Below are 72,089 nucleotides of genomic sequence, written 5' to 3' on the forward strand. Positions count from 1 at the left end.
AAGATATTCACCGTTGACATCATCAAATGGAAGAAAGTGTTATGAATGTGGAAGAATGGGACACGTAGCAAAAGATTGCTACACAAATAAACCTTGCAACAAATGCGGTAAGAAGGGACATCCTCCTGCTCGATGCTACTCAAATGGAGTCAGTAGCAATGGAGAAAGGAGCAATAGTAGAAGCAACAGCAGAAACTACAAAGGGAAGAGTTATATCAAAGAATCAGCTCACATGGTAGAAGACAAAGAAGAAGATGAAGGCGAGAACAACCTTGTCTTCTATGGCACCATACTTTGAAGATGCAGCCTCTCTACTTGTAGGGAAGGGCTTTTATTTTTCTGCGTGGATATTATCTTGGGTGTATTTTGTCAATCTGTGTGGATTTTACCATCCTGTGTGGATATTGCATCTTTAGTATTTTGTCTTAGTCCAAATCCCAAGAGGAGGATTGTAAAGTGTGGGTTTTGTCGTAGAGTCTAAGTGAAGGAGGGAAGAGGGGGAATTATCCCACATGTAATGGAGTCAAGATGTAGGGCTACTTAAAGCTCACTTCATGATGAATAAACAACACATTTCAAGTTTGCACTACATGCTTGTCTATGGTGAGCATGTGCTAAGCTAAGTCAATACTCAAGATTGTGTTTATGAGTCCAAGCTAATCTATCTTGGAACCCAATTCACTTGAGTGATAATCTTGCTTACACACACTCACACACTTGCACTACGTTTCTCTTTCATCCACCCTAGCTACCACAATCCCACTCCCATCACACTAGACCTACCCCTACAAAGCAAAGGGAAATCTTAGACTTCGAGAGAGTGTTCTTGGGATGTCTTTGCATGGAGGACATGTTAAGATAGAACAAGATGAAAGAGGTCTAAGAATGGTTGAGATGTTCCAAAGAAGTTTTCCATTGGTGGTGCGAAAGCCTGACTCTTCCTATTATTGTGTACAAGTAGAAGACAATGTAAAAGCCATAGTCTACAAGAAATACAAGCATTCAGATACAACATGTGGAAAAATCTACACAACGCAAGAGTTTCTCAGACAATGTTGCAGTCCCAGGACTTGCACGGTGAAGATATGGAAATCTTGGATGAAATCTTAGTTAGACTTTGTAAATTGAACACATGAACCAAGTGAATTTTTAAGAGGCTTTGGAGACCTTCCACAAAACTTTTATCGGTGTGTGGAAAAATTGACATATCACTCACTATATGGTAATGTAGTTGATTTGTTGATATGATAATGTATTGATTTGAAAATGTGTTTCTTTGTATTGTATGTGCTTGTTTTCTATGCATCACATTATATATAATCACATGTCTTGTTTTGCAAGGAAATATGGCAACTTGGGTATCTGGTCTATACATGGCAAGGAGGAAACCCACTACTACGGAGCTCATAGCTTAGAGGAGCTACATCAATGGACGTACTAAAAACTTATGCATGAGTCACACCAAAATGAACAAGTCAAAGATAATTAGATTGGCCATGCAGTAAGATTAGCGAAATAAACAATGAAGGAAGGAAATATGGGAGTCATCTTCTACGGTAAGACGACATATTGGTGGCTAAAAAAGGAGCATAGCTCTCAGCAATAAAAAAATCTAGACACAAAATTCATTTTGTCAAGAATACATTATGTAATTTCATATTTCTTTAATATGAGTATTTTTGCAACAAAGAAGCAAAACATGGTAGTGATTTCCAAGATATAAGAGCAAAGCTAATCTAAATTTTTTGCATTAAAAAATACATTGGATAATTTAGCCATCGAGAAACATTATAGAGTATTTTGGCCTTTTGGCCTTGTCTAAGGGTCTCTCTTGCTCTTGCCTTGGTCGTTTCAAACAACGTGTTCCTTTATTATCATCCCTCGTCTTGGCATGTCGAGGTTGGATAATGTAGTCTCAAAGTTTGCTTCAGCCTGAGGGGAGGCTTCTATAATTTGAAGGAGTGAATGTTTATGGCTAAGTAGATTGTGCTTTTTATAATGTGGTAACTAGCTTGGGTCTATGATTCCACATGCCAAACCATACGCACCACTTGTCAAAAAGTAGTAATTGAATATGCCATAGACGACATAGCCAACACCAAACATTGAAATTGTTGCTTGCTTCTCTAGCAGCATGATCTTATCTACAATTCATCTAACAATAGTGCCTCCTAAGATATCTTGAAAGCGTCTTCAATTCCATAAGAAGAATCTCGATTGTCTTGTCTTTGAAGAAGTTGGAATGGAAGACAAGAAATTTTGGATAGCTCAAACTCTCCAAGTAATATCCAAAGAAGGAATTCTTTCCCAGGTCTCCCTTGCCTCACCCATGGGGACGAGGAACAACAGACTTGTTATCATACACAGCAAACTACCAAAAATTATAACCAAACATTGATTTATACACATGAAATTGGGCATATATACACTACCAAGGTGAAAGAGAATAATTGTCTAAAATAGAAATATACATTTTGGTTTCATCTTCTTTAGCTAATGCCACAGTCTATAGGTCAAGGGAGCTATCTGGGGGATGGATTTGGAGCAAGCTTTGTACGTGATTTTTTTGCCATTGAAAATGAAATCTTTCATGAATCATTTCAAAATTATTTATTATTCACTTTGTTGATACCGTGCTTACTTGTTTATCTTTTTATCTCTCTCTGTCTTGCTGAAATAGTTGAAGCTCTCTCTCTCTCTCTCTCTCTCTCTCTCTCTCTCTCTCTCTCTCGGCATGGAGAGAGAGAGGGGGGGGGAGGTTGAGGTTGAGGTTGAGGTTATACAAAGAGAGCGTGATAAAGAGAGTGAAATATATCTTGCTAACAAGAGGGATAGAGAGAGAGAGGGGGGGGGGGGGGGGGGGGGGGGGGGGGGGGGGGGGGGGGGGGGGGGGGGGGGGGGTCAGAGGGAGAGAGGGTGCATTGAGAGAGAGAGAGAGAGAGAGAGAGAGAGAGAGAGAGTGAATCAAGTCCCATCACCAATCTTAGCAAGGAGGATAATTGTCATAATCATAATGATGAGATGGAAGATAACGGATTCGAAGATGATGAAGCCAACACAACTACAAATGACAATTCAGTTTCTCTTTGTTGATTTAAGAGCCATGGGTTTAGATCTAAATGGTACCACATGTAGAGATCTGTTTGAAGATGATTCATAAACATTTTGTATATTTTATTATATGAGAAGTTTTTGTCGTGTTGTCCCTCTCTCTCTCTCTCTCTCTCTCTCTCTCTCTCTCACACACACACACACACACACACACACACATTTTATCAAGCATGTTAATCAATGTTGATCAAATGTGTGTGATTAATTTAATGATCAAGTATCTATCATTTTTTGTCCAATTTTTTATGAGAAATATCAAATGCTTAATAATTGATTTGTTTTTAAATAGTAAGAAGTACTCAACTTTGAATATTTTTGCTCCAAAGTGTTGCATGGTAATGCTAGAGGTAGATAATGATGGTTATAACCTCTCTCTCTCTCTCTCTCTCTCTCTCTCTCTCTCTCTCTCTCTCTCATGCACACACATACACACATACACATCCATCTTCACACATTTTCTTCTGTAGTTATTTGAAGAGTTATGGTTGCAAGTGGAGTTAACATTTTGTGTTGTGCACAGTGCGAGAGTGCTTCCACTATTGTAGAATGCTTTAATTGAACAAGAGCTCGTTTACTATGCTCCTTGCTCGGATCTCTTCACAGCCAGAGAGCTCGCCGCCACCACTTTGTAAAGCCTTTCAAACTATGCGATGAATGCAAGGATGCAGTTGCTCAGGTGAAATGCATATGATGTTTAGGAGAAGAGTGCAAAGCCTCTTCTATTTCGTGTAGGGTTGTCCATATCAAACCACAATGCGTGTCCTACTTGCGGATCATCATTAGTGACAAAGCGGCCAAATTCCTTGTGCAAGCTAACCTATCCAAATAACCATCGTTTCATGCCTCAATACCATTTTTTTGTCCATGTTTTATAAAAATTGTCATGCTTTTTTTTTATGTAAAATAGAAAGAAGTACCCAAATTTGAATATTATAGTGCCAAAGCGGGAGGCGGTAATGTTTGCAATAATCATAGCGATAATTTATGCGGTAATAACATAAATTACACGCGAGAAAGAGCGACAATACACGTGGTAATCTTTAATAATGAAAAAACTCCTTCCCGCCCCCCCTCTCTCCTCTTTGGCCACCCCATTTTGGACTCTCTCTCTCTCTCTCTCTCTCTCTCTCTCTCTCTCTCTCTCTCTCTCTCTCTCTCTCTCTCTCTCTCTCTCTCTCTCTCTCTACAAAACATGGTAAATGGCTGTGCTGAATTTTTTGAAAGTTTTATGGTGCAAGCCCAAAATTATTAGAAGGGACGCATATTGGCCTTCAAAATGAAAAGTAGAGTTACCCTAGACAAGGCGGCTCCTTGTTTATTGCAAAGGATAATGTGTGATGGATTTTGCTTAGAATAGGATAGTAGATACTTTTTTTATTTTTGTCATACTCACTCTGAGTGGATGTGCTATATTAAACCGACAAGGAATGTACAATTTGCTCAAGCATGTCAAGTGCCTTGAGGAATCACATTACACATTTCATATCTATACATCCAACAGGTACAGGATAGATACATTTTGTGGACTGGTGGATGATGCAAGAACTGAAATGGTTTTGATTGTTTGAGTCCATTCTTTAGAGTTCTTGTGGTTTCCAATAGAGACAATCACTTCTTTGCTTTGTTGAATAATCTCTTTGAAATTGGTCATCAAGTGGTCATTTTTTAAGACAAGCCGTTTCCTTAATTTCCAAACCTACTTGAGGTAGCAAAAACAGACAATTTGTGTGCAGATAATGATGGCTTGGTTTTTTCTACTCTTTCCTCCCATGAGTAAATCATTCTTGAAGAATAGGATCTTGTAGGTCATTTGTATCCATTAACATATTTTACCTGCAAGGGCTCTTGTAATTGGACAGTGTAGGAATAGGTGGAAGGGATCCTTGCTAGCTGCAGGACTTGCTATCTGCAAAGTAGTCTTGAGATACCAACCCACTTTTACTTTCAGTACTGCTCTCAGGACAGAAAATCCCGCAGCTGTTTGTGAGTGGTTGAAAAGTCGCCTCCCCCCAACCCCCAATGCATAATGTGCATCGGCTCATCTATTTAATGTGTGTAGCATTGCGAGCTATTATGTTTCATGCGGTCTCCAGCTGATGACTCTTCGTCTTTTGTTTAAAAAAATTAAAGGTTGTAATCCATTAGGATTGTTTTCCTGGTATTCACTCTAGCACTCCCAAACTTTGTCTTCTATTGGGATTGTTTCTACCTTGTTAAAGACTTCTCTGATTCTTCTTCTTCTTGCGAGAGATGCGGACCTTCCGAGCTTGTTCTTGAGAAATTGTTACTTGATTCCCACAGCTTGAGATCAAGTCATATTCGACAGATCTTAAAGTTCTATTGAGATTTTTTCTATGATATTAAACCCCTTTCTTCAAGCTGTGATATACATTGACGTGTAAGACATCTCCTCTGACATATTCTTCTTCTTCTCTCTACTTGTAAAATTTTTGTGGTAGATTGGGGTTGTATATACCTTATAATAAGTTCTCTCCTTCTTTCCATTAGGTTGTTTCCTAGGAAGAACAAAAGAAGAGAAAAGGAAAGAGTAAAAGGGGAACGAAATCCACATTCTCCTCCTTTTTCTTCTTCTGTGTAAATTTATGGTTGAGCCACTTTCACTTCTTCTCAATGCTCCCTCTAAGTACATAGGATTACCCCTACTTTTCTAATTCTTTTTCTCTTCATGCATGCCATAGTGCTATCGTTGTGACAAATGATATATTGCTCCATAAGGATATGACATATATTGCTTATGTTAGTGGTATGGGACACTAAAATATGAAATATGTGGATGATTAAAAGCACAAACGAATGAATTTGCTTAGAGTTTATGGAAGTTCATTTTGCTATATTATGTTTTTGATATGTAATTTTAGTCACTATTTTGGATAAGCTATGAGTTGCAAGATGGTAACATAGCAACCAAGGACATTTAGTTCTTTAACAAAGAGGTATTTAATGGTACTATATATTTGATGTATGACTAACAGGTATAAAGAAATTTGTGTCATTGGTCTATCTCTAAAAGGTCTAACTAGTAGGGGGTACCCAATTGTAGAAAATCGAAAAAGGTGGAGAATCAAATGAGATCCGTGTCAAAGGCGAATGGCAGATGGCAGGTATCGCAATAGGCATAGAGCGATGCAACATCTTTTTTAATTGAATGGGATGCATTGTAGGGCAAGGGGAGATGCAGTAGATGCCAAGGGGAGGCACACTGGCTAAGAGGGAGCTTGTGAAGATGCCGTGGAGTTGGAGACGCACAGAAGCATGGTGGCGATAACGTGCAGGCGGAGGCAGTTTGTATATATATTTATATAAACAGATAGCTTACCAGAACAGCTCAACGTGACTAGTGGATTGGTTACGGGAGCACTTGTGAAAGTCATGCGCATTGAGAGGAAGGTTCGAATATGCCGCTTTCTTTTGTGAGGGTGGTGAGTAATATGGTGAATCCTTCATAGGACAGATGGAATTTGGCAGAATCTCCACATGTATTGAATATAATATGGAACGAACCAGTAGGATCGAGTAAGCTGCTCACAAATAAACTCTATCTATTCCTATAATTTGTCTGGAATCGATATATAAACTCACATGGGTTCATTGAGGGACCCATGTTGGCAGAGTAGCCTTTTCCCCGTTTGGTGTTGATCTCCTTCCCTCCCTCTTCTCTCTCATTGTATGCATAGCTCTCGGCTCTAAGAGGTGTACATGCATCACTCCCATGCTCTCTCTAGCTCTCTATCCATTTCAAATTGTGTACAATTTCAATCATGTGTAGAGGGATTCATCTGGTCTGAAGAATCGTCGTTTGTATGTTATTTCATGTAATTGCAAGGACTGCACACATTTGTTTGGAACAGAGCATCAAACCCCATTGAACTAGAGACAAGTACAGAATCAATGAGCTGCAAAGCTCGAGAGAGATGGGCACGTGCATTTTGATGTATAAATAGCCTAACTTACCACTCGCTCCTATACCCCCCGATCGCCTCTTGCACCCGACCTCTCGCTCCTTACAAGTACACCCGCCTTCCTCCTCTCACACATAGATTGTGATCTCCTTGCATATCAATAGCATCATGAATTCTCACCGCCACCATGTCAGAGTCTTGCGTTAGTTTACAAGCCGTAAAGTGAAAAGTGTCAAAGGCGTATCCTTCACATCTGGTGAAAACAACACAAAGCTTCATTGTCGCTGCATGTACACAACCAATAACGCCTATAGGATATCCAACTATGATGTGTGTGTGTGTGTGTGTGTGTGTGTGTGTGTGTGTGTGTGAGTGAGAGAGAGAGAGAGAGAGAGAGAGAGAGAGAGAGAGAGAGGGTGCATATAGTAGCTACTGCTCTTGCCTTGTTGAAAAAAAGCAACTATATGAGCAAGTGGCACTAGCTCTTAATAGCAAGGGGCAACTAAATAAAGCAAAAGGAGCAAATCGTTGTTAACATTAGTAATATCTTCCCTATTTTTAATTTTAAAAACATTAGAGGATCCTACCTACTACTACAATACACAACATAGCAACGCACCTCTCTCTCTCTCTCTCTCTCTCTCTCTCTCTCTCTCAAAAACAAACTGAGCATACGAGGGAGCCCTTATGAATACAAACCCACCCCAACAGCATGTATCAACAATTTTGGTATGGTTCTTGGAAGATGCATCGAAAATAATAGAATGGATTGGAAGGTTTTATAAGAATTGACAATCAACACCTGAACTGCATGAGGAGGGGCTTTTGGAAGATTGACACGTCATGCAAGCTCTTCAATCACCTCGTCTTCTCTCTCATTCTCTATGCAATTTTCAATCGTCATGCTCTTCTTGGGCATCCTTGCGTTAGGCCAGAATCAAAACTTCTTCTTCCAGACATCTTCTATCCCAGATGGTTACAAGAATTTTGAGCTGCAACATTTACGAGCCTCACGAAGATGTCTTGCTTCCTCTTCCCTGCGTTCCATCAACATTTCCTTGTGTGAACTATACCAAACTACATGCGCATACGATTGTATCACAGAGCTCCATGTACCCGCGATCCTTTCCTTGCACGTTTGGGCCAGCTTCCGATTGGGCTGGCCTTTTGCCTAAGAAAATTGAGCTCCTTATCATCTTTAGGCAAGTGGTTTGTCTGAACCACCAAAAAAAAAATCAAAGATGCTTCAAAAAGAGATGCTCTCTTTGTCGACTGGAGTAGGCCGTAGTGGAACTCTCTCTCTCTCTCTCTCTCTCTCTCTCTCTCCCCCCCCCCGGCCCTCCCGGGCAGGCCTTTCTCGGCTCCTGTTTACAAAGAATAAAACAAAATAAGTTTTTGAGTCACAAATCTCTCTCTCTCTCTCTCTCTCTCTCTCTCTCTCAGGCACGCCTTTCTCGGCTCTTGTTGTGAGGGTGAGGGAACGAAAGAGGCACGCCTTTCTCGGCTCTTGTTGTGAGGGTGAGGGAACAAAAGCAGGACAGGTTGTCTACAATATATCTTCTTACAAAGAATCAAACAAAAGAAGTTTCTATGTCACAAAATAACAAAAACAACTTATTTCTTATGCAAGTATCACAGAGATCAATTTGATGGTGGTCTCCTCATGATGATAGAGCCTCCATGGCATGAAAAGATCGGTCTCCACATTGAGGAAAGTGGAATCAGACTCCCCAAAACAGTTGTTGAGAAGCGTTGAAGCGTGCTCTTCAATCACCAATGGTTTAGCATTAAGCTATGGAGGATCGAGCCTTAGCTTAACCATGGTGTTAAGGTTAGGGTTAGAGATATGGAGGGTAGGGTTAGATTATGCCAAGAGTAAGAGCATACATAAAGAGTATGAATATAATGATAATGCTAGTGTTAATGCTTCATTAAAGAATATCGTTTTTTAGGTGGTTAGAGGGATTTCCCATATGGTGCCTCAAGTTGCACCTAACCTTACAGTTGCCCCCTTAAGCCAAACTTAGGATTTTACAAAGACTTCATGGATTTTTGGGTTCATATGTTCATGTTATGGTGTACTCCTAAGCTGACATGATTAACTTACTTGATACATCATGCCGGTTCTCATTGAAATTAGCACTTCACGATTTTTAATCATATACATCGTAACGATTCTCAGCAGATTAAGTGACCATGGATCAATGTCCCATGATACATCATAGCGGTTCTCTATTGGGTTCACGAATGGGGCTTAGTAGGGTCACCAATAGTCCTAGGTAGTACCATTTATTCATTCATTCATGTATGTGTGAAGAGGTCGCCATGTGTGCCCTCTTCAAAATTGTTTTTATGTCGTTGTCGTATATTGTTGTTGTTGTCATCATCTTCATCTTCATGTTGTCATTTTCTTCACTTGCTTGATGTTCATTGGTGCCATTGGTCCATTTTGACGAGGATGCAATCTTCATGGCCAATGGTGAAATGCGCACATACATTACAAGGCTTGTGTGTTTGTTCATCATGTGTAGGAAGGTCTTACCATATCTTTTGATGGCAGTGTCTAGTCCCGTGTGCATTGTGCTTTTGTACATTAAAATTGCATACAGTTCAACAATGGTGCACACTAAGAGATATCTCTTCAGAATAAACATACATTGCATTATTTTACTTTTGTGTAACGATGTGTAGGATTTTAATAGAGAATAACGGTCACACTTGTACAATATCATTCAATGTCATAGAAGAAACTACTTTCTGGCATCAAAAGAAAATGGTTGAAAGGGTTTGTGCTCAACTAATGAGAAGCCCTTGGTGGGTTTGTGAGCTCCCTTTGGTTGGAGTGAAAGCACTCTTACCGCTTATAAACAAAACCAACAAAATGGCATTGACTACGCAGGCCAATGAACAGCGAGCACGAACCAGGCAACTTGCGGGTGACGAGTGGAGAAGAGGAGCCGCAGATGACGTGAGGCAGCGGGTGATGATACTTGGTGTGAGGCTATCAAGCGCATGAATTTTGAAGGGCAAGGGTTGAGCGAACACAAGGCAGTGTGAGGCCAGGTGTACGTTGCAACGCATAGCTGCCAACAATCACGAAGAACAAGTCACTATCAGAGGGAAGCACCCTTGGCAGCAAAGTTGGACCTCAAGTGATCTTGTGGCGAAGTTGTGTGACCATATCGGTTGCATGTGCTCGAGCCACTGAGAGCCAAGGCGAGATGAGACGACAGGCCTATAGTGGTTCAATAGGTTTAGGGTAAACTAGAGTGCTTCGTTAGCTGTTCGAATCAAATTGAGATCGAGCAAAGTATTAAAAACCTATATATGTAATTTCAACACTTCTCAAATAAAAAATAAAAGAAATAGACAAGTTCTATTATTTGATGCTATTAATTATGTTTAAGATATTTATGAACGAGAAAGAAAGACATTAAAATGAAACGCAGAGAGAGAGAGAGAGAGTATCGTAGTGTTTCAGTGGTATATCTCGCAAAAAACCACAAGAAGGATTAGAGTTCTATCAAACTCAATGTTCATAATCATACAAAACGTCAATGTTATGAATTGTTTGTTGTTCCATTTTATGTTTCAAAAAAAAAAACATGCAAGTCTCCTTGAGTTGAGAGTTTGCACAGGCCTCCCCAATTTTTATAATACAAGAGATCATGCCATTCCCACAACAGCGTGTAATTTTCAGTGCATTCATTAACTGCGTTCTTAGTGTCAAAAGTAAAAAAATGGTAATGCTTACTCATCGTGCCATGGAATGACTATCGTCGATGCACGCAGGTTGCATTTAAGCTTTCGTATGACCTCACTGCTTGAAACAAACATGATAATGGAGGCGGACTGGACATTGCAAAGCTTGAAGCTGTGTTACCAAGCTTTCGTATGGAAGAGTCGAGATGTCTCTTTTACAATGGTAGATGCAATCAGTGCGTTCCAAAAGACGACATCTCGCACATGAGCACCACATTTGGCATACATATTGACCAAAGTATTGCCAAGCACGGTAGGTTTTTGCAACAACCCCTGACTAACAATATCAGAGTGAATGTTTAAGCTTATATTGGCATCTTGCATATATCATAGTGAATGTTTAAGCTCATATTGGCATCTTACGTATGGCTACATACCTTCAAGATGCACACGTATGTGATTGCATCTGGAGAGAGGCCCTCACTTTGCATCCACTAAAAACAGCTCATAGATTTTTGGCCCTGCTCCTGTTGGGCGTATCCCACAATCAATGCACTCCAAAAGACGGCATTCGGGATGACGGTAAGCTCCTCAGACATGTTTTGTGCTTTCTAAAGTACACCACATTTAGCATACATATGGACTAAGGCATGGCCAAGCACGACAATTTTTTGCAACATCCCTTGAATAACAATATCATAGTGAACATCTAGCATAGAGCCACATGCCTTCAAGATGCAATGCATAGGTGATTTGTGCTGGACAAAGGCCCTCGCTTTGCATCCGCTAAAAACAACCTAGAGCTTTCTATCCCTGCTCCTGTTGTGCATATCCTACAATCAGTTAACACCGTTCCAAATAGTAAGCTCCTCAAGCACCTGCAAGAACAGCCCAGAGCTTCATGGCCCGGCTGTTGTCGGGCATATCCTGCAATCAATGCATTCCAAAAGACGACATCCCGCACCACATTTGGCAGACCTATCGACCAAGGCATTGCCAAGCACGACAGTGTTTGCAACAACCCCGGACTAACAATATCAAATGAATTTTAAAGCCCTTATCGGCATCTTGCGTGTAGCCACATGCCTTCAAGATGCACACTTATCTGATTGTATCTGGAGAGAGTCCCTCGCTTTGCATCCACTGCAAACAGCCAAGAGCTTTCTGGCCCTACTCTTGCTGCGCGTATCTCACTATCAATGCACTTCAAGAGGCGGCATTCAAGAGCGGAAGCTCCTCGGGCACGTTTTGTGCTTTCTAAAGTGCACCACATTTAGCATATGTATCAACCAAGGCATTGCCAAGCACAAATTTTTTTGCAGGAGCCCTTAACTAACAATATCAGACTAAATTTTTAAGCCCATATCAACCTCTTGTGTAGAGCCAAATGCCTTCAAGATGCACGCGGAGGTGATTGCATCTGGACAAAGGCCCTCACTTTGCATCTGCTAAAAATAGCTTAGAGCTTTCTGTCCCTACTCCTATTGTGCGTATCCGGCAATCAGTTAACGTCGTTCCAAATAGTAAGCTCCTCAGAAAACATACCCAGAGCTCATGGCCATTGGTCCTTGTCGGGCATATCCTGCAATCATAGCGTTCCAAAAGATGACATCTAGCACCACATTTGGCATATATATCAACCAAGGCATTCCAAGAACGACAATTTTTTACAATAGTACCTGACTAACAATATTAAAATGAATTTTCAAGCCCGTATCGGCATCTTGCACATAGCCACATGCCTTCAAGATGTACAATTATGAGATTGCATCTAGAGAGAGGCCCTTGCTTTGCATCCGCTGAAAACAACCAAGAGTTTTCTAGCTTGCTTTTAATGGGAGTATCCCGAATCAATGCACTCCAAGAGACGACATTCACGACAAGAAGCTCCTTAAGCACATTTTGTGCTTTCTGGAGTGCACCACATTTAGCATACGTATTGACCAAAGCATTGCCAAGCACGACAAATTTTTGCAACAACCCTTGACTAACAATATCATAGTGAATTTTTAAGCCTGCCTTCAAGGTCTAAGCATAGCCTTCAACACAAAAGTATAGGTGATTGAATTGGGAGAGATGCACTTGCTTTGTATTCGTTGAAAATAGCCTAGAGCTTTCTTGCCCATCTCTTGTTACGCATATCCCGTAATTAATGCATTCCAAGTGGCGACATTTTGCGCACAAGAAGTCCTCGAGCACTTTTTTGTCCTATTGTATAGGAAAGAGAGGCAACATGTGTGTATAGAAAGGTGCAATCCAAGAAGAGGAGCATCATAAGAAAGGAGATCACCATCCGAATCTGGAGAAGTCATGAGTTTACCGGAGTTGTCTCAATAAACTCCATCCACTTTTGAGCAAGCCAATGAAATGCCTTAATGAAGAGTAAAACAATCACCATAGCCACAAAGGGCACATTGAATTCGTCTCTGAAGATAATCATGGCAAAGAGGATCTCTATAGGCTCGCGCCAAAATTGTTCATTGAGTCGTTCAACTTTGGCTTCCTTGAGGCAACCAAGCAAGAAGAGATTCAAAGTCTGCCAAGCAACACACATGAGGACGAGGGCCATGTTGGAGAGGAGAACAAGGCTAATCCCAGAGGTAGCAATCAAAAACTTCAAAGTGCCCGCTCATGCAGCTAAACTTGGCAGTGCTCCTGCCATGCATAGTTTTGTAGTTTTGATCAATAGTATTAAGGTTCGCTTCAAGCTGCCTGGAGCCTATGGGAGCTGCTAAAGCAATTGGGCACAAGAGACAACCTGTGGAGACGAGCCGACGAGCTGCTACAACGAGCGTGCCTACGATTGAAAAAGCGAGGCTCGTTAAGAATATGCCCGACATGTGGGTTAATGAGAGGGTAGCATTGCGATTTTGCCTTCTACGCTAACAAAGTAACTAGGCAAATCCGTGATCATATTGCCGATGGACCTGACCCGTCTATGGAATATAGTTAATAGCTCTTAAAGTCCACCCAATAGACACCGCCCGTTTGAGTGTGAGACCTATGTGCCAAAAGTCAAAGGAGCCCAAAGAAAAGCGCTTTCCCATGCTCTTTATTTTTTTAACCTTTTGTCCTCACCAAAAGATGCTATGAGAATTCAATGCTTTCAAATAGCACGCACACACAAGCCTAAATTGCTGCAGTGCAAGAAATTGTAAAGGTTGAAAGAGCACTAATTTATCGTCCAATTACTTACATATATAAGGCCCAATAAAAACAAGTATACATTCAATGGTTAGGGTTAAGTTATGCCAAGAGCAAAAACGTAGAGAGAGAGAGAGAGAGAGAGAGAGAGAGAGTAGGGTTAAAGACATGGTATTACTATTAGGGTTAGAAATATGGAGGTTAGGGTTCGGTTATGCCAAGAGCAAAAATGTAGAGAGAGAGAGAGAGAGAGAGAGAGAGAGAGAGAGAGAGAGAGATTGAGATTAGGGTTAAAGACATGGTATTACTATTAGGGTTAGAGATATGGAGGTTAGGGTAAGGTTATGCCAAGAGCAAAAATGGAGAGAGAGAGAGAGAGAGAGAGAGAGAGAGATAATGCTCAAAAGTGCTAATATTTCATTAGAGAATAACCTATTAAATAGGCTTAGTGCTTTACAATCACTAGCTACAGAGATTACATAGAGGGCTTTCTCATATGGTGCCTCAAGTTGGGGTTACCCTTACACCAGTGACGACAAAAATGTACCAAAACAGTTTGCATGAGATGCAACAATGAAATTAATGACAATGTTCCTGCGCTCAGAATCACCCTGTGGCATTCAAAGATGGGTCTCAACAATTACGAAATTGCGAAACAGTTCCTCCTCCCAGAAAGAGGACTCCACAACTATCATGGTGACCACCACCAAAGGCAACGACGCAGACAAGCTGTTCCCACTTTATGTTTGCCACCTTCAGATGGAGCAATCTTGGTCGACACGACCAGATGCATGATCTCAATGCTGGTTACCCCCTGGTGGTTATCCAGCTGTTTCATTACAGAACATTCCGTATTACTCCCAATAGCTGCCAAAGAGAACGCTACAAATAACATATTTTCATCTCTGCGTGGCGAGGACGCTCGATGCTCATTTGAAGTAAGTAAAACCACCATAGAGATGGACTCTGAGAACAAAAAGAAAAGAGATCAACTCAACTTGGTTCTCCAAGTTCTCCTGACGACCTTCTTTGGGCTAGGATCTGCAGGCCCTTTATCCCTCTGACCAGATGTGAAATAAAGCCATCCATTCCAAAATGCCACTAGAGTAGTTTTCACCCGGTAAGGCATTTTGCCAACAATTCTCCATTTCTGTGCCACGGACATCAAGAAATCAGAATTGAATATTACAGCCACCACTCAAACAAAAATTTGAGCTCCCAACTTTGTAGAGAGAGAGAGAGAGAGAGAGAGACCAATGTTTTCAAGTTGAACTCAAACACTTCACCCACTAAAACCATCCGCTTTGTCACAGGATTCTTCTCAGTTGTACCACCCACAATGAAAATAGACTGATTTACAACTGCCCAAGCAAATTCAATATGAGAGTCTGGTTTTGGCATGGAGGGTAGAGTCTTCCATTCTTTGGCGTCACCTCCTAGCATATAGACATCGCCAAAAACTACCTGCAAGCATCTTACTTCAAGAACCTGACTCATGTTCAAGTTCAGAATACAAACAGCTATAAATCGCTGACCTCACGTTGTCTGCTGCATTTGAAAATGGGAGACCCAGGCTTGGCTTTAAAATCACCTTCTTGGCCACCTATTACATACAGGCGATCTTCAACCACCACGCAGGCTCTACAATATTGTAACAAAAACAAGAAATCACACATGCTTGCCACTTGCTAGCGGCCTTCCCCGACAGCATCATCAATAATACCATTACCAAGAACCACTGCCGGAGGCTATTCAACGTACTCGGAGCAAGATGATCATCCATACCTATGAGGGCCACCACGAGGGATTGGAACCTCAGGTTTCCATGCTGTTTCTAGAGCCTTTCCAGTACTCACAGCAATACTCCAATGTTCCAACCCAGGCTCCCAGCGATCTTCTTTGCTGCCACCCATGACATGTAATCTACCTCTCCAAAGCTGTGTAGCTGGAGCATATCTGCAGAGTGAAATATGACGGGATGGGACCACATTGCTCTTGCAATGCAAGCCAGACTCGTAGATTACTGTTTACACTACTACCTTGGCTTCGGAAGTGGTGGCAGTTCTGACCACTTCTTTGTCTGAGTGTCAAGCACAAAATTTTTTGCAGTTGGTCCTCTACACTGAGGACCGTATTGACCCGTGACGACATAGATGTATCGCCCATCTGAAACCATTCCTAGATGAGAGTGGGCCATATCCTGTGGCATATCAAAACGGTCTCCCCATTGATTACTAGAAAGATTGTATACATCCACATGTGAATGAACCTGCCAAGAAAAGAGTGCGAAACGTTAAGCTTGAAGGTGACAGGTGTAAGTAATTTTTTTAATAGAGTTGAACAATGTACCACAATATGCTTAGATTATAGATAGTTATTACATAATCTGAAGAATGGATAGTCACATAAATAACTGATGCATACCATCTCGGAAGAATATGGATGGATTGAGAGAATATGACTGTACTTCAATATATGCAAATCGATCTGCTTAAAAGCACTTGGCATACAATGAGAAAATGATATATTACAAGATGCACAGTAAAAACCTTTCAGAATTTTGCATTAACAGAAAGTCACCTTACATATCTTACATCTGCCATGTAGTGCTCTCCCTCCTTGTAATATATCCTATATTAGCAGCATTTCACTCTCTTGTTTCCATTTGTAAGCCCCAATCACCAGTGTGTCACAAGATGGAAGCGGAACTGAAAAACCTACAACCCCATACATTCAGTTAAAAACGGGAAACCCCACCATTTGGCCCAAATGACCAGACGGAGCCGCTATAAGGCTCCGGGGCCATGAATCTATCTGCAATGCAATGGGTGGCCGGACCGGAACAACCACTAGCCATACAAGAATGCCATAAACCATGAAGCACTCTAACACCCCCCCCCCCCCCCCCCCCCCCCCCCCCCCTTTTCCCTCCGCACCTGCTATTGAAGCCTGAAACAGCTCGTAGAAGCCTGAGGTGTGCTAACAAAATCCGAGGAGCAGACTTCGTGAGTATCTCAATGAAAGGTATCATGCCAAAACCTGTTCCTGAACATAGTGATACTGAACCTCTATACACAATGGTTCGAGCATGAAATATTGGGTTCTTGGCAATAGATAAGTAGCTTTGATTGTCGGATAACAAGAGTGTGGCACCAGTATGGGAAAAACTCAACTTCCCAAGTAATCCCCAAAGCCAAATGCCTTCACAAGTAGTGAAACAAGCTGCTCTGTACTCTGCCTCCATCGACACCATGGGTTGCCGCTTGCTACTCCATGAAATAAGTCACAAGCCAAATGTGAAAAGTACTCCTGTCATAGAGCATCATGAATCTCGCTCACCAGCCCATCAAAGACACACCAACCTTGCAATGTGGACCTTTGGAGCGACCATAGCCACACTCCAAGGTGCCAGATATATACCACAGTTCCTTTTCCACAAACCTTGGCCTCGACATTAGTCTTTAAGGAATGGCACGAGCGACGGAGAGGGCTGCTGGTAGGCACACTGGCACCATAGAAACATGGGAATGTGGAACGGGGCCCTAAGGCCGAGGAACAAGCAGATGCAGATGGGTTGGGACGGCCAAGAACACACGGGAGTCAATTGGTTCAGGCAGGCCGCATGGAAGGAACGGCACCCGGAATGCTGAACGGCCAGTTTTTTTTAACATTTAATGGACAGAAATGGGTATTTTAAGGAGCTTTAGGGCCATTTAGACCAAGTGAAACGAACTCAAGGAGACTGCCTATGAACACGCATCGGGCTAACCACCTTACCACAGCCACCATCCGGTGGGCACCTGCTAGCTAGGGCCAACATACGAGATCGTAAAACCTACAGTCCGAGCGTCCCTTGCCACCCGGCCTCACCTCCTCAAGTTGACCTCTGGCACGCTTAGCCTCACGAACAGACCACTAGCCATCGACCAGTGGAGATCGATGTCTACAAATGAGTCCTTAGCCTCCTTTTATAAGTGAAATGTAATGTGCAGCAGAAGTGAATGATGGTGTAAGCTCGGGATGAGTGAACAGTGAGTGCTCAAGGTTCCTTTCACTTGGAGAAAAGGGGAGTCTTCCTCGACTTGATGAGAGAACGTGCAATGACCAAAACAAAAGGGAATGCAAATTGTGAGTGAGAGTGCATGAGAGTGCTAGAGAGAGAGAGAGAGAGAGAGAGAGAGAGAGAGAGAGAGAGAGAGAGAGAGAGAGAAGAGACGACACCAGATGGGGTTGCAAACCCCCCTCCAAGGGCCTCCCTCTCTATTGCTAGAGAGGTATTTTCTTTAGATTGCACAAAGGTCTCATGCAATGCTTCTAGATTATGTGGTACTTGACGATGATGATGTCGACGACGACAATGATGTTGACGATGACGACAATGTATTGACTAATCATGCGAACACAAAATACTTCTTGAATGGGTTCGTTGGACCTCGACTCGAGAGCCAAGATCGGTCCTGCGTGTTAGGTGCAGCGGAATGATTGTTTGCGCTTTGCTCAAGATGAGTGCTCCGAACTGTGCTCAAGGTTCCTTTTAGTTCTTATGGAAGGTAGAGCCTTCCATTCTTAATGGAAAGTGCTATGATCACGAACAAAGTGAATGGACAATGTGCGTGCACGTGTATGAGACTGAAAGATAGCGAGAGAAGAGAGATACGACACCAGAGACGTAAAACCCTCCTCCGAAGGCCCCACTCTCCTCGATGAGAGTGGTCTACTTTTTGATTGCACAAAGTGGTACAATGCGTATGCAATGGACTGAATGCAACTTGGACTATGCCGATGACGACGACGGTGATGACGACGACGACTTGATGGCTGAAATCTGGGGTCTTCTATCTGCTGAGTTTCGGGACTGTTTCGGTGGCTGAAAATGACTGTTTTGGCTGCGTTTTCGAGGGCTGAAAATGGGGGATCTTCTGCATCCGATTAGGGCTGATCTGCTGCTGTTTCATCTGCTGAATATCTGCGTTTTTAGGGCTGATGTCGCTGGCTGAAAACGCTGAGAGTTGCAGGTCATTGCTGGCGTTTTTGGGCTGAAAACGCTAAGAACTTGCAGAGGTTGCTAGCGTTAGTAAACGCTAGGGGAAGGGCTGCCTTTGGGTAGGGGAAAACACCAAGCAAGAGAATTGATGGCGATGGTCTTGCTGGGGGAGGATACGCCAAGGGATGGAGAGTATGGCGCTAGGTCTTGAATGGTGTTGGCGGTGACGACAATGGAAAACGCCAAGGTTCTTGCTGGGTCCTGCTGAGAAGGTGCCTGTTGAGCATGTGCTCCTGTTGCCTCTTCTGCCAGAAGGTGCTAACTTGAGTTTGCTTATATATTAACTTAGAAAAATTGCCCTACCTACTTTTGTTGGAAAGTCACTTAAAAATAATAAGTGAAAATACCAAAAATAGGGAAAATAGGCTAAATGCACTAGAAATTTCCCTTGACTGAATCTGATGGATTCTGAAGGGAATACTGATGATCATGCTGTGTGCAACCGGAGGATATGCATCTATGCTAAGTGACTGGGCATGCACGGTCTACGAATAGACTCACAAAAGTGTCAAATCACTGCTAAATCTAGACTGACTGGACTGACTGAACCCTATTGTGGTGTAGCTTGTCCACGGACACATAGGGTTGGGATGTGTCACGTGACATCCCCTCCTTTTCAAAGTGAGGTACTGGTACCGAACTGTATGGCGTCGAGGGAGATCGCCAAAGGCATCCAGAATCCTGGAAGGGACTCTTCGTCGGCCCACTCTGATGTGTGGGTTCTGATGTGTGGGTCGTGCGGTACTTGAACTTCATAAAGGTCTGCAACACTTGCTTCTTTAGGCCGCGCCGAAAGAGACACAAAGTCTTCAGTGGCTCCTTCCTTGCTTCAGCTTCGTCTAGAGATCTGCTTCCTTCTTCTTCAAGAATCTCCATGGCTGAAAATTCCTGAAACCACTTCCAACACAACCATGAGCATACCCATTCCATGTAAAGTGAAGGAAAAAAATATTGGCTTCACTAAAGACTGTGTATGCAATGTAGATGAACATAGAGACGGAGTGACAACCCGTTCATCAAACACATGCAAACAATGAGATCGAATCTTTTCTGTTTGATCGAAATCAATCAACTGTGGCAAATCACAATGGAAATGCCCATGCTTGGTGCGTGTCACAAAGTGATGACGTGGCGGACAGCAGAAACCCTAATTTCTGCCAGAAACCCTAAAATTCCTACAAACCCTAATTTCTGCCAGAAACCCTAATTTCCGAAAATCGCGGAGGCTTTTTTTTTTTTTTTAAATGAAATGATGAGCAACGCGAATTTTGCTTTTTTTTATATAAGAAAAGAAAAGACTCTCTAAAGAGAGAGAGAGGACTACTCAGAGTAACAGGGAATGGCCGTTTTCAAGTCTCCGTTCCCCGTTCCCATTCCAAATCCCCGTTCCGAATCCCCGTTCCGTGTTTCAAACGTGAGTACCCGTAACAGGGAATGGCATTTTGTTCTGCGTTCTCGTTCCCCGTTCCCGTTCTGGTTTCCCGTTCTTGGTAACTATGGGACTACTGCTTTTGATTTTAAAAGCTTTTGGGGCTCTGCTTTTGGGCATCCCTTGTAACCTTTAAATTAGTGGTGAGGGCCTCACTTCTCAGAGCATCTGGACGCAGAGTCTGAGAGTGAAACCCTAACCGCTCTCTTGTACTTTGATTTGATTAATATAAAAAGAAATACCGAAAGGGGCGCCAGTCTTTGGGGCCAATATCTCTAGGCACGGAACTCCGCCGGGCCAGTGTACATCTATTGTGATCTGTGACTTGTTTTGAAGTGGTTATTTGGTGTTGTCGCGGTTGATTCTTGACTTGGAGTGTCCAAGTCTGTTACAGTGCGCATACTATCATGTGCTCGTTCGGAAACTGTGTCATGTCAAGGAAGAAACACGGAATGTGACTTCCTTAAATACAAACCTGTCAGCTTTTCATGAAAAAACCGCATACATTCGCGCTCATCCATGAGAGAAACGTGCTCAACATACAATATGTCATGCCTAGGAAAAGGGATCACATAACGATGCTGACTAAAATACAGGAAACGATCACAAATGAAACACTCGAACAATGCGTGCGTATCAATCATGGGAACACATAATACTTCCTGTGATAGTTCTTTGGACCTAGGTTCGAGAGCCAAGATCACTTCTTCCTGAATGATCGAATCGTCCTGTGGGGGTTCTTTGGACCTCGATTCGAAAGTCAAGATCGGTTCTTCGTGACTGATCGAATCTACAACGAGATTAGCTTCGCTAGAAAAAGCATCCACTAACACATCATCCTTGTGAACAATCACATCATCTTCATGCAACTCATCATGCTTGTGAGAAATCACATTTTCATCATGCAAATCATCATGCTTGTGAGAAATCACATCTTGATCATGCAAATCATCATGCTTGTCATTGGAATCCAAATCATCATGCTTAGCAATATCATTCAAATCATCATGCTTATCTTTGTCATCCAAATCATCATGCAAATTATTCAATTCATCATGCTTCCCAATCATGCAAATCCTATGTGTCATGCTTGGGAGAAGAAGAGACTGAGAGAGTCTCCTTTCCCCAAATCTCTTGCATCTATGCCTGAACTTGAGAATAAAGTCGCCAGAACTCTTTGTTGTGTTGGTTACTCTTTTCTTTGAGGGCTTTGTTCTCGCGATCAAATTCTGCTTGTCTTGCTTTGTTCTCTCGATCAAATTCTGTTGCCCTTGCTTTGGCTTCCAAGCGTGCTTGCTCCCTCGCATGGGCTATGACTGCCATTCTTTCTTGGTACGTACGCTCTATGGCTGCGATTCTTTCTTCGCTTTCCAACTTCCTGTCCATCATCCTCTTGTCGAAAGCCTCCGTAGGAGTTAGTGCAATCCTTGTCGTAGATGGTGAAGTGGGAGGGTCGGAAAAACCTCTTGGTGGGGAAAATTCTTCTTCGCCTCTCTCATGCTCATCACCTCCAAGCGAAGTATCCATTCCGCTTCGAGTGATGACCATTCTGAAGTCGTGGGTTCTTGTGGATTCTTGTGGTCTTGGGTTCTTAAGTTCACGAGGAACTTAGGTTCTTGAGGGTCTTGGTTCTTGGGTTCTTGGGGTTTTCTTTCGCTTGTAAATGATGGGAATGCTTATGATCATGTTGTGTGCAACCGGAGGATATGCATCTATGCTAAGTGACTGGGCATGCACGGTCTACGAATAGACTCACAAAAGTACCAGATCACTGCTAAATCTAGACTGACAAGATTGATTAAACCCTGCTGTGGTGTAGCTTGTCCACGGACACATAGGGTTGGGATGTGTCACGTGACACTGCGTGACTGATCATATTTGCAATGAGGTTAGCTTCACTAGAAACATCATCATCCAAACCACCAAATTGTTCACAAGACTAGAACCATCTAGCTTGGTAGTCACCCCAAGGTATACTCGGTACAGATTGGAGTAACGTGAAGGCATAGTGATCCCAACAAACAATCACATCTCTATCCTACAAAAAGTCCATGTCGTGCTTCGGAGAAGGAATGACAAAAAGAGATTCCTTTTCATGCAATGACTGGTTCTTTTCTAGACTGTGGGACTCTGTACTGAGAGAAACTATGATACTACGTGTTTTATCCTCTTTCGAAACATGAGTGAGAGACTAGTGGCAAAGACGGAATGTTCTTGTCACAACGAAGGACCACGGGAGGTGCTCCTTCAACTGTGAGAGAGAAAGTGTTGTATTTCCAATCAATGTGTGGATTATAACCTTTAAACCACTTGATGTCAAAAATCAAATCACATCTTTTGAGAGGAGAAACCACAAATCTACAATGAAAACCGACATGTTGAACTAACATTGTCACATCAAGACATTCATGCGTGAAAGAAGAGTGCATGCCAAGAGCAAAACCAGAGATTACAATGGGATCTATTAAAAGAGCTTCTAAACGTGCGCTCTTCACAAGAGAATCACTAATCACATCATGCACATTGCATACTACCCGAATCAAACAAGATCACAATGCATTTACTATTCACATGACCATAACACTGCATGAGAGACTCATCTACATGATCATGAGAAACTTTGGACACAATGTTCTCACTGAGTGCATTAACAAATCATGTGGATTCTATGGTTTCTTTAGGTGCTTTCTTAGGACAAACTTGTTTAATGTGACCTTTAAGTGTGACATTCAAAACATCTTCCTTCTCGTGCATATACGGCTAGTTCTTCAAGAGTTAACCTACCTCCTAAAATTCCTTGAGCACATTTTTCATCAGGCGTCGACTTAGAGGTTTCTTGAGTTTTAGCCTTTTCTTTATCATCATTGTGAGAGTTTTGTGCTCGAGGTGTAAGAAGAAGATTGAGACGAAGAATTACCGTTCTACTTACCATTGGTCTTACCGTGCGGTTGGTTCTGAGAGGTACTCGACTTGTTTGTTGGGTTAAAGGCCTAAATAACCCCTTTTTGTACATTTTTATACTTTGTCCAGGTTCAATATGAACCTGGATATTGAACCTGGACACATTTTTTAAAGGTAGTATAATGAAAGTGGGAAAACCCAAAACTCACTTATTGAGTTTTCCCCAAAAACGTGAGCTCTCTCTCTCTCCCTCATTGTTCAGTAAAGCTTGTGGATATGCCGGATGAGGATTGGGCCAAGCTCAACAAGAGGGCAAAGACCTATATCAAAATGGCTGTGACGGATGACATTCTGGTGGACATAAATGTTGGGTTAAAGACCTAAATAACCCCTTTTTGTACATTTTTATACTTTGTCCAGGTTCAATATGAACCTGGACACATTTTTTAACGGTCACTTATAATAAAAGTGAAAAAACCCAAAACTCACTTATTGAGTTTTCCCCAAAAACGTGAGCCCTCTCTCTCCCTCATCGTTCCGCAATCGCTTCCTCTCCTGCTGGCTTTCGCCACCCCTCTCTGCACACACACTGCACTTCCTCGCGTGCTCTTTCACTTGCACATACCGCCGCACGCTCAACAACTGGTATCAGAGCCAGATTAGGGTTTCAGAAGCTTTGCGCAGGTGGCTGGACAACAGGCGAAAGGTTTCTCTCGCGTCAAATTTTCGCTTTCATCGCGAAGCCCCTTGCTTCCGGTGTCACCTAGGGTGATTAGGGTTTCCAAAACAGCCTAAAACAAGCTGAAATTAGGTCAAAACAGGTAAAAACCAAAAAATTACAGGTCAAAACAGCAAAACGCAGGTGTTCTAAATCGATTCTCGTGAATGCCCCTTGCTTTTTCCACTCAAAACAGGTCCGTTTGATGCAAATTGATGCGCCAAAACAGTAAATTTGCAGAAAATTCAAAATTGGACTGTTTTTATGTACACAAATTGAGGTTTATGTACGCCTTTTGTGGGTTTATGCAAGTACGCATTGGGGATACTTGTTAATTGCTGAAATTTTCAGCACATTGTATGCAGCGTGCGGTACATTGTGATCACTGAAAATTTTCAGATTTTGTGTAGACACTTTCTGCTGTATTTTTATCCGTGCAAATGGCCTCTACTTCCTCGTCGTCTGATGCCAAGAGCTTGATGGAAATCAAGCGATTTGACAGTACAGGTTTCGACCTATGGCGGGATAGGATGCAGGGGATTTTGTTCCTCAAGGATTGTGAGGACGCCCTTTTGGCTGTAAAGCCTGAGGACATGCCGGATGAGGATTGGGCCAAGCTCACAAGAGAGCAAAGGCCTACATCAAAATGGTTGTGACCGATGACATTCTCGTGGACATAAAGGGCTTGGACAGTGCACATGCAATTTGGCATAAGTTGAAGGCCACTTATGAGAATGCCACCCCTGTGAATCAGGTGCATTTGATGCCCAAACTGGTGAACATGATGCTTGACGAAGCCAAATCGGCTTCTGAGCACTTAATTGCTTTCACCAGTGTTATGAGTCAGCTACAGGATACTGGGCTTCAACCTTTTGATGACAAGTTGAAAGCCATATTTTTGTTGATGACTTTGCCAGACTCATGGGAAATGCTTGTGGTTTCTTTGAGTAATAGCCCCAACCTCACATATGATGGAGTGCGAGGCTCCATCTTAAATGAGGAAATTAGACGCAAGTCTAGTGGTGGGGAAGGTGGCAGTTCTGCTTACAATGCGAGAGGCAGAAGTCAGAAGCAAAATACAGGTACCAAGACTCAAAACAAGAGCAAAAGCAAGTCTAGGGATAAGGATGTGACATCAGTGTGGCAGAAAAGGCCATAAGAAGCCAGATTGCAGGTATTTCAAGAAAGAGAAGGAAAGAAAGAACGAATCACAGGAGAAGAAGAAGACAGAGGATAAGAAAGGGGAAAAATTAGCAGGTACCTCCTCCAAAGATTCGGAGACTGTCAATGTATCCTCTAGTGTAGTTATCACAGAGTTATCCGACAGTGAGGAGATCTTGGTTGTAGCTTCATGCCCCTTAGATTTTGTTGTAGCAAATGCAGAAGACATGCTTATCTCACGTAGAGATGTCATTGATGCATTGCTAAGTGCAAATGATGGCCTTACACAGTCTTGGATAGTAGACTCGGGTGCCTCATTTCATGTGACTCCATCTGTGGAGTGTTTTGCTTCTTATCTTGCAGGCAAGTATGACAAGGTTTACCTTGGGGATAACCATGCTTGTGACATTGAAGAAATGGGCACTGTGCGCTTGGCATTAAACAATGGCCAAGAGTTTATGCTTAAAGATGTAAGGTATGTACCAGGCATCAAGAAGAGTCTATTGTCTGTAGGCCAGATGGATGCACAGGGTTATACAACCATTTTTGCTGGGGGTTCATGGAAGTTGCTTAAGGGATCAATGCTCATTGTCAAGGGATACAAGAGTGGTACATTGTACTATTTACATGGCAAAGCTTTGCCTGGCAAGTTTCTTGCAGTGGCCGAAGTTGCTTCTCATTTGGAGTTGTGGCACAAAAGACTTGGCCATATGAGCCAGAAGGGACTTGATGTGCTCTCCTCTTTGAAGAGGGTTGATGTAAAGGGCACCAAGTTAGATTTTTGTAATGACTGTTTGTATGGTAAACAAAAGAAGTCTTCATATTATTCTGGTGTCTCGCGTAAAGCTAATGCTCTTGATTTAATTCACTCCTATGTATATTCAATGCCTGTTAAGTCTTTTGGTGGTGCATCATACTTTGTTACATTCATTGATGATTGCACTAGCAAAGGCTGGGCATATTTGTTAAAGAATAAGAGTGAGACATTTAATGCATTTAAGAGGTTTCATGCTTTTGTGACTACGCAAAAGGGTAGTAAGCTTAAATGTCTGAGATCTGACATTTAATGCATTTAAGAGGTTTCATACTTTTGTGACTACGCAAAAGGGTAGTAAGCTTAAATGTCTGAGATCTGACAATGGGGGAGAGTACACGTTTGCTGAATTCCAGCGTTATTGCGAAGAATATGGGATTAAAAGGGAGTTCACAACCCCTTATAATCCATCTTCTAATGGTGTGGCTGAGAGGTATAACCGTACTTTATGTGAGAGAGTGCGTTGCATGTTGTCTACGGCTAATCTCCCTCATGGGTTTTGGGGAGAGGCTTTGAAAACTGCGGTTCATGTATGCAATCGCTCTCCTAACAGTACGCTGAAAAATGACATTCCAGAGGAGGTTTGGTCTGGCAAACCTGCCTCTTATGATCATTTAAGAGTGTTTGGCTGCGAGGCTTTTGTCCATGTTCGTAATGACTTGAGGACAAAGCTAGATGCCAAGTCCATCCAAGGACTCTTCCTAGGTTATGGGGAAGAGGGTGAAATGGGCTACAAGATATGGTTGCCTCAGTTTAAAAGGGTAGTACGCAGCCGAGATGTAGTGTTCAATGAGGCTAAATTGCTGAAAAATGCTACATCTTCTGAAATTGACAAGAAATCGGTCAAATTTCAGCCTCTCTTGCCACCTATTGATGTTGAAAAAGAGCCTCAGGATGCATTACCGCAAGCTGAAATTGATAATCAGCCGGTTAACCTTGAGCCACAAGAGGTAGGACATGATTTAGATGCTCCAAATGAGGATGGACAGCCACCTGTCATGGCTGAAAATGATTTTCAGCAGCATGAGCATGCTGAAAATGAGTTGCCTCCTGATGTAGAACCTGTGCCTGAGAATGTAGATCATTGGGTACACAGGTCTACTCGTGTCAAAAGGTTGATACAGCGCTTTGACCCCTCTTTGCATCATGTTATGTTGACAGATGAGGGAGAGCCTCTTACATATAAAGAGGCAAAATCATGTGAGTTAAGCAGTAAGTGGGAGATTGCGATGCAAGAGGAAATCAAATCTTTGCATGCAAACAATACTTGGGATCTTGTGCCATTGCCTAAAGGAAGAAAGGCTCTTCCTAACAAATGGGTTTACAAGGTCAAATGTGTTGATGGAAAGCCCAAGTATAAAGCAAGGTTAGTTGCCAAAGGGTATGTACAGAAAGAGGGGATTGACTTTCAAGAGATCTTTTCTCCTGTTGTAAAGCTTACGACATTGCGTGTCCTTTTTGCTCTCGCTACAGTGCTTGACTTAGAATTGAATCAAATGGATGTAAAAACAACTTTTCTTCATGGTGACATTGATGAAGATATCTACATGAAGCAACCTGAGGGTTTTGTAGTTCCTGATAGAAAGGAACTTGTATGCAAACTAAGAAGGGCACTGTATGGTTTGAGACAGTCATCACGTCAGTGGTACAAAAAGTTTGATACTTTTATGCTGTCTCAAGGCTTTAAACGCAGCCATTCAAACCATTGTTTGTATACAAAGAAGGATATCCTTGTGCTATATGTAGATGATATGTTGATTGCTGGGAAGCATAAGTCTACCATTGATGCTCTTAAACGTCAGTTGAATTCAGCTTTTGCAATGAAGGATTTAGGTGATGTTGAGCACATCTTGAGCATGAGAATCAAGAGAGATAGAAAGCTGAAATTGCTCTTCTTATCTCAAGAAAAGTACATTGCTAAAGTACTTGACAGGTTTAACATGGCTGAAGCTAAGTCACTTGGAGTACCTTTACCTCCACACACAAAACTTAGCAAAGCCGATTGCCCAAAGGATGACGTGGCAATGAATGCTATGAAGGGAATCCCTTATGCATCAGCTTGTGGTTCTCTTATGTATGCTATGGTTGCCACTCGTCCTGACATTGCCCATGCGGTGGGAGTTGTTAGTAGATACATGTCCAATCCTGGCAAAGCACATTGGGAAGCTGTGAAATGCATTTTGAGATACTTGTCAAGTACACAATCTAGGTGTATATGCTATGGCAAAAGTGACCTGAAGTTGCAAGGCTATTGTGATGCAGATATGGCAGGTGACTTGGATACCAAGAAGTCCACTAGTGGCTATGTGTTTGCTATTGCTGGTGGTGCTATCTCTTGGTGTTCACGATTGCAGAAAATTGTGGCATTGAGTACTACTGAGGCTGAATATATTTCAACCACTGAGGCTTCTAAAGAGGCCATATGGTTGGGCAAACTTGTCAAAGAGCTTGGTATGCCTGCTAGTACTCCTGTCTTGGGACGTGATAGCCAAAGTGCTGTCTGAATGCCATGTTTCATGCACGGACAAAGCACATTGATGTGCGATACCACTTCATATGACAGGTATTGGAGGATGGTCTAGTCACCTTGACTAAGATTCACACACAGGATAACCCTGCAAATGTTCTTACCAAGAGTCTTGCTAAGGCTCAACATGAGCATTGCATACAGCTGGTGGGAGTTGGTTAACTTAAAGGCGTCATTTATGCCTTTAAGTGGGAGGCTGTTGGGTTAAAGGCCTAAATATCCCCTTTTTGTACATTTTTATACTTTGTCCAGGTTCAATATTTTTTAAAGGTCACTTATAATAAAAGTGGAAAAATCCAAAACTCACTTATTGAGTTCTCCCCAAAAACGTGAGCTCTATCTCCCTCATCGTTCTACTAGCGCTTCCTCTCCTGCTGGCTTTCGCCACCCCTCTCTGCACACACACTGCACTTCCTCGCGTGCTCTTTCACTTGCACACACCGCCGCGCACTCAACATTGTTCTCCTTCGGCTTACCTTTGTTGTGCTTCATTTCTTGTGTTGAAGCGATTCTAACGACGTCAGGTAGTCTGTAGGGTTGAAAACTTGCACATCGAGCTTGATGTACTCGTCCCGAAAAGGAAAGCCTCTTTTCGTTCGGCATCAATCTGCAACTTGGACGCCAATCTGCAAAATACGGTTAAAAAAAGACATAACAGGAGTGCCATTTTTCCTAGAACCCAGGCTTTGGTCAAGTCAATGATGGAAATGATGCTACAACAAGAGGCGCAACACGCCACCATGGATCGCGATCGTGAAGAAAGAAGGGCAACTATGGAGCTTGAGCATGAGCAAGCATGCGAAGCTCAATGCATAGCGGCCAAAGAGAAGCCACTCAAGGAGGTAGAGGAGAGTCATCACGTAGCACAGGTAGAGACGAAGATTCCAACAATCAAGTCATTGAGAAGTTGACGTTTAGTAAGTATGATGGTAAGATGGATGCTTCTGGTTGCATCAATTCAATGCTTACTTTGCGACTAACAAGAAAACGAGTAACAATAAAGTTTTGATTGCTGCCATATAGCTAGCTGATGATGCCATTAATTAGTATCAAGCTTGGCAAGAGTCACAGTTGGCTGAGCATCTTGAGCATGCCGAGGAAGGCGTACCCCTCTCTTTTAGTTGGGTTGACTTTCAAGACAAGCTCAAGGCTCGATTCATGCCACCGCAGTACCTAGATCGGTTAAAAGAAGATTGGTGCAATTGGTGGCGTAGATGGGAATGGGAGAGGATCAGTCAACAATCCTCCTGGTGTAGAAACTTCGTCTTCACCAACTCCACTCTCATCACCTTAACGCAAGAATCCATTCCCCTTCGGGTAATGACCATGCACTGAGTTCTTGGGTACTTCGGGTTCTTGGGTACTTGGGGTTCTTGGGTACTCGCGGTTCTTGGGGTTCTTGAGTACTCGGGCTTCTTGGGGTTCTTGAGTACTCGGGCTTCTTGGCTTGCAATCTGCGTTTAAGAAGGCTTTGCTCTTACCCAAGCTCAACTCCTTCCTACGGGTGTACACCTTGACGGCCTTGCGCTCACACCAAGGTTGCTTTTTCCCACCTCACGTCGATTGGTCTGCCGCTAAGTGCAAGGTCCACTCTCAACGAGTGGAAAAGAGGAACGAGGGGAGGCTGGACAAACCCTTCTTTCTTGGGTTACCTGCCACTCTTCAAAAACACAGATTAGGAATCGGCACGCCCAAGTTTCCTTGAGTGATGATACCGAACACTACTAAAGAGCTCTGATACCAATGTAATGTGTAGCGGAAGTGAATTATGGTGTAAGCTCAGGATGAGTGAACAGTGAGTGCTCAAGGTTCCTTTTACTTAGAGAAAGGGGGAGCCTTCCTCGACTTGATGAGAGAGCGTGCAATGACCAAAACAAAAGGGAATGCAAACTGTGAGTGAGTGCATGAGAGTGCTAGAGAGAGAGAGAGAGAGAGAGAGAAGAGACGACACTAGATGGGATGGGGTCCCAAACCACCCTCCAAGGGCCCCCCTCTCTATTGCTAAGAGAGGTATTTGCTTTAGATTGCACAAAGGTCTTGTAAAATGCTTCTAGACGACGATAATGATGTCGAGGATGACGACATCGAAGACTGAGGGCTGATAATGAAAAGCGCTAGGGCTGAGGCTGACTGAAAACTAAGCGCTATCCTAGGGCTGAATTCTACAACTGTGCCGACGACGACAACGGTGACGACGGCGACGACGAGGCTATGTAAAAACGCTGGTGTCTGAAATCTGAAAACACTGGCTGAATCGGATGGCGCTAGTGGATTCCGGCAAGGATCTGCTACCGGATGGGCGAGGTACGGCGAGGTTCTGCGAAGCTATCTTTGCCAACAGAAAACGCTGATGGCTGAGATCTGCAAACGCTGAGTCATGTTGACAAAAACGCTAGGGAGGTTGGTCTATTGCCGGAGTTGTTGGTCCTCCTCTGTCTTCTCGCTCTACTGCTCTCTACTGGCACCCCTGGCCTCCTTATATAGCTGCAATTATACTGAGTCGAACAACCTTCATTTCAGCCCCACCATTGGAAAATGATAAGTCACTTAATAATAAAATGACCTATACGAGGTGTTTCACATGCAGTTGCAAAACTGGGTTCATCCAGTGGGAAATGTTCATGCTAGGTACTGGATATTGATGCTAATGATCATGGGTTGTGAAATCAGAGGATATGCAGCTACTCTAAGTGCTTGCACATGCACGGCCTACGTACAAGCTCACAAGGGTGCCATAACACTTCCTATGCTACCTAAACCCTAGAAGTAGGAATAGCTTGTCCACATGCACATAGGGGTTAGATGTGCACGTGACATGAAAGGCCACGCTGGCCGAGTTCACACTACGTCCACCCAGACACTCCACACCCATTCCAACGGTGTCATAGACTAAGTCCCCTCTCCTATGTTGGGGACATAATATACTTCACCTCTTAAGAATTGATGTCCTCATCAATGCAGTGAGGATATTGAGCTTTTGACGCTCTGATTAATTCCCAGGTAGCGAACCTTTCAGACTGACCCTTTCATTAAATTAAATACTCATAATAAGCACATCCGATGTCCTCATCAATGCAATGGGTATATTGAGATTTTGAAGCTCTGATTCATTCCCAGGTAGAAAACCTTTCAAGCTAACCCTTTCGTTAAATTAAATACTCATCATAAGCACATCGGCACGAATGACGGGTACAGTGTCACAAAGTGATGATGTGGCATGCCCAATTGGAAAGATATGATCGAGAGGACAAGAGAAACTGAACCCGAAGAACAGAGGAAGTTCTCAACACAGAAAGTATGGCCAAGGGCCTAACCTGGAAAGAATGAGCATCAGTCGAGGGGCCTAAAACTCTCAAAAGTCCAAAAGCTTGAACGTTGGGCTTCTGTCTCGTAAAACGCGTTGATATGACACGTGGCAAGTTGTACGGATTTTCGGATTTCACAATGCAGGTGTTGATGTGGCAAGCTATATGGATTTATACAAAACGCATTGCTTGTTGTTTTGGTAGTTCTATATGCTTTTGGGGATAAATGCTTTTGGGTGAAGTGCTTTTTGACCAAGTGCTTTTGGGGTTCTGCTTCTCGGCATCCCTTGTACAATTTATACGTGCCCCTTGGCAACTCTTCCGCAGAGCATCTAAGCGTAGACTCTCGGAGAGAGTTGGGCCCTCAAAAGTTGTACTTACCGAGTATAATAATAAAGAAATACCGTGAGAGAGGCCAATCTTTCAAGCCAGTGCATTTTGGCTTGGAAATTTATTGTGCCGCGTCGACTCTCCAATCTCTTTCTCTCCTCAAGTTCAGTGATTTTGCAGCATCTATTCGTGTGTGGCTATTGATTTCTCGGTTGGAGTGTCCAAGCCTGTAACAGTGGTATCAGAGACCAAAAAGATTCTTCTTCTACGAAGGATCCGATGCCTTCTACGGCTGTCACGTGACACATCCAACCCTATGTGTCCGTGGACAAGCTACAGCATGACAAGGGTTCAGTTCAGTCAAGTCAGTCTAGAATAGGAAGTGATTTGGCACTTTTGTGAGTCTGTTCGCAGAGCGTGCATGTCCAACCACTTAGATTAGATGCATATCCTCTGGTTGCACACAGCATGATCATCAGCATTACCATCAGGAGCTTTTTCAAGTGCACAGAACCTATTTTCCCTATTTTTTGACATTTTTCACTTAATATTTTTAAGTGACTTTTGTTGGGGATTGGGTAGGGCAATTTGCATAAGATAATATATAAGGAAACCAAGGTTAGCATTCCACAGCAGAGAGGCAGCAGGAGCATTGCTCAACAGGCAACTTCTCAAGCAAGAACCAGAAAGCTTGCCGTTTTTCAGCAAGAAGCCAACGTTTTCAGCCCCCCCTAAGACAAGCGTTTTTGGAGCCATAACTTCAACGCTTTCATAGCTTGACATCAGCGATTCCATAGCCAGCAATCCAACGTTTTCAGCACTGCATTTCAGCGTTTTCTCAGCAGCCTTGGACAGCGCTCTTGCAGCCCTAAGTTCAGCGTTTTCAAGCCATAACTTCAGTGTTTTGCAGCCCCTCCATTGCAGCGTTTTTTGAGACAGCTGTAAGCCAGTGTTTCAAGCAACAGATTTCAGCCATCATCACAGCCACTCATTTTCAAAATTAGCCTCAGTTCAGCCCAGCGTTTTGCATGCAGTTACCGCCCTTGGCGTCCACCGCAGATCAGCCCCGCCTTGTGCGACAATTGTAGATTCGCAGCATTCATGTTTCAGCCTTAGCGTCATCATCGTCGTCCTCACCGTCGACATCGATATAGCATCATTTAGTACTCACAGCATCAATACCTTGTATCAGATTGTGCAATCAATAGCGTAAACCTCTCTCGCCATCGAGAGAGGGGCCCTTGAAGGAGGGTTTGACAACATTCTGTATTCTTCTCTCTCTATCTCTCAGTCTCAACACCTTCATTCACAGTATTCACCACTTTGTTTGTGTCCATTGCACTCTCTCACTAAAGGAACGAAAGGCTCTCCCTTCCGTAAGTAAAAAACCCAGGGCTAGCATTCCACAGCAGAAGAGGCAGCAGAAGCATTGCTCAACAGGCAACTTCTCAAGCAAGAACCAGAAAGCCTGTCGTTTTTCAGCAAGAAACCAGCGTTTTCAGTCCCCCCTAAGACCACTGTTTTTGGAGCCATAACTTCAACGCTTTCTTAGCTTGACATCAGCGATTCCATAGCCAGCAATCCAACGTTTTCAGCACTGCAATTTAGCGTTCTCTCAGCAGCCTTGGACAGCGCCCTTGCAGCCCTAAGTTCAGCATTTTCAAGCCATAACTTCAGCGTTTTGCAGCCCCTCCATTGCAGCGATTTTGAAGAAAGCAGTAAGCCAGCGTTTCAAGCAACAGATTTCAGCCATCACCACAGCCACTCATTTCCAGATTTAGCCTCAGTTCAGCCCAGCGTTTTGCATGCAGTTACCGCCCTTGGCGTTCACCGCAGATCAGCCCCGCCTTGGTGCGACAGTTGCAGATTCGCAGCATTCATGTTTCAGCCTTAGCGTCATCATCGTCGTCCTCACCATCGACATCAACATAGCATCATTTAGTACTCACAGCATCGGTACCTTATATCAGATTGTGCAATTAATAGCGTAGACCTCTCTCGCCATCGAGAGAGGGGCCCTTGGAGGAGGGTTTGACAACATTCTCGTGTCGTATTCTTCTCTCTCTATCTCTCAGTCTCAGCACCTTCATTCACAATGTTCACCACTTTGTTTGTGTCCATTGCACTCTCTCACTAAACGAACGGAAGGCTCTCCCTTCCGTAAGTAAAAGGAACCTTAAGCAAAGTTCGGAGCACTCATCTTGAGCAAAGTTCAACATTCACTTCCGCTGCACCTTACATTGGTATCAGAACTTTGGCAGTGTTCTGTATCATCACTCAAGAAAGAACCACAAGAAATTTTTTTTTGCTTGTTGATGTCGCACATAACCCAAGTTCTCTTGGGCGTGTCGATTCCTAATCGTGTTTTTGAAGAGTGACAGGATACCCAAAAAAGAAGGGCTTGTCTAGCCTCCCCTTGTGCCTCTTTTCACTCATTGAGAGCGGACCGTGCACTTAGCGGTCTGCCAATCGACGTGGGGTGGGAACAAGCAACCTTGGTGTGAGCGCAAGGCCGCCAAGGGGTGCGCCCGTGGAAAAGAGCAGAACTCAGGTGAAGAGAAGATCCTTCTCTAACACAGATTGCAAGCGAAAGAAGAACCTCAAGAACTCAAGACCCCCAAGAACCTCAAGACCCTCAAGACCCACAAGAACCCAAGTTTCTCGTGAACTTAAGAACCAAAGATCACAGTGTATGGTCATCACCCGAAGCGGAATGGATACTTCGCATGGAGGTGATGGGCATGATAGTAGCAAAGAAGAATCTCACCACCAAGGAGGTTTTTCTGAACCTCCTCCTTCCCCAAGATGAAAGTTCATCAAAGGATTCTGAAGAAGAGGATTCCAGAGAAAAAAAGGGAATCAGATGATAGTGCACCTAAGGAAATCAGATGATAATGCACGTAAGGGTCCCAACAAACCAAGGGAATCAAGGCCTAGACATGCACGTCCTACGTACAGGCTCACAAGGGTGCCTGAACACTTCCTAGGCTACCTAAACCCTAGAACTAGGTACTGCTTGTCCACATGCACATAAGGTTAGATGTGCACGTGACATCCACCCCTTTTCAAGGTGAGATACTAGTACCGAGCTGTATGGCTTCCATATTGTCCGCCAACAACTCGGGTGTCTGCGAAGAACTCTGTGCCGGCCCACGACACTGTCACAAATGAGAGCCTCGAACAATGCATACTAACTAATCATGGGAACAAAAGATACTTCCTGAATGGGTTCTTTGGACCTCGGCTCGAGAGCCAAGATCAGTCCTGCGTGACTCATCGTATCTGCAATTTTTGTTTTGTTTTCGGAGTCGGGTAGGGCACGCCCGGCCGCTCTCCTCATACACCAGAAAAGTGGACAAGAAGAACGACCACGACTATGCACCCAAAATCCGAAGGCAGACGCTTTTGTCACTAGTTTCCTCTGGACTACGAGAGGCCAGAATTATCTACACTCTTAGGGCCATGACTATTCCCTTGAGAGACTCGTTTCGCCAACTTGATTTGGGCGTGACAACGACCAAGTACCTTTGCTCAGAGGCCCAGGTATTGCGGGACTTGCTTCGGTCTTCCCTTTGGAGTTGCCTCCTCCAGGTAACTTATCGCTCACCTCACTAAACTGCCTTTGTAACCCGACGGTTCTCTCCTAGGAAATGCTATACCCGCTTGGAAGGGCGTCAGCTCACAGGTGGCGTCCGCTGAGGTTGGTGGTGTCTCCCTTTTGCACCTCCCAACCCCTTTTAGGTAAAGTTGACCCCCTTGGGGGGGGATGGCACTTGGGCGCTCTTGTAGCTCATCTGGCTTCGCTTGCGGAGAATTACGTCATTTCCCCCGGAAGGGATCCGATTCAAAATAACAGTATAGGAAGGGGAGCATTATCTCCCCCTCCGCCTATGCAGAACACCCAAGTATCAGGGTACAACTTCACCGAGGAACTTCGCCACAGGCACGTGCCCTGCGGTTCCGTCTCTCGAGTGCGGATCACGGCGTACCCAGAAGGGCATCCGCTTCTCCCCACCAAGGAGGATAACGGTCCTTTCTTCAGGGTCCAACGAACGGTTGATTGCGTTGAAGGTGGAGTTGAATCGGTTTAGCCATCTCCCCCTAGAGTCATCAACCGCCGAACACTTCATCAGCAAATGCGAAAGGAAACGACCCTCTAACTGGGAGCACAACGTGCAAATGTTGTGTCCGCGCATGTAACTATCAGCCAGTTTGAGCCCACCTACTCTCGCGAGAGCCAGCATTCTCTCCTCCTTCCTATTCACTATAGTGCTCCTATTGAGCTGCAGCAGGTATCCACGAGTTTGTTCAAAGCCAGCCGTCTTATAGGGCTCCAACGCCAGGCACGAATGCCTCTCGTCCTACTTGTCCCATGCGTGGTAGGGAACTAAGCTAAAGTCAGCCGCTGGGATATACTTATTCATCCAATTCTGGGTTCTTGTCGTCCAAGTCCACTTCTTGAATGGTTGGTTCTTAGGCTTCTTGTTTACCAAGGAGTCTATCCAAGTAGATGAAACCGAGCGGTACTTGTCAAAAGCCCTTGCTCGTTGTCCCCCACAAAAGGCAGGTACGGGACGGGCTACATGAAATCGGAATGGGAAGCAGGGAACAGTAACAAGTATGAAATGCCATTCCCTATTATGCATCCTCAAATTTGAAACACGGAATGGGAACGAGATACGGAGACTTGAAAATGGCCATTCCCTGTAACTATGCACTGAACTTGTTCGGTAATTGTGTTCATGTGTATATACATATATATATGTGTGTAGACACACATATATGTATGTGCATGTCTCTGGCGTTTGCATGCAGATGCATACATTTAGATAAATGTGAATCCTCATATAATTTATAGCATACCACAGGATATCTATACAAATTCTATACATTTGTGTGTAAGCTTACATGTATATACATATTTATGCATATATGCATATGTACAAATGTATGTATATATGCATATGTACAAATGTATATATGCATATATATGCATTTGTACATGTATATACACATGTACAAATGTATGCATCTGTAGACACACACACCCATAAATAATTTAGCTTTACATAAATATATATACCTTCATAAGTTCAGAATACTCTGAACTCATGAATTCTAAGAGGGAATAAAGCACTCATAAAACTATAAAAGCAAGGGACACAAGAAAAGAAAAGAAAAAACAAAAACAAAAACAAAAACAAAAACAAACAAACAAACAAACTAAATCACTTTGTTTGCTACAAAACAAAACTAGATAAAACAAAACATTATTAACTTAAAAAAGTTAATATATACATACATTTACATATATATATAAATGCATATATATGCATTTGTACACATGTACAAATGAATGCATCTGTAGACACACACACCCATAGACAATTTACCTTTTACATGTATATGCATATCATGTATATATGCATATGTACAAATGTATATATGCAATTGTACATGTATATACACATGTACAAATGTATGCATCTGTAGAAACACACCCATAAATAATTTACCTTTTCAACAGCAAAGAGAATAAATTTGTGTGTGTGTGTGTGTGTGTGTACACACCCACACACATAAATTTTATATAGAGGCATACACAGACTCTCTATTCTCAAAGCTAAGTACGCAAACATGTTTTCATTGAAAAAGCTTAAAATTTTACTCTTCATCAAGACACCCAACACCTTCCAATGAGTATGCCCTAAGCTCTCCTTCCCCTGCCCAATCCCCCCTCAATCTAAACCTACGAGAACAAATTGACGAACGTGTGAGCACATCCTACTCAATTGCACACCTTCGTTCTCCTTTGTAATCTATGGGTTTACTCCTGATTATAACTCTTAGCAAGTATATGGGGTTTCCACCAATGTGCAGTTAACTCTGTTAAAAGGGTGGACTAGGAAAAACTCTCAACACCCCTAAATGCATGCTAGCAGCAAAGAGCAACCACTATTTGCACACAAGGACTTGGCACTTTTTCTTCATAACTATTGGTATTATTGACAGTTCTCCTCCCACACATAATATTTCTGCATTGTAATGCGTGACTCAAGATAAAACATGTAAGCAGGAACTTCAAAGATCGGCAAGGCCTGATTTTAAGCAGTACCTAAAAGCCAGATCTTTCTCGGCCTTCATTACATTCAAGCAATGTGCCACTTAATTTACAAATACAGAAGCTGTAAAAACAACAAACAGCTTGGCTTCTTAGCCCATCATTTTGTACAAGTAAGTACGGAAGACAAGGTAACAAAGAAAGGGTAAAGGAACATCAAAGCTGGACAGGATCTACCTGATCAATTGTCTGATAGCCAGCAAAGACATAAAAAAGATCTCCAATCTGGAGAGCAGCACCATCAAGACGATCTACTGGTGCAGGCGCCATCTCTTGCCACTGCAGAAGTGGAGAGTTCTCCTCTAGAGGCAATTGGATGCTCTGGCCAACAGAATAGGAAAAGACATAAGAGTCCAGAAGAGAACAAGTCAGGAAATTGCCAGTCAAAAGTACCTTGTTGCTTTCATAAACGGACTTTGAAGACGATTGAGGCCGCTTGGAGAGCAGGGTGCGGTAAGCAGAAGCCCACAAGAAGTTAGTGAGGAGAGCAGCTACCACTAGGCCCGAGCATGTTGCTACCACTGCGTACTTTACCCCCCTTAACTTCGCACCGACCCCAACAACTGACGTTTTGCCCATGATCCTTCTCTCTGCCTCCACTCCGTCCACATTGACAGGCTCACTTCCTCCTCATCACTCTCGCTCTACTAGTAGCACAGACAGTCGACCGAAAATGTAAAGCAACTCCCCTGGATTTACACATAAGCCGCCCGCTATATTAATTAAAATTTACAAGCGAAGCACGGTTTGGGCGCTGGTGTCTGTTTTGGACGGGGGTCCATAGTTTGGGCGCCCCCCTTTATGGATCAAATGAAAACGCAGCAGCTGGCTATCACGTTAGCACACCTTATGCCGTGTTTGCTTTCAGGGGAATTGGCAAGATTTTACACCGGCAAATGATTCAAATGCGGACCTAAAAATGGAAGACTTTTAAGTGTGCCTTATTTTCTTTGATTGCGCAAAATGTTGTAAGTTGTGCAATGAGTACTTCAATTGGCATGCCAGTGCGATAGCTTTGATTGACATTGTGGGTTTTGACGGTAAAGGAAACGGGGTATCAGCGATCACGTCTTGTTGCTCTCAAGGCTCACAGCAAATCCTCATGAGTCATCACTAGACTAGTAGGGCTTGCACGGGCAGCACTATAATGGTTATAAAGGCATAGAGAGAAAGAGAGAGGGAGAGAGAGGTTCTTACCTTGATAGTACATAATCTTCCAACTAGTATGTGACCCCCGCGTTGCAGCGGCCAAGAAATAGCAAGGCCCAAATTCGGTTACCCATTCTCCCTCTTCCCCCCTCCAAGGTGAAAACATGTGCAAAAATTCTATATGCCTCCACAAGGTAGTGGCAATCATATCTTGGCTACTTTAATTGTGAGTAGATCATCCCTTAAAGGTCTAATAAGTTCTTCAGCTAGAAACTCTCATAAGACAACCCAATGAGCAACCACCCAATAGAGCGACGGTCATGTTCCGTGGAGGTAAGGTGCCAAAAAAATAATATTAGATAGAGGATAATGATCCCACATGCCTTAAGATGTGGATTGCACTTGTAAAGAAATCTTTGCTTCACCTCCTCTAAAAAGAGCCCACAGCTTCCCAGTTCCACTTAAATCATCTCTCTCAATCACTTTCACTAATTACATCCTTGGCAAATATTTGAGAGGCTCTTTGCCCTGCTCATGTTTATTTCCATACCCTAATAATTGCATTATAGCCAAAGGACAAGCGCCACTCTACGCTTGTTGTAGATATCCCCTCTCCTTGCTTCTATCTGTCCACCTTCACATCACCTTCCTTGCATACATGTACCTGCAAATTTAGTTCGGACCTTCGTCACTTATTGAGACACTGCTTGCTCCATTCTTGTGCCATGCATATGTCAATACATACAAATGAATGTGTTGCCCTACATCCCCCCAACTTAAGTCTACCTAGTTGCTCATCAACTTTATGCACTATTGGAATCTCCCCACTTTCCTCATTCACATGTTTATCCTCAGCGTCCTTTACACTATCCTGCACCTTATTTTCTACCTATTGAGTCCCATTTAGCATGATCATTGTGTACTCATCAATTTGATCCCCTACATTTCGTCTTTCACACAAAATTTCACTTTGCATTCACACAAAATAGTCCAATGCCATGATTTGCCTCTATTGGGCATATCGTTGTATCAATGCATCACAAGAGACCCATAGTATGGAAAAAATCCTCACCTTAATCTTTTGAATCCTTCAAATGTACACTGCATTTGTCATAGATGTTGAAAGTTGTCAAGTGCTCCCTAGCCTTGTCCATTTGCCCACAACCTCAATGCATTCTAGGAGACCACAGCCCTTCAGACATGTTATGTAATGCCACATGTCTTCAGGGTGCTAGCAAAGGTGACAAGATTTGGGGAGAAATTCTTATTATGCATCTGCCAAAAGTAGGCGAGTGTTCCTGGACTTGTTGTGTATATGTTGAGCATGACTTGAAATCAATACATTCAAAGAGACCAACAAATAGCTCATCATAAACCCTTTTTGTTTTCAAAAGAACACCCCATTTGATGTAAATCTCTACCAAAGCATTGCAAATAGTTCGTGAGTGATGAACAATATTACTCTGTGTACATGTTCACCGATGTCACTATCTTGCATAATACAACATGCTTTAGCATGATTAATTGTGTGAATGGAGACTAAATTCTCACTTTGCAATTGTTGAAACAACCCTAGGGCCCTAACTCTGAATTACACAAAAGAACAAAGTACCCATGAGCTTTAATTTTTTATTGAGATGCCGCAAGCCTTCAAGTTGCAAGTGTAGGTGCTCGGATTTGCAGAACACCCTTGTTCAAATCCATGACAGCAACCCCCAATTGGTAGCCTCAGCCTGGCAAGTGGCGGCGTGGGGATATTGACACAAGTAGAGATATAGTGAGTGAGAATCAGAAAGAGAGAGGAAAGGGGAAGGAGGGAAAATGAGTTTGGGGGGGGGGGGGGGGGAGGGGGGGGGGGGATACCCCTTCTTTGTTGCCCAAATCTTGAGTCACAATGCCCTTATTGTTTGCAGTGTATAGCCACCACTCCATTGAGAGCCTAGCTGACATCCATTACTACATTGTTGTCGTCTCGTGCTTTCTCTTCCACCATCATGCATGAATAGTGCTATCGATCAGCCTCCTCCCCGCCCCCTTTCCTCTAGTAAGGGGCACGTTTGCACAAGCTGGGGTAGAACCCTAGCCGCTCGTTAAGCAATTTTGACGTGTTGTGTTTAACTGGCTAGAATCAGCAACACATGTGAACCCTTTAGCGATTTAGGAGGCGGGGGGTAGAAGATAGGGTTTGCCCACTCTGCTAAAATTGATAGAGTTGGGTCTTGCAAGCTTTGTTTGTTGACGTTCGTAGGCAAGGGTGGAACTACGTTCATGCAAAATGCTTTAAGCTTCCTGACTGTGATTCTCCTTGAAGCTTCCCATTCTCCAACTCCTCCCATGATAGCTACATCTCCCTTGGTACCACTCCTTCAGACAACATGCCCTCTTCCTTGTACACTTTGGCTTCTTCTTGCGGCACGCTTGTAGTGGACACTCCGCAACAATCTTAATGTAGCAATCTACAAGATCTCCTGCCTCATCCTACACTTCACCTTTGTCGGTACTCCCTGACATGGACACAATTTCCTCATGTGGAAGCTCATGTGATGTGGGTGTCCCTCCATTTAGTTGAGTGTGTCATCCACTGTGATAGATATTATCGATAAAGGAAAGAGGGATTCGGGAACCATGAGGTTGCAAATGCAGCCTCATGTGCTTCTCTCCCGTTTTCATTAGTCGCATTTAGTGGCCACCATCTCCCCTACTTTGTGTTTTTCTCTTTGCCTTTTACAATACTAAGATCGACGCCTATCCAACCAATGTCTACCTGCCAGCCTCACAACTCGAGCAAAATGATTCCACCCCCACCTAACAATCAATCGCCACTTGCCTAAGACGCCTTGATTTGCAGGCATCAGGCACACCACCAAGGTTTTGATTTTGGAATTGATATATGCGAGCTCACCCCTTGGGCGGGACTTTGGAGCTGTGATTGGCTCGGTTACTTAAACCAGACCCAAATTTTCGATTACTCTTACTCATCAAACATATGCTTCCAACTCTTTCCACCATGACGAATCTAAACCCCCTTCTTCTCGACCACTACTCTGTGTGTGTGTGTGTGTGTGTGTGTGTGTGTGTGTGTGTGTGTGTGTGTGTGTGTGTGTGTAATGGAATTGGTCTATTAACTTGAGAGTAGCAAAAATTAGAGAGAGTACTTTTGTGAAATCACTTTGTGAGCATAGCGGGTGAGCATAATTGACGATAGCAACATTAACATAGCATTTAGTTAACTTGGCATGAAGAATACCTTTGCAAGAGAGAGAGTTTAAGGAACATGACAACAGTTGAGGACCAGATTTATGTGGAGCCGATCCCCCGTCCAATAGGCATTTGTATTATAGTTGCTCCCATTAGAGAGACTTGTTACAATACAATCTTTGTGTTCCTTGTGACCTAGGCGATGCAATGAAGATGGAAAGTGTCATAAGAATCAACATCTAATTCTCCTAAATGATATTCTCATGTTAAACTGATCATTTAATATGGGGAAGTGCCAAGGGAGAAAAAGCTAGAATATTGGTTAAGCTAGCAGACCGGCCACAGTAGGGATCCAAAGGAGGGAAAATAGGGATCCAAAGGGAGGGGCATCTGCAAAAGAGCAATGTGCAACAATGGGCTTAAAAGACCCTAAGGTTCAGCCCATTAAGACTTCCAAAATGCTAAGGTTCCAAAATTCAAAGGTTGTGTCCAAAGGCCAAACACTAGGGAAATTGGATGCTTAGTGTGTGTCACAAAAAGTCTTTGTGGATCCCTACATAGGAGGGGGCGAGCCTTGCAAGTAGGGGATGAGAGAGAAACTCTCTCTCTCTCTCTCTCTCTCTCTCTCTCTCACACACACACACACACACACACAAGCTCCCTTTACACAAAGGGAATGAGGGACACATGTCAGCTCCCTCGCCTAGATGCCCACAAGGTGTACCCAATTCCTATTGGATGGCCTTGGAGGTGGACGAATGAGAATTAGACTAGAGTAAATCTAGTTTAATTAATTTAAAAACACTTAATAAAAGAACCAATAAGAATTAAGCTCTCTAGAAGACTATTGGACAGCCTCCCAAGAGGACCAATGAGCATTCAACAGCCCAATGGCTTGCCTGATTCCTATTGGCCAGGAGGCAAAGGGGTCCAATGAGAGTTTAGTTGAATTAAATAATTACCTAAAGCTCTCACAAAAGGGGAAAGGGGGACACATGTCAGAAGGCTATCACTTATGCTGCTTAATTACCATTGGCTAAGCCTGGGGAGGTCCAATAGGATACTAGCAAGAGCAACTAGCAAGAGGGGTCGACCAAGAGAGAGAGGGGCTTGATTTTTCAAAGGCATTATCACCTACACACTCACACTAGCTCATGTGTGAAGTAAAGAAGACTCTCTCTCCTTCTCAAGCTTTAATGGAAAGCTTATCACCTACTCCACGCTTGTGAGAAGGAAGGCCTACACCAACAACTCTTGGCTTTATGATGCAAATCCAACCAAGAGCCAAGATTCGTTGCATGCTCATCTCCTCTACCATGCTAATTAATAAGCTAAGATATGCTAATATGAGTGATTATGTGAGGAGATGTACATCTTTCTCGTAAGAATACTCCTTCTTCCTCTCAATCTACTCTCATACCCCGCTAGCTCTCACCATCTTTGAAGGTGTGTGAGGTCTTGGATCTGAGACTGTGAGGGAATTGATGTTGTGTTTGATAAGTGATTTGCTTAGTGCATGAAGTTTCCATCTTCATTGCACTAGCTAGTATTGAAGGAACACAAGAAATTGTATTGTAAAATGTCTCTCTTGATGGGAGAAACCATAATACAAAGCCTTTTGGAGGGGGGACCGGCTCCATGCAAATCCGGTCCTCAGCTATTGTCAATTGCTTAATTTCTTCCTCTTTTGAAGTATTGTTCATGCTATCTAACTAGGTGTTATGCTTTTTGTTGCTTTCTCCACCCAAGCACTCTTGTTAATCTCATTAGGAATCTATTCTAATGAAATGCTCACTATGTTCATGCTATTTTCCGCTACACACAAGTTACTAGGCCATTAAAAGTTACAAAAAGCTTTATGCATCATGATTATAACATAAACTTTGTGGAAAGCATTAACTATCCCAAGCCTAAGTCCCAAGACCTCAAACACCTTCAAAGGTGGAGAGATCTAGTAGGGAATGAGGGTAGGGAAGAGGAAGAAGTAACATTTCATAGGAGAAAGAACTAGTTCCTCACTTATCATCACTGTTCTTGCTAGCATACATAATAGCATAGTAATGGAGATGGAGAAGATGACAAGCTTAAGCATTGAAGCATGGCTCTTGGTTGGATTTGCATTCCATAGCCAAGAGTGTTGGTGTAGGCTCTCAACCTCTCTACTTGCTTGGAGAAGGAGAGGGAGCTCTTGCACTTTGCACAATACACAATGAGTGTGTGTGTGTGTGTGTGTGTGTGTGTGTGTGTGGGAGAGTATAACCCTCAAGCAGACCCCCTACTTGCTTTGGTCGACCCCCCCCTTGTAGCTCATGCTTGAAGCTCATTGGACCCCTCCAGGCCTAGCCAATCACAAGCAAGAGTCATTCCAAGCAACAAGGGTAGCCTTGGGACAAGTGTCCCCCTTTCCCCTTTGAGAGAGAGGGCTTGATAAATCCTAAAATAATTAATTAAATCCACTAAATTATCATTGGACCCCTTGGAAGGCCAACCAATAGGCTTTAGGCACACCATGAGGGTAACCTAGCTAGGGGCTTGACATGTTTCTTACTTGCCTCTTGGGCAAGGGGTGCCCTTTGGGAGAGAGAGTGGTCAAGTAACCACCCCCTCTCCTTACATGGATCGCCCCCTCCTTGTAGGAATTTTCTTTGACTTTTGTGCCACCTCAAGCCCCTCAACCTTGGGCCTCGTTCTCACCACAAGCTTGGCCCTTAAGCCCCTCAAGCTTGGGTTGGGGCTCTCACCTCAAGTACAGCCCTAGCATCTCAATCATTAAGCACTTCAAGCATCTTAAGCATCTCAATCATCAGGCATGAGAAGCACCTCAAGCTTGGACCGGGTTCCCACCTCAAGCACAGCGCTAGCTTACTTAAGGTCAAAGGACTTTTAACACTAACTATTGGAGGTCTTCAATGAAGCTAACCCTAAGGTCTTTATGCTCCATTGGTTAGCCTTGCTCTTTGATAGACCATCTCTCATTTGGGCCCCTTTAGCATTGGCCACGTGTTGTGATAGATCTATAAGCACATGTCTATATCCTAACCCTTGTTCCCGTTTATTATCCCACATTAAATTATCAGTTTAATATGAGAAAATCATTTGGGGTGGTTAGATATTAGATTTTATGACATTACCTCTCTCGTGAAATCATAGTCGTCCGCAACTATGAGGTAGAAGAGATAAAGCCTTAATCATTAGTCAATCTTACTTAGCAGGTAGAGGATCCCTTTGTACCCTATGAAATCTTTCCAAGATGGATGACTAATCCATTTGGTGTTTGGGAGACATAGCTGCCACAAGCATGTCTAGTCTTTAGTGCATTTCATTCTCCCAAAGTAGAGTGACAAATTCTACTTGGTGTTTGAGAGACGTCGTCATCACAAACGTAATTCTAAGCATGCATACTGTTTAAATTTGTGCACAATAAAAAGAGAACTAGTCTTATAAGAAAAAAACATTGGTCATTGAAAAGAAATTTGTACATGTGCTTACTCTAATGCAGCATTGTAAGCATTGACAAGGTTCATACTATCCTTAAGCTGTATTCCTTGCATCCATCTAGCATCTTCAAAAGGATAATTTTTTACTTTAATAAGATACTGTCGAATAATCTTACCATGTCGTAGTACCTTGTCTTCATGCCGAAGAATAGCTTCGGGTTGTAGCACCTCTTCTTGGTCTTCAATAATTGGTTCACTTGGTGACTCTCCTTTGTAGGGCTTGAGTAGGCTCACATAAAAAGCATTGTGTATGAGCCAATGATTGGGCAACTTGAGTTGGTAAGCCGTTGCATTGATAGGCTTCAAGATTTGGAAAGGACCATAGTATCTTTTTGCTAGCTTAGTATAATACTTTTGATGGCCCGTAGGATTTTTGCCCGTTGTTTGCCTTAATCGAGCATTAGGAAACTTAAGTAAGACCCAATTATTTTCTTTGAACGTTAAGGCCCTTCTATGCTTGTCAGCATCAACTTTTTGCCTTTGTTGAGAGATGGATATAGCCTCCTTAATCTTTTGAAAAGATTCTTGTAGGCCACTGCTATACTCATTGGCAGTGAAGATCTTCCCATGTACTTTGAGTAGCAAGGGACTTTTAGGTCTTCGCTCAATGATCTCAAAAGGTGCTTTCCTCATAAAAGTATGTACAGTATTATTTGTAGGCATATTCTACAAGAGGTAAGTACTTTTCCCATTGTGAGTGTTGATCTACTTCTGTAACATAAGTCTGTAGTAGATCGAGTATCGTAAGATTGGCTATCTCACTTTGGCCATCCGTTTGTGGGTGATAGGCCGAAGAGAAATTCAATCTTGTTCCTAGATTTTCAAAGAGACCTTTCCAAAAATTACTGTTCATTCTAGGATCTCTATCTAACACGATGGATGTTGGTAATCCATGGTGTTTGAAAATCTATGATATGAAGAGAGTTGTCATTTGGTGTGCCTTAATAGTCTTTTTGACAGGAATAAAGTGTGCTTGCTTGCTAAACCTGTCCACTATTGTCCATATTCCCGTATTCCCATGGATAGACTTGGGTAATCCAAAGATGAAATCCATGGATATACTCTCCCATGATGAATTTGGGATAGGCAATGGCTGGAGTAATCCAAGTTGCTTCCCTCTATCATACTTGGTCTTTTGGCATACTACACATTTTCAAACATACTCTTGTATGACCACTTTCATGGGAGGCCAATAGAAATACGTCTCTACTCCTCGGAGAGTAGGTTGAATGCCTCTTTGCCCCACATAGGGAGGAGAATGGGATTCATATATAACTTTCTCACGAAGGAAATGGGTAACACATAGCCTATTGCCGTGGAGAAGATAACCATCCTGCAAGGCAAATGGTTCCTCTTTCTTCCCCAAAGCAAGGGCTGACATTATGTCTCTAAAGTCAGGGTCAGTAGCATACTCATCTATCATAGAAGATAGATCATTGTCAGTAGCTATAGACACCACATTAACTTTTGGTCATCGTGAAAGTGCATCGGCCACTTGATTGTGCTTACCAACAACGTGAGCAATATGGAAATTAAATTGCGAAAGAAAATTTTCCCACCTCATTTGTTTGTCGAAAAGCTTGGTTTGCATCATAAAATACTTGAGACTTTGGTGGTCAGTTCGTAGAATAAATGGAGTCCCCAATAAGTAGTGCTTCCATGTGTCTAGGGCATGTAGAACATCTAAAATCTCTTTCTCATAAATGCCCAAGACCCGTTCATCCGTATTGAGCCTTCGGCTCTCATATGCTATGGCATGCCCTTCTTGAAGCAAAACTGCTCCAAGGCAATCACTACAAGCATCACATTGGACCTCAAATGGCTTTGAGAGATTCAGAAGCGTGAGGACTGGTTGGGAAGTAAGCTTCTCTTTGAGCTTATCAAAAGCATTTTGCTCCTTAGTAGTCCATACATACTTAACGTTCTTCTTAGTTAAGTCATGTAGTGGTCCTGCTATTTGAAAGAATTTTGCTATGAAGTGTCTATAGTATGCACACATACCAATAAAGCTTCTTAGCTCATGTAGATTCCTTGGATTAGGCCATGCTTTTATTACCTCTAACTTCAATGGATCCATATGGATACCATCTTGAGAGATAATATGACCTAGGTATTGAATCTCTTGAAGGGAAAATTCGCTTTTCTTTTGGTTGAGAAAAAGCTTGTTTTTCTTCAATGCTTGAAAAATCACTTGGAGATGTTGCTTATGTTCCTCCAAGGACTTGGAGTAGATGATGATATCATCAAAGAACACTCCAATGAATTTGTGGTAGGGTCTAAAAATTTTCTCCATTAGACTGTTGAACGTGGTCGGTGCATTAATCAAGCCAAAAGGCATGACTAGATATTCATAAAAACCAAACGTTGTGCGAAACACAGTCTTTAGGACATCTTCATCCACTATCCTTATTTGATGATAGCCACTTTTAAGATCAACCCTAGTGAAGTAGGTAGAGCCTTGTAGCTTATCAAACAAATCTTCAACCTGAGGCACGGGAAATCTGTTTTTGATAGTGATATGATTTAGTGCTCTCGATAGTCCACACACATACGGTATGTACCATGTTTCTTTTGCACTAAAAGGATTGGAGAACAAAGGGAGAGGATCTAGGCCTCACCATCCCTTTGTCTACCAATTCTTGTACTTGCCTCATGATCTCCTCTTGTTGAGTTTGAGAAACTCTATAAGGAGGCTTGTTAGGTGGTGAGCTTCCTGGAAGGAGCTCAATGCGATGGTCATCATCCCCTCGTTTTGGAGGTAAGTCCATAGGGATATCATTGATGAACACATCTTGAAATCCATTTAGAAAATTAGACAAGTCTAGCTCTTCTTGATTCCTACCATTTACATTTGACGAAACATTAGGAGCTTTGATTCTTTGACAAAAATCATATACGCAAAAACTGAGCTATTCATTGATTTATCAAAAGCAGGAGGATTTACAAGTGGTATAGAACGACCACACTCACTAGAATCTATATACATGTTCTTTCCCCCTATAGGTAAAGTAGATTCTCGTTTCAGGGAACTTCATGTTGGCAGCCATGCGATCAAACCATGGCGCCCCTAGGATAGCATTCTCATGGTGGAGAGGAAAGATGAAAAAGTCTTCTTTGTCGACATAGCTTTGGACATGAAGCCTCAACTTCCCAATCAAGGGAGTAATGGAGGCTTGCTGTCCCTTGAAAGTTGTGCCAACCATTACAATGTCTCCCATCTCAAAAGCTTAAATGCCCAACTTGGTGGCAAACTCCATTGATATGAAGTTGTGAGTAGATCCATGGTCAAACAAGATGAAGGCATCATGCTCCCTTACCTTTCCCCTAGCATAGGAGAGTGATGATCCTTTGGAACGAGCATCCTCTTTTGGAGCTTCAATGGTGGAAGCCCTAGGAGTCTCATTGCGAGAATTTTTCTTGGGGCAAGAACGATAGCCATGTCCTTGTTTCCCACACTTAAAACACTTATGGTCCTTGCAAAAAGCTTTGAGCTCTTCAAGAGAGAGTTTTTTTTTTTGCCTTTGTAAATTGTAAACCCCCTTCTCCTTGGACCAATTGTTGTTGATGTTGTTGTCTTGAGAATAATTTTGGGCATTGGTTTCCCCCTTTGCATCATTTTTATCTTTGTTTTCCATGGGCTTGACATTCCGTCTAGCCCCTTGGTGGAAATTTATGCGTGAAGCAAGTGTGATGGATTACTTCGGTGATAGAACCAGGCCGTTGAGATTTGACGTATTCGGCCATCTCTTTAGGTAATCCCACACAAAATGTTGCTTCTTCTCGGCGAAGTCTATCTTTTGGAAGACAGTAGCTTGAGATATAAATCCCAAAATTGTCTACATATTTGTGGATAGACTCATGAGAGAGAAGCTTCAAGCTGTGCCATTTGGTGAGCACTTTTTCCTTTGCATCGCTTGCAAGGAATTGCTTCATGATGGAAACACGTAGAGTTTTCCATGTCTTTGGGGCTTTGCCGTTGCCACGAAGGGTAGCCCACCATTGATGAGATGACTTTTGGAAGTGCATAGCTACATGGCATAGCTTGGGGGACTCTGTAAAGCCCTCGTCTCCAAAGGCCACATCAAATTGCTGGATGAAGGCAAACACTTTGTCTGTGACACCAAAGGTACCATCATAGGTGAGAAAAGAGATACTCTTTCCTCCCTCTTTGAACTTCTTTAGCTTTTATGACCTTTGCCATGTAGGGTGTGATTTGCGATGTCCTCCCCTCTTGTATTCTCTAGGAGAATATTCATAGCTTTCGTCGGAAGAGGAGGAAGGTGAAGAAAAGGGAGAAGAGGGTGACCTCTTTCTTGCCCTTTTTTTCCTTTGTTTTGTCTCTTTCCTTTTGGAGTGACGAGGAGAGGGATTGCGTGTTGATCTTTTCCTCTTGGGAGGAGTTGGTGATCGTCTAGACCGCCGTCTTTGTGGAGCCACATCTGTAGAGGAACTTAAAGTTTCATCGTTTTCATGCTCTTTAGATTCCTCCTCTCGTATGGGAGAGAGCCTTCTTTTGGGGGTCTCTTCAAGAGGCCTCCTAAGCTCTCTCTCCTCTTGGAGAGGAAGGGAACTCCCATAAGCACAAAGTTGCTGAGTAACTTTGGCTTGCAAAGCAGGGTTGCCCATAGCTTGCTGCAACCTAGTAATGAGATAATTGACAAACATGGAGGCATCATCATTAGCACCTTCATGTGCAAAATCAAAACTACCAATGTTCATTCTACTCTTTCGGTTATTGTCAGCCATGTTAAAAAAATTTGTAAACTTACTTAGTGTATGCTTTGGCAATTCAAAGCCTTAGTTGCCACTCCTCATAGCCTTTGAAAATTGGCTCTTAAGTATCTACACCCACGGCTTGAAGTGGTTAATTATAGAGAGTAGTGGAGTGGGTCTTATATTCCAGAATTGTCAAGGGCTAGCTCCTTTCGGACTTCTTATGGCTCAATAATGATAAAGCTGTAGGCAAGTCTAAAAAGACTGCATTATTAAGTGCAAAGCTCCCGAGGTGTGCACCATATCCCACATAGTGGGCTCAACAAAATCGATAATAGATCCTAGTCCCACTTACCCTAATATAATTAACAAAGTCAACCATTTATAGGCTACTTAAGGACCTCTCTTCTTAAGCAAGAAAAGAGAAACCAAATGCGCTGATACCAATGTAATGGAATTGGCCTAGTAACTTGAGAGTAGCGGAAATTAGAGAGAGTACTTTTGTGAAATTACTTTGTGAGCATAGGGTGAACATAATTGACGGGAGCAACATTAACATAGCGTTTAGTTAACTTGGCATGAACGTTACTTTTGCAAGAGAGAGAGTTTAGAGAAGATGACAACAATTGAGGACTGGATTTATGTGGAGCGGTCCCCTCCAATAGGCATTTGTATTGTTACAATACAATCTTTGTGTTCCTTGTGACTCAGGTGATGCAATGAAGATGGAAAGCTTCATGCATCACGATCATAACATAAACTTTGTGGAAAGCATTAACTATCCCAAGCCTCAATCCCAAGACCTCAAACACCTTCAAAGGTGGAGAGAGCTAGCAGGGAATGAGGATAGGGAAGAGGAAGAAAAAATATTTCATAGGAGAAAGACCTAGTTCCTCACTTATCATCAATCTTCTTGCTAGCATACATAATAGCATAGTAATGGAGATGGGGAAGATCGCAAGCTTAAGCATTGAAGCATGGCTCTTGGTTGGATTTGCATTCCATAGCCAAGAGTGTTGGTGTAGGCTCTCAACCTCTCTACTTGCTTGGAGAAGCAGAGGGAGCTCTTGTACTTTGCACAATACACAATGAGTGTGTGTGTGTGTGGGAGAGTATACCCCTTAAGCAGGTCCCCTAATTTCTTTGGTCGACCCCCCCTTGTAGCTCATGCTTGAAGCTCATTGAACCCTCCAGGCCTAGCCAATCAAAAGCAAGAGTCATACCAAGCAACAAGGGTAGCCTTGGGACAAGTGTCCCCCTTTCCCCTTTGAGAGAGAGGGCTTGATAAATGCTAAAACAATTTATTAAATCCACTAAATTATCATTGGATTCCTTGGAAGGCCAACCAATAGGCTTTAAGCACACCGTGAGGGTAACCTAGCTACGGGCTTGACATGTTTCCTATTTGCCTCTTGGGCAAGGGGTGCCCTTTGGGAGAGAGAGAGTGGTCAAGCAACCACCCCCCCTCTTGCATGGCTCGCCCCCTCAGTAGGGATTTGCTTTGAATTTTGTGCCACCTCAAGCCCCTCAACCTTGGGCCTAGTTCTCACGACAAGCTTGGCCCTTAGAGGTGGCAAGAGCTTGCACTTGACCAGCCATAAGGGGAGAGCGATTAAGTTTTCTATGAGCTCAAAGACAGAGAGAAGCAAGTCACTTAGATTCTAGTAGCTTGACAGTAGTCTAGTATTTTGCTCATAACTTGATCTAGGAAGCTTCAATTCCAAAAGTTATTGCACGCAAGGGCAGAAAGTAGAAGAAACTGTCATCTGATTTAGAGTGCATGCATATTAAATTTAAAACACACAAACTGCTTTTTTTTATATAAAAAAAAGCACAAAAATGCAGAAAAGAGGAAGGGAGTGTGTGTGCTCTCAACAAATACACACACACGCACACATGTGTGCGTGCACACACACACACACACACACACAGTGTCGATGAAAGTGTAAAGAAAGAGAGAGGTGAATGTGTGCTCTCAAAGCATACATTCACATAAATAGACATAGGAATGAGAGAGAGAGAGAGAGAGAGAGAGAGAGAGAGAGAGAGAGAGAGAGAGAGAGAGAGAGAGAGAGAGAGAGAGAGAGAGAGAGAGCAAACTTTGGCTCTCTTTGAACCCGCTTTCAAGTCTCTTGAGAGATCGGTTTCTTGAGCACATCACTTGGAGGTGGAGATCCTACATCATCGTTACAGGTGGAGAGCATTGGAACACGGATTGATCAACATCTCTCCAACCAAGGCATAGACAACTCGTTGATACTACAAGTGGTGCTATTTTCTTGGGGATTCAGAGAGACACTTTGTAGCACTCTTGGAGTGCAGATTTGTGTAGCACATGATTTTGTGTGCATGTATTGACTGTATGGAAGTTTCAAAGAGCACTTTCCGTCAGCGGATTCCAATGATGGCATATGTGGATATTGATAGAGCTTTTGATAGCTCAAAGGTGACAGGTTCACGGATACATGTTTTTTGAATAGGATTCGTCTAGATAATCACTTGTTCGGTAGTAAGAATGTTATGTATGATTATATGGATTTGTTGATGAGACACTGAGTGTCCGAATACAGGTTTATGTGCTTTGGTATTCTCTACAAGCTGTCTTAGTTCTCTTCATGGTTTTAGAGAGCTTTTGGGTCATGGTTTTAGCATGATGTATGACATCTATGGATGAAAGACCAAGACTCTGTGTATATGTGTAGCCTACTTTGGCTTCATTTGTGCTTTGGTATGCCAATTTGATTGGCTGAGATTTTGCTCGAATTATATAGGAAACTTGGTCTGATTTTTCCCAGATTCTTGTAATAACTTATATATCTACAAATGTACTCTCTAATGGTATAGTGGTCAATTTTTACTCCCACCCTGATAGTGATTGAGTTTTGACTCTCACTTTGACAGATTTTGTCACCTTTAGATATGGATTTGTGTTCTTGTATCCACTCTCATAAGTGAGATTGTTGTAGGCTCAATGTGGCTACATGTACAAAGATATCATAGATTCTAGTTCCATAGGTTACAGGTATAGTTTACACGCAATTGTCACATTTTGCAAGTAGTTTTGTGGGGTGCATTTTGAGCATTGTGCTTGATCACTACTTATGTAAATACTAATGTGTTTTATGCTCTTGTGAGAGTTGTTTATCCCCAAGTTTAGTGTTACTAGCTTACAATGATACTGCTTGAGTTTGCATTATCTCTTTACCCTTGCTTATGCATGGGTTTTGCTTGGTTTAGCAGAGGATTTTGGACATTGTTTTTGTATGATTTCTTTGGTAGACCTACATTGAGCTACAGGTTACATATGCAAGCATTGGATTGATGCATCGATCAAGTTTATGGCTGTGTCGTGATCAAGATGATCTCCCTTTTTGGCATCTTTGAAGCAATTTATGGTCAAGATTTTTGCTTATGCATGGTTTTTGGCTGGTTTAGTCGAGGCTTTTAATCATTGTTTTGTGTATGATTTCTTGGTAGACCTACCTTGAGCTACAAGTTGCATATGAGAGCATCGGATTGATGTGCTGATCAAGTATATGGCTGTGTAGTGGTCGATGTAATCTCCCACTTTGGCATCTTTGATGTGGTTTGTGGTTGAGATTTTGCTCAGTTTATAGGAGAGACTACCAAATTTTTCCCAAGATTTCTCGCCATATTTTTGGTTTTATCACCATACAGTTTTGATGCATATGTGTTATTCATTGATTTGACATCTTTTTACATTATGTGTGATAAGTTGATAGTGAAAACTCATGAGAGAGTGCGGTCTTGTTCTTATAGGCTTATGCATAGTGTTGGCATTGTGGCATACGGGAAACATTAGGCAATGTTGCTTCTGACGTATGACACAACGGCAACGATATGTGCATGATAGAGACGGTTCTGACACAAGCTAGAGAGGTGGATCTGTATGCTAGTGATGGTGATGTTGTGTTTACCTCTAACGTTCCTCTTGCTTACATGTCTAACACAAGTGACACTTATTCCCGTTGGTTACTGGATAATGATGTGGTTTTCCACAACACACCTCTCGTGAGTGCTTTAGCACTTTCTCTAGTGGGAGTCTTGGTCCAATGCACTTGATCGATGGCTTGGTGCTTGATAGTGCAGTAACAAGACATGTATGTATGTCATTGCCCAATGGTTCATCATATACACTTTTAAGTTTTTAACGTGTTTATGTTCCTAAGCCGAGGCAGAGTCTCATGTTGATGAGACAATTACTACGTACTTTACTTCTTACAAGAGTTCAATATTTAGGTCACATTATCTCCCAAGATGGCATCCAAATGGTTCCATCAAAGCTAGAGGTAATAAAAGGATGGCCCAATCCAAGGAATCTACATGAACTAAGAAGCTTTATAGGTATGTGTGCATACTATAGACGCTTCATAGAAAAGTTCTCACAAATCACGAGACCATTACATGACCTAACAAGGAAAAACATTAGGTATATATGGTCCACCAAGGAGAACAATGCTTTCAAAAAGCTTAAAGAGAAGCTTATCTGTCAACCTGTGCTTACATTGCCGAATCTCTCAAAGCCATTTGAGGTCCAATGTGACGCCTATGGTGATTGCCTTGGAGTTGTTTTACTCCAAGAGGGGCACTCCATAGCCTATGAAAGTCGAAGGCTTGACCCTGTTGAGCAAGCTCTACATATATATGAGAAGGAACTCTTAGCAGTTCTACATACTCTAGACTCGTGGAAGCACTATTTATTGGGGACTCATTTCATTCTATGAATAGATCACCAAAGCCTTAAGTACTTCATGAGTAGACCAAGCTCTCCGACAAACAAACGAGGTGGGCAAATTTCCTTTCGCAATTCCATTTTCATATTGCTCACATTGTTGGCAAGCATAATCAAGTAGCCGATGCACTCTCAAGATGACCGAGAGTGAATGCAGTATCCATAGCAACTCACAATGATCTATCTTCTATGATAGATGAGTACGCTATCGATCCCAATTTTAAAGATGCGATTTGAGCCCTTGCACTAGGGAAGAAGGAAGAACCATTTACCTTACAAGATGGTTATCTTCTCTATGGCAACAAACTATGCGTTACTAACTCACTACATGAGAAAGTAATGTATGAATCTCATGCTCCTCCTTATGCGGGGCATATAGGGATTCAGTCTACCCTAAAAGGGATAGAAACATACTTCTATTGGCTTGCCATGAAAACAAACATACAAGAGTATGTTTCAAAATGTGTGGTATGCCAAAAGACGAAGTTTGATAGAGGGAAGCAACCTGGATTGCTTCAACCTTTGCTGATCCCTAATTCATCATGGGAGAGCATATCCATGGATTTTATCTTTGGATTGCCCAAGTCTATCCATGGGAATACATGAATATGGACGATAGTGGACAAGTTTAGCAAACAAGCACATTTCATACCTGTTAAAAAGACTATCAAGGCCCATCAAATGGCAACCCTCTTTATATCACAAATCTTCAAGTACCACGGCTTGCCAATGTCCATAGTGTCGAATAGAGATCCTAGAATGACCAGTAATTTCCGGAAGGGTCTCTCTGAGAATTTAGGTACAAGGCTAAATTTCTCTTTAGACTATCACCCGCAAACGGATGGCCAAAGTGAAATAGCTAACCTAACAATTCTTAATCTACTAAAAGCTTATGTCACAGAAGTAGATCAAAAATCCCAATGAGAGAAGTACTTACCTTTAGTGAAGTATGCTTACAATAACATTGTACATACTTCCACGGGAAAAGCACCTTTTGAGGTAATAGAGGGAAGATCAAAATGTCCCATGCTACTCAAGGTACATTGGAAGATCTTTGCTGCAGATGAATATAGTCGATGCCCTACAAGAATCTTCCAAAAGATTAAGGATGCTATATCCATCTCTCAGCAAAGGCAAAAGGATGTTGTTGATAAGCACAGAAGAGCTCAAGCCTTTAAACAAAATCATTGGGTCTTGCTTAAGTTTCCCAAGGCTTGATTAAGGTACACGATGGACAAGAATCCTACGGGACATCAAAAGTACTATGCTAAGTTAGCAAAAAGGTACTATGGTCCCTTTCAATTTCTTAGGCCGATCAATGAGATGGCCAATTAGCTCAAGTTGCCCAACCATTGGCTCATACACAATGCTTTCCACGTGAGCCTACTAAAGCCTTACAAAGGAGAGCCACCTCAAGAAGCAACCATTGAAGACCCACCGGAGATCGAGGACCAAGAAGAGATGTTGCAACTGGAGTCCATTCTCCAACACAAAGACAGGGTATTGAGAGGCAGTAAGACTATCCGAAGATATCTTATCAAGTTTAAAAATTATCCTTTTGAAGATGCTAGATGGATGCAAGGAATACAATTAAAGGATAACTTAAACCTTGTCAATGCTTAAAATGATTCCCTAGAGTAAGCAAACATAAATATGTATAAATGAACAAAGTTTTGTCTTATAAGACTCTCTTTTTCTTTATTGTGCACAAATGTTAAAAAGTATGCATGCTTAGGATCATGTTTGTGGAGACGACGTCTCCCGAACACCAACAAGTAGAGTTTGTCACTCTACTATGGAAGATTGATATGGACTAATGTGCAGACATGCTTGCGGTAGCTAAGCTCTCAAGCACCAAATCCACTAGTCATCCATTTTGGAACAGTGTCATAGGGTGAAATAGGGATCCTCTACCCGCTAGCAAATGGACTAATGACTAGGCTTTATCTTCTCTATTTCATAGTCAAGGACAACTATGATTTGAAGAGAGAGGTAATGTCATAAAAACTAATATCTAATTCTCTCGAATTATTTTCTCATGTTAAAATGATCATTTAATATGGGGAAATACACATTCTTTCATATCTCCTAAGTGCATCAGAAACCTCATTTTGCCTGAACACCCTGATACACACCTTACAAATAAATTTGCTACATGTAGGAAGGTTAACTCTTCTACTTCAGTGGGTAACTTAAATTTTGTTTTGGATGGTCATAATACTTCTGTAAACTTCAGAGTCTTACCCATAGGAATCTACAATGCAATTCCAAGAATGGATTGGCTTAAAGCTAATGATGCTCACATACATTGTAAAGACGCTTCATTGACTTTCGAAAATGACAATAACCCTAGGATTACAGTTACTGGGAGACGGGGAAAGCCTAAGCTCGGACTAATGAACTTTACCAAACTTGTAAAGAGTTGTAGGAAGAATGAAAGGATTTACGCAGTAAAGCTTCACCCTAAGGAGAAGAAGATAGATTCACATGAACCCAAATGGATAACAGAATTTGATGATGTATTTCTCAAAGAACTTTCACGGTTACCACCAAAGCATGATGTTGATCATGCAATAGAGCTTACTCTAGGAGCTCAACCAGTTGCCCGTAGACCTTACAAAATGTCAGTACCTGAATCTGCGGAACTCAAGGAGCAATTAACTCAACTCCTTGAACAAGGCTTCATTCGACCCATCGTTTCTCCATGGAGTATTCCTGTTCTCTTTAATCAAAAGAAGGATGGTACTCTACGTCTTTGTATTGATTATCGTGGATTGAACCAGGTAACAGTCAAGAATAAGTATGCAATACCAAGGATTGATGAACTACTTGACCAATTATATGGATCTTTTATCTTCACAAAAATTGATCTTAAGTCGGGGTATTACTTTTGAAGTTCCGATTCGGATTGAAGTTTTTATATTCATAATTGTCCACCAATCCTGTGAAGCTTGAATTGTTAAATGGACAATCCTTGGATTGATGACCATGATAAAGACAAGTGTAGCACAAATGATCCTGTCTAGCTTTCATACGTAATAAGTTCTCTCTCCTTTACTGTGGATTTCTAGACCTTTGTTCCTCCTCGGGACGAGGCCTTTTGATTTCACAAATAGGAATAGTTTTGGTTTTCCTCCTTCTGGTAGTAGAAAAGTCTATTTTGATAGGTTTCCTGCATCAATGACATTTGCAAAATTGGTAAGACGAAGACTCTGGAGTCTAGTCTTCATAGGATTATGTAACCCTGACACAAATCGGGCTACCTTCATCTCTTGGGTCATCCCTGCTGTGGAGCATACTTGACAAGGATTAAGAAATGTTGATACTATGATTCCAGATCTCTGATTCCTTGAGTACAGCCAAGAAACTCATTCATACGGTCTGAATGATAGACTTTGTTCTAATAGTTCTTCTTGAGCTGGGTTTTAAGGTAATCCCAAGTTGCAACATGAGGATCAACATTGTTTTTTGTGCAATGGTCTCTCCCCCAACGCTTGGCTGTTTTCTCTAGTTTGAACTTAGCATTGATAGCTTTGTTTATTGCTGACGTATGAGCCAAATCAAAGTAGTCATCCATGCGCTCAATCCAATATTTAAGAACTTTGCCTACATCTTTGCCTTCCCTGCTAAAATTTCAAGGTTGAGACTTGCGAAGCATAACATCAATGTCTCTATTGATGATGGTGTGTTGAGGAACATTAGGTGCGTTTGCGTTAGCAGCAACCACATTTCCTCTAGGAGACATGGTAACTTACTACACCATATCAACCAAGGTCACACTTAGTAAAATATTCTAATCCGGTCAAAGTCCTTAAACCAAATAGAATAGACAGTTAAAGATGAGATGAGAGAGAATTAGAAGAAAGAATAACGAATAAATTAATCCAATATCTATATCACAAAACTTTGGGTTTCCAAAAAATCTACAAAGTGTCTCGAAAGTTTCTAATAAATCCTAATGGCTCTGACATAATGCATTCTGTAATATCCATTGTGACATCCTTCCACCAATGGAGTATAGTTGTCCCATTCCTTGAGTATGTCGGATGGGTGATTCCGATAATCCTTTGTGATCTTTGGCTGGAACATCTCTTCGTTGACGTGTGAGTCATACCATTCTTGAGTAAGAGATTTGTTTGTTACAGGTACCTCCATTTTGGTATGAACGATTGCCTTCTTGTGCCCAAAGTAGTCATCGAAGAAAGCAGATTCTTTTGGAAATACATCCGGTGTGTCCCATCCAATCGTGTTGTGTATGTTTGCACAATTTGCAAGGCACTGATAAGAGATACCCCTCCCCAGGGGTCTATGCACAGAATATATAATTTACACATTTACACAATTTTCAATATACATCAGAGTTGCGGAAGCATTTGTATAGGGGAGGAGTTCTTAGCGTCCGACCAAGCATGGAGTTTAGGCCATGAACCGGACTTCATCTAGAGGTACCTAGTGACTAGTGCTACCTCTGAATGGGTGTTATGAATGAAAGTGTACTCAAGAAAAAATATAACATTGTGGAGGGTGAATATATGTGTACACCGCGTTGTGGGAAGAGAGAGAGAGAGAGAATATAGTGGAGGGTGAAATAGAGTGCACAGAGACATGAGAAATTGACAACAGAGAATCTTTAAATGCCCATCTAAATGGAACATGCAACCATGTATTAATGCAATGACAAAATCTGGGTATACCATAACATCAAAAGGTTTATGACAAAATAAGTAGCAGAGCACCGCACGCTGTGTAGGGATCGACCCGTCCACCCATCCACTTCCGCTCTACTACGGACAGAGAATTTCACTTCGTCGGGAGCGAGCCAGAACATAGGTGAGGCCGCTTCGCCTCCCTCCATGACCCAGGCTCTGAAAGGATCCCAAATACCAGTAGGTGGTAGGGTATCAACACCAACCATAGCAATTTAGGCGCCATGTCTCTTCGATGCCCAGCATCGGGTGTTTAGGCCAAGCCAAGGCAAGATCCCCGATGCGTTAGCTGTGTAGGTCATTCAACCCCCGACGCACTAATCGTGCAGATGAGCCTAACAAAAAGAAAGAAGACCTAGACAAACCCCTGATCCAGCAAAGCCCCATGTCAGCGACCGTTTAGTCTAAGGCTAAGCAATGTAGGTGATCCTAGTCTTGTAACGATGCTGTCATGAGAAACATAACACATGAGTCCGATCACAATAGCACTTCCCAAATACACAAACAATTCCTTTTCCAAACAATTAAATTATACAGGGTCTCTACCCTTACACGTCTAACATAAACCATCTTAATCATTTCATGATCCAATCCAAAAACCATAAACCATAAACCATAATCCAATCACATCACACGGGTGAGCTCTCCACCCTACTTGGGTGAGGCACGACCAATCCTGCATAACCACTTTAGAACATAACATGGCTGCAAAAATTTCGGCAGCATAACTCAATCCAGAAAAAAAAACCATAAGCCACACCGGATTCCACCATGAAATATCAACCATAATCCATGAGGGAATCTCAGCCATAGCCATAAATCATAATCACACTGAACCAACTCCCACACTTGGAGTTTGACACATCCCTTGCAATCAATCGGAGTCTACACACATGTGACCCTTAAAATGTGATTCTTTCATGCATAAAAAGAGTCGGACCAGTGACTAATCATGATATAAAAATCCAATTTTGACAACATCCAACCATGCAAAGTCGATGCATCACATCTGCACTTCATCACTCCAACACATATAGCTAGTTTTAACCTAGAAAGATGGAAAGCAATCATAACCATGCATATGAGGCATCCATGTCAAACCATGAGTTCCCATACATCATATAATAACATTCCAACACCATAAACATGATGCAAAACAACTATGACCTTTAGGTCAACCATAAACCATAATTTCACACATATGCAAAACAACTTTCTGACATTTTCGGGAGCATGTAAAACATGCAAATGAAAGTTTTTGACCTCAAACCAATGCATCAAGTTCAGCTCCATGATATAGACTATCACTCCATCATGTCACTTTGACCATATGATACACACACAACAAACGGTAACCCTAAAAGAAAGTCACTTTATTTATATCCGTCTATGCGGTTCGGAATGTTTAACCATATACTCTCATGTAAGTTTAGGGCCATATAATAATTGAAATCAACTCACCAAAACAAATCATAAAACATATCAAAACGGCTCGGTTAACTCACGACGTCATATGGTATCCCTCTTTGATAGCACTCATACGCGTGTGGGTAAAACTGATAATAGAGTGATTAATAACTTGCATTCACGAAGTGATAATGGAAACCTAAATTTATTTATCATCGAGTTTTATCAAGCTTTTGATTGGTTAAGTGGGTTTGCCCATCCGGTGAATCTATATAGTAGTTCTCCAAGGAGCCTGGAGTCAAAAATTTTGTTTGTGTAGTAGGCAGCAATCTGTTTTTTGACCATATCTCTTAACTCGTGCGTGTTTTTCACATGACACATAAGAGAGAAAATGTTTTAAATGATGTGTTTTATCTATGGCATAAAGGGTTCGGGTTGATTCATAACGGTTTGTGATTTATGACCAAAACAGTATTCCTACCGCTTTTATGACGTGAAACGAAAAGCGCTTCTTTATGCACGTGTGTGACCATAACGCATCATGTGCATAAATCAACGTGTGAAGCATGATGAAACAATCATGAGGCAACCTCGTATGTACTTGGTTAATCCATACATGCACTCGTATACGAAAAAACAATCACCGAGAGGGTGACTACGCAGGAAAAACGACATAGAGAGAGATGATGACTATGGAGTTTATAATTTCTCACCGTACTTTCGAATTGATTTGGGGTTGTCGAAAGGCTTCTTGCTTTGCCGCAAGAGAGTGGTGATGAAAGCTACGTAGAGGTATTCGCCACGAAAACTTCCAGAGAGCGCGTACACCGTGAAACGAGAGAGAAGATAATAAGCAAAATAGAGAGAGGGTATCCTTCTTCTTCTTCTTCACGAGAGAGAAGAGTTTTATGGAGATGGTGATGAAGAGATCGCACTACTCCGTATAATAGATAAGTAATTGTGACATCAAGGCAAGAGAACTTCCGCGTCTGAGAGTGTATCTATCCTTCCCAAGTGAAAGAAGAGAGGTCTTTATATAGGCTCTCAAGGCCAAAAGCACTAGCTAAGAATAGAGTGAGGCAAGGAGAGACAAGTTCGCGCATGTTCGTAGCTTTTTTAAAATATTTATTTATTATTATTATTTTTAAAAAATTATTTTTTTTAGGACACGGATTTCGACGCACGATTTAGAGACTCTAAGTAGAAGCTTGGCTTCCAAGAAAAGAGTCCTAAACTAAGCTCCTCCTCCCCTTTTAAAGAAAAAAGACTCTTTCTTTCCTAAAAACAAGCCTTTGCTTTCTTGGTGGTCAACTCTCCCACTTACCATTCAATTTTTACATTAAATTTGACCATCCAAACGATATCTAACCAACTAATGAGAATCGTAGCTAAACTACACCACACCGTAACATCCCGACATAGTTATGACATTTCAATATTGTCAACCAAAATTTGACGAAATAGATATTGAAAGTTATTTTTCTTCTTTTTAAAAGAGACCCAAAAATTGGGGATCTTACATCCTCCCACACTTGAAAAATTTGAGGTGTCCTTACCTCGACACGGATAACAAGTGAATAAGCCTAAAACCTTCTATAGATATATGCTAAACTGATTATCCTATTTCTCAATCATTGGCATTAGCAAGAACTCCATTTCCTCTAGGAGGCATGATGTATTTCTGCATCATGTCAAATCCAAAATCTTATTAACAATATATTATATTAGTCTTCCCGCATTACTAAGTCAAAAATGGTGGATGGGAGGGAAAAAAAATTTTAACCATAATTTTCTAAGAAATGGGCATGAGGAAGCTAATGAATTTATATAATGTCTTGGGATGTTCACCATAATCCCTTGCCTTGTAATCTCCTCTTTGGATGTATCGGTCGGGGATTACCATAAGTCTCTACCTGGCACTTTCTACCTCTGGATGGAGTGGTCCTGAAATGCTTTGATCATGATTTTAAAGCTTTAAGATTTTTGACCTCTTAATTGGGACGTCTTGCTTCACACTCTAACCCCTAAGGGTTGCTTGGCCAGTGGGATTAGCCCCTTGATAAAATTCTCAATACATTAATAACGCTCCCCTTTTACTTCATTTTTTATAAATGTTGGGCATCTGTAATGGTCCTGCCACTTAGTTTAATTTGCACCGCCCTCCTTGCAAGGCTATGCAACCTGTTTGTCGCCCTTGTTCCTCTGCACTATAGGCGCATCACTGTTGTAATACCCTCCTCCCCTCCTACAATAAACTATTAACACCAACATGAAAGGTAAATTCGTATCGCCTCTAATGCTTTAACGTCATCATTTTGGACTATTTTCATAATTAAAAGAGCCTTCTCTCCCTTTCTCTTAGCCTCTATGTGCTTTCCTCTTGCATTTTACATTTTTGCTTTGATCCTAGTGCTTGGCTCAATACTGCATGTACGACATACATGGCGCTGGGCTATATAGGATTTGCCTTGATTGATTGCACACCCACTCTCATGTAGTAAGTACATAAAAATGCATTCCCTTGCAGATCCTTTGGTTTGTAGCACTTATTGCCTAGTATCCTGCTCGATATATCCTTACAGGTGCATTTACTTAAGCAACTGGGTTTACTCATATGACCTAATCACTCACTAGCTATGAAAGGAGGAGGATGGTGACTTGTCTTATTGCCCCTTCCTATTTTAAGGTGATGGATTCAACCACTCACTTAGACTTTGGTTACTTAAGCTTTCTGTCTTGCTTTAGAGAGAGAGAGAGAGAGAGAGAGAGAGAGAGAGAGAGAGAGAGAGAGAGAGAGAGAGAGAGAGAGAGAGAGTTTGAGTAATTTCAAGGTATGGTGATTATGTTTGGAGACATGCAACTTTAGCACTCTACTCTCAACATAGACTGTGTGGCGGACGCCTATTCCTACAGGTTGCTGTTTAAAACCTGATTCAAGATTAAGAAACAATATGTTCTTGGTTCCTAGTTGTCTATATTCATGTGCTACTAAGTTTTTATGGTGCTTTTGTATTTTTTCTTGCTCAAGCTATATGATTGGGTTGATGCTTTAAGTGGTTGGTTTCATTGATCTGACTGAGTGACTTTTCTTGATACTCTGTGAATGATGAAATGAGTTAAAGTGGCTTCAAGATCATTGCCTTGGGCTAGAGGGTTATTTCTTAGTTGATTATCTAGCTTGAACTAAAAAGGGCTCTACCATATTGTCTAAACACACTGGTTCTCCTCATATGTGCTTTATGGTTTTTAGCTTGGGTGATATACACATCATATGTTCATACATCAGAATGGAAATTACTAAAAGATGGATATTGTACAATGAAAGTGTTGGTAAAATTTGTATGGCTCACTCGTTATGTGGAGACTTGAAGTATGCTAGGGCTTGGTTCTTGCATTAGGACCCTAAACTGAGGTTTTTGAGACCCTTTTGGGTGCTGGGCTGTAGGCTGAATGATGTTTTGTTCTATTGATATTGCTTTTTTTTGGCATATCGGTAAATGCTAAAAATGCGCATTACTTGGGATGTAGTGTTAGTACTGAAAATCTAGGGAGAACTTCTCTAGTACTAATGTTTATACTAGGGGTTTGCCATGACCTAAATATGTGATGGCCTTCTACTTGCTTACTCTATTTGGATGGCCTCGGGAAGATTGCTGCTATCGGGCCTTGGTATGATTTATTGAGACCTACGAGCATGGTTCACCCTCTCAAGCGGTTACTGGTGTTTATTGAATTTTGAGCAGTAGTAGTCGTGACTTGATATTTGGTAGTTGTATTGGTTTATACGCTAGTATATAATAAATTAGGTATGGATCTTTTACCAGAGCTTGAGTACTTGATCTAATGGGGTCTTCTTAAGATGTTGCTCATATGAACTTTCTTGGCTAGGGTAGGTCGCTCTCATATTAAATGACTTACAAAATATCAGCGGTATGAAGACTTTGGCACTCCTGAGTTGTTGACTATTAAGAATTATCTCTGCTTTGGCTTTAACTTAATACTACTTGATTGGCTCTAACTCATGGAGAACCTAAGTTGTACACTATGCATTGGCTTTTTGCCATATGTTATTGAAAATTGTCCTTTTGATAACCTATATAGGGCTGGCATGCACTGCTTGGTGTGATTTGGGATCTAGCTTTGACTAATACTTCAATACTAAACCCCTGTTTTGTTAAAGCATTCGGATAATTTGGGATTTCTAGGTGATTTTGCACTGGCCATTGGATTATACTATGGTTAGCTTGTTTTGTAGAATTTTCTCTTCCTTTTGGACTAGGGACATCAGGTTTTGACAAGCTCATACTAGGGACATTGATTTCTTCCCTGAAATAAGACATCCCAAAATTCAAGAAAAATGGGTATGATCCATTTGTAACTGAGAGTGTCTCACCCAGCGGGGCTGTTAAGCTAGCCACCTTAGATGGAGAAATCATAGACAATTGGATAAGTGGATGTCGTTTGCAAAAATATAATTTGCCAATGACCAGTGACCTTTTAGAAGAATGCATGCACAAAAGAACACAAGATTAGATGCCAACATGTCATTGAAGAGGCTCAAGAGGAGGCTCACATTTGAGTATTGAAAACAAAAGTAGCAACATGACCAATCCTAGAAACCATGCCAGTCAGCATGCTATAGGTTCAGGCCCTACGTTTCACTCAGGCCTTAGCAGAGGTTGAGGTCAAAACAGGTGATGAATGGCAAGATGGTCTTGAAATGAGAATTATAGTCACCTTGAAGGATGGAGTTAAGGTCAAGGCTTTAGGTATAAAAGTGCAAGAATCATGAAGGTGACTACCCAACCCTTGGAGTATTCCAGAGCTAAAGTGAAGGCGTGTCACAAGGAATTTTCTCCAGCTTTGGGAATGATCAACCTCAATATCTTTATCCATGAATCCACTGCTCATACACATTCATCTATGATGCACATGAACACATGACTGAAGACATGGTACTGGTGTTGGGTTTGTGGCCTTAGGCCTAACACCGACAGCTGGTGTGAGAACCATCTCTTGCATAGTAAGAAATCCAGTAAGCAAGTAAGTATGTGAAGGTACATGGCTTAGTACATGTGGTAGATGAGTTGCACAAGAGCCCAAATGTCATCCAAGTCAGCATGGTTTTTCCACATTTTATGGAGCCACTCTTTACCTTTGGAGAGTTTCCCCTAGACTTTTAGGAAAAGTTACATGTGACCCTTGAGAGGTGCATCTAGCCATATGAGCTACTATATAAGTAGCAAGCTCTTGTACACACTTTCCAACCTCAACCCAATAATTCCATTGTATGTCATCAGTTTATCATTAATCAAGTTATCATGTTTTGAGTACTCTCTCTCTCTCTCTCTCTCTCTCTCTCTCTCTCTCTCTCTCTCTCTCTCTCTATATATATATATATATATATATATATATATATCTATTCTTTATCTAATTACTATTGTAATTATCAATGCTACCAAGATAAATGGTAGTCTTGTTGATATAATTTAATCAAAGCTCTTGATGCGATTAGAATTCTCTAGTTAATTACCCTAATTACACATTTGATTACTCTTCTTTCATCAAGTGTTAGTTGCAAACAAGCTACACAATCACAATGCAACTCTCATAAATTATGGGCATGTTCATTGCAAGCCACTACCTATTAAGTATGGATCGTGATTCACCCCTTGTAATTTTAGTGTTAAAAATGCACGTTTGTAAGGCCCCCATTATGAGGAGAATCCATCGTGCATTAAAAAAATCACTCGCCAAAAAACCAATAATTCACTCCCAATCCAAAATATTCTCTTTTTGCCAGAATATTATGACCAAATAGCGAGCCAAAAAGTGGTTGAAAAATGGCCAATCGATTGGCCAATGGCCAGTGGCCGAAAGTCAATGGTCGGTGGCTTGTGGTCGAATTCAATGGCCAGTGGCCGATTTCTAAGCGGCGGACTTGTCTTCTCAAGGGCGGCCACATATGGGCACATAGGAGAATTTGACTCGGACTAGTCTACACAAGGGCGGTTACACACGAGTGCCTCTCATGAGAGAGAGTAGTCCTTTTAGCCTAGAAAAGGAAGAAAAGGTACAAGTCCAGGCTTGTGGTGAAAGGGTTTTCTCAGAAGAAATGTATTGACTTCAATGAAATATTTTCTCATGTTGTAAAAATGAACTCAATTAGGCTTGTCTTAAAGCCTTGTGGCTACTCATGACTTAAATATTGAGCAAATGGATGTAAATACTGCATTCGCTCACGGTGACTTAGAGAAGAAAATTTACATGCTTCAACCAAAGGGATATGAAGTAAAGGGTAAGGAGAAAATGGTTTGCATATTAAAGAAGAGCTTGTATGGTCTAAAGCAAGCATCAAGATAGTGGTACTTGAAGTTTGATCAATGGATGCTAGATCACGGATCTAAAAGATGCAACTCAAATCATTGCGTCTATACAAAGAATTTGGGAGATGGAAAGTTCATCATCCTAATGTTGTATGTTGATGACATGTTGATTGCAAGTGCTAACATGCAGGATATCAAATACCTAAAAGAGGTGTTGTCTAATTATTTTTCAATGAAATATTTAGGTGATGCAAAGTGGATACTCGGTATGAAGATATCAAGGGACAGGACGAAGAAGACAGTAAAGCTATCTCAAGAGGATTACGTCAAGAAGGTACTAGAAAGGTCTTCAATGCAAGATGAAAAATTGAATTCTACACCTTTGGCTAGTCACTTTAAACTAACCAAGGATATGTGTCCAAAGACACAAGAGGAGATAGCCTATATGTCTAAAGCTCCATATGTTACAGTGGTAGGTTCTCTAATGTATGCTATGGTCTAGACAAGGCCAGACATTGCACATGCAGGGAGATGTGAGTAGATTCATGTGAGCAATCTGTGAAGTGAATACTTAGGTATCTAAAAGGGAAAACAATAAATGCTTTGTATTTTGGAGGCACTGATCTTTTCTTCCAACGATATGCTGATGTAGATATGGTAGGTGACAAAGATACTCAAAGGAGCACTACTGGCTAGTCTTCATAGTTGGAGGCACAACAATATGCTGGGCTTCAAAGCTACAGAAAGTGGTCTTTTCTACCATGGAAGCAGAATATGTAGCAATGACGGAGGTAAGCAAAGAAATTATGTGGCTTCACAGATTCTTGGAGGAGCTTGGATACAAGCAAGACAATTGTGTCTTGTACAATGACAATCAAAGCGCCATTCATCTTGCAAATAATTCAGTCTTTCACTCAAGGAAACAGCCATTGAGGTGAGATATCACTTCATACATACTCTTTTGGAAGAGGGATAACTAAAGCTAGGAAAGGTGCACACAAGTAAAAATCCTACAGACATGTTTACAGAGGTAGTCAACAAGGAGAAATTGAGCTTTTACTCACTTCAATTGGTATTCAAGGAAAAGAAGCCATGACGGAAAGCGGTCACAATTTTGGTGTGGAGATCCACATTTTATGGAGCCATTCTTGCCCCTTGACCCTAGGGAAAAGGTACATGTGACCCTTGAGAGGTTCATCTAGCCATATGAGCTACTATATAAGTAGCAAGCTCTTGTACACAATTTCCAACCTCAACCCAATCATTGCATTGTATGTCAGCAGTTTATTATTAATCAAGTTATCATGTTTTGAGTCTAAACGGGTTCTTATGCATTTTTATGGGACAAAAACGGCTACACTAGAGAGAGAAAGCACATATCAAAGGACAATGAGGCATACAAGGAAGTGCGCTCATGGCTAAGGAATTTTCAAAACATGAATGCCACTTTATAAGTGCATAGTTTCCTAAGATCTCACAAAATTTTTGTGAGACTCAAAATAAAAAAATATGGCTTATTGAGTGTGAGAACGAAAAGTAAACTGGACAGAAGGGCATCTAATTCAGTAAGGGGCGTAGGCACTAAAACATTCATTTGTATCTTCAAAAATCCCAATAGACACTAAATCCCTATATTTAGGCTCTCATACATTGGACACTTTAACCTCTCAATTAGAAATTCAAAGTTATCACTTCTAAAAAGGGAGAAAAAAGTAGTCCACTAGATCGGGAATGACTTTCTCATTTGAGGTTAGATTGTAAACTTTTCTAAATCAAATTAGTTGTTTTTAAGCTCTACAAATTTATAGAATAATTTAAAAGTCAATTCTAAGATTAAAGCGGCTATCAAAAGAAATTATCAAAGATTGTCCGAAATATCAAGAACCTCCACTAGTATTCCATGTGCTACTATGCTAAAGAGATTTTCCTTATCAAGATCATAACCAAATCCCTAAGGATTGCAATCCTCTCTTTACAATATACTTATACTTCTTATTCTTTCTTGCTTTAAAGAAGAGGATAACGACATATGATGGTCAAGGAAACTGCTAAGTTGTGTGGATCATGGAGATCTTAGCCTCCATGATCCTATGTATACTCAATCTCTTTGTTGCAAGGAGATCAAACAGCCTGACTACTGAAAAGCCTTCTTTTTTTTTTTGGGGGGGGGGGGGGGGGGGGAGTTCTAAAATTTATCCATTTATCTTGTGTCGTCTCATGTTAATGATCGTCTCCTTAATTTTGGTTTCAAGCATGCTAGTTTGAATATGTATGTGGAAATGATGCTTGGCTATGCACTCAAAAATGAAATCTATGCTAAGGTGAGTCTATAATGCCTTAAAAAAGATAAATCTAATTAAGGTTTCATTGGTATTAGAGCAAAAGTATGGCCTCTTCCTCTATGGAGCAGCCTGACTTGAGAGACTCCTGTTAAAGTTATGGCATCTCAAGTGAACTGCCTAATGTGATCCCAATAATTATTTTGGATTTTAGGTATTTATTTCACTTATTTATCAAAGTCTAGAAATGGAAATTTACAGAGGTATTCATAAAAGCACACATAACCCCCATTGTATTATCATCAACTCATTGCCAAGGTTGGTTGGTTCAACAATATCTCTCTCCCCCTTTCTCTCTCTCATGTATTCTCCCCATTGCTCTATGCTTTTGCATTGCCGACTTTGACATGGTATCAAAGCCTTGTTCTTGTTGATTGCAATGGAGGAGAAACCTCATAGAGAAGATCTTGATGAAGAGAAAATCGGCATATTAAAACACAAGCAAAATTGATGTCGTACTTGACTGTGTTTTGGAAGCTTCCTTGGCAGGATAAGGCTCTGGCAACGAGCATTTTGAAATGCTTGGCCACAATCTCCCTCTACTTGCAAATGGTATTTTGATATGCTCATGGAATTGAAGATTGGTGATGGCTACAGAAGACCTCTCGGCAGTGCATTTTGAAATGATGCAGTGTAGGATGCGTTTGTAGGGTAGAATCTTGAAAGGCTATGGTCGGGGAGCTCTTTGTGGGATAGCGTTTTGATATGATGTATGTTCAAAGACTTTGTTCAAGATAGCTTTTTGATATACTGTGTGTGGAAAGACTCTACTCAAAGCAGTGTTTTGATGTGCTGTGTGAGGAGAGCCTTCCTTTAGAAATTGTTTTCAAAGCTCCTCTAAGGTTGTTCTTGTGGTGGTCTCCATTGGCAAAGGTGATTGGTTTGATCACCTTGGCTTTAAAAAGTACCTAGCTAGCTTCCTTGGCTCACTTGAAGATCTAGCTCCAATTGTCTCGGGAGTGCAAATCCGAAGGCAAGGGCAAGAGCTCACAAATGGACAGAGAAAAAGGAAAGCTTAACAAGGATGGCACGGGAAATGATAAAGACTTTTTGTGCATATCTTCATCCTTGAATGACCAACTATGGAAAATGGATTAACCAGCACCTATTTAGCAGCCTATGCTCGGGTGACCAAAGTTCTCAAGGAAATTGAGAAATTGTTTGGCTCAAGATTGTGAAGCCAAAAGAAAATGCACGAGTTCGCTAGAGGATAGAGGCAAAGGAAATCTTGACAAGGATGACAATACCAATGCTCAATAGCTGCCTTGGTACCCATGAGGTCCAACATCGTTGTTATAAATGTGACACAAAACTTATTTTGGCTCGGGAGTTTGAAGCTAAAGACAAAAGCAAGAACTCACAAAAAATACAAAGGCAAAGGCAAGCTGGATAGAGATAATGGTGATAAAGATTTGATAGAGGAGATTGGCATGGCACACAACAAGGAGGTGACCACAGTGTCCATGACCCCAGATTCCTAGTCATAAGCCCATTTTGCTGCTACTAGCTTCAGCCAGAGTGAGGCTTGTGAGTGGCAAAGAGGGGCAAAGCAGTGATGCCTATAAATAATTTGGACCCTTGTGTTGGAGTTCAAGTTTTTGGTGTTTGAACCCGTGGGTTGGAATTCAAGGCACATGCATTTGGTGGGGAATCAATCAGATGTATCTAAAGCACTATAGATGAGTGCACCAATCCATTTTTGTTTGCCCAATAGTAGACATGATGATCTATGAGTATTTGGATGTAATTTGTTCACAGTTTTCATGAATGGGGA

The 72,089-nt window shown here is 41.9% G+C and overlaps 1 protein-coding gene across 1 annotated transcript; it reads right to left on the bottom strand.

Moving 5' to 3' along the window:
- Positions 1 to 14,271: 14,271 nt before the first annotated feature.
- Positions 14,272 to 38,944, bottom strand: LOC147432029 (Galactose oxidase/kelch repeat superfamily protein). Its single transcript, XM_086491839.1, has 7 exons — positions 38,621 to 38,944; positions 38,405 to 38,548; positions 15,917 to 16,146; positions 15,663 to 15,833; positions 15,413 to 15,518; positions 15,132 to 15,341; positions 14,272 to 15,027 (listed from the first exon to the last, which is right to left on the bottom strand). The coding sequence occupies exons 1-7, from the start codon at positions 38,804 to 38,806 to the stop codon at positions 14,866 to 14,868; spliced, it is 1,209 nt and encodes a 402-aa protein (XP_086347965.1). The 5' UTR covers positions 38,807 to 38,944; the 3' UTR covers positions 14,272 to 14,865.
- Between the last annotated feature and the right edge of the window lie 33,145 nt (positions 38,945 to 72,089).

The sequence above is a fragment of the Adiantum capillus-veneris genome, chromosome 20 (assembly GCF_014529385.1).
Source record: "Adiantum capillus-veneris isolate H3 chromosome 20, ASM1452938v2, whole genome shotgun sequence".
Taxonomy (NCBI): domain Eukaryota; kingdom Viridiplantae; phylum Streptophyta; class Polypodiopsida; order Polypodiales; family Pteridaceae; genus Adiantum; species Adiantum capillus-veneris.

Excerpts from the sequence above, each read along its gene's own strand:
- LOC147432029 (XM_086491839.1), bottom strand. The coding sequence starts at position 38,806 with ATGGGCAAAACGTCAGTTGTTGGGGTCGGTGCGAAGTTAAGGGGGGTA. Across the intron at positions 15,834-15,916 it reads CCACCACTTCCGAAGCCAAG|ATATGCTCCAGCTACACAGC; the intron begins GTAGTAGTGTAA and ends TTCACTCTGCAG. Across the intron at positions 15,519-15,662 it reads CCTCGTGGTGGCCCTCATAG|AGCCTGCGTGGTGGTTGAAG; the intron begins GTATGGATGATC and ends ACAATATTGTAG.